Source organism: Tenrec ecaudatus, chromosome 11 (assembly GCF_050624435.1).
Source record: "Tenrec ecaudatus isolate mTenEca1 chromosome 11, mTenEca1.hap1, whole genome shotgun sequence".
Classification (NCBI taxonomy): Eukaryota; Metazoa; Chordata; class Mammalia; order Afrosoricida; family Tenrecidae; genus Tenrec; species Tenrec ecaudatus.
The window spans coordinates 19060772-19132860 of NC_134540.1; the positions used below are offsets into that span (position 1 = coordinate 19060772).

Sequence of the window (72089 nt, forward strand, 5' to 3'; positions counted from 1 at the left end):
ATTTTGGTTAGAAGGTGAACTACATGATAACAGATCATGTCTACTTTACTCCGAAGCAAAGAGATCCCTTTCATGGTTCATCTCAGTATCTTTTTTATCTCAAAAACCTCATTTCCAACTTGTAGATATGTTGGATCCATCTCTTCAAGGCATTCAGCCTTCTAGACCAATACCTTTCTCCCATAATGAGACCCTGGTTTCTATCTTTCTTCCTTTTCGCTCTGAGGACGCGCCAGGCTGTGGGCAAGTCTTGAACTGTCGGTGGAGCTGTCCTCATGCTAATGTAGGGTTCGCTTTCTCTCTGGGTGGTGGGGTGTGTTCATGCCGATGCGCTCCTTTCTTAATTGACAGTTCTTGCTAGCTCACCAACACCTGTCCATCATTCATGCGGAATGACTGCAGTTCTATTCCCTGCCCCCCTCCAGCACACACATACAACTAATTGAGGGTTATTTTCAAACAATGGTAATCATGGATTTGGCTTTTGTCCAATGTTTAAGGTAAATCTCTGAAGACCCAAATGACTGAATCCATACAGCTACTTAGACTTCCTAAGGATCCGGTCAGACTGCATTACAATGTATTTTGTGCCATGGTCAGAAAGGTGGATCATGATTCCAGTTATATTTTCTATATTTCCTTTTTGAGTGATCTGGACTTAGTAGTTGGCCCCCACATTGATCACACTTCCCGCTGCGGCATCACCGTTCAGACCATAGCCTTTGCACATCAGGGTTCAGATCTTTAGTACACCCAATTACATTCTGAAGGCAAGAACCTCTTTTCCTAGGTCTCTGCGTTCGTTTGGTTGGTTTTGTTTCTTAATCTGAAAGAGAATCACATTAAGGGATTGCATGCGATGATGAAGCTAAAGGGCACAGTGCCAGGAGAGTGTCGGGTTACTGTTTCAGCCCTCATTCTTCCACACCTGTACTCTCTTCTCTTACCCATGACATCCATGACGTTTAAGTTCAATTGATGCTAGGATCTGTCTCTCTCCTGTGATCTGGAGATTTAAATGTGCACTCCCTGTTGGAGATCTGAGCGCTGGGTAGCTCAAACTGAAAATCAAAATGGCATTCTAAATTCCAAGGCTTTATTCACTTCTATGAATGCCTGTTACTTCCCTGATTCAGTCAGTGATAGCATTCCTCCTTTTGCGTAGGCGCAATACCAAAGAATTATTCTTGTGGTTGACATTGTTAGTCACTGTCTGAATCTACACTGTTGTGGTTGTCGATGATGCGTGTGCTAGAAAGTCAATTCAGACTCATCCTCCCCCTACATAGCAACGGAAAACTTCCCCATAGGGTTTCCTAGGCTGCAACTCTCAATAGTGAGCAGACAAGAGTGAACAGCCTTTATAATATCACATGCAAGTAAAATTTTGGATTAATAAGCAACAACACAATGAATGGATTAATAAGCAACAACACAATGAATGGAGAAAAGATTGAAGTTATCAAAAAGTTTATTTTACCTCAGTCCACCACCAATATCCATGGAAGTCACAATCAAGAGATCAAATAATGTATTGCCCGAGGCAGATGGACTGCGCAAGATCTCTTTAATGTGTTAGAGAGCAAAGATGTGAACTGGAGGACTTAGGCGCACCCAACCCAAGCCACGTCTTTTTGGTTGTCTCATGTGGATGGGAAACTGGACATTAACTAGAGAACAGTGACAGCAGGGTCTGGGGGCAATTATCACGTATTCCTCTGGAACATCACTGGCGAGTTGAAACTGCTCACCACCTGGTTAGCAGCCCTGCAAAAGAAAATGTGTTTGCATCACCAGGACTCCGGAACCTCCCCTAAGTGTACTGAACCAGAACAGCATGCCCCATAGGTAATCCTGATGAATGCACTCAAGTTGGGGGGAAAGCAGGCAGCTATTAGAGCAGATGTACCCCGTGATCATACCCCACTACCCTATCACAGCCGTGCTGCAAAAGAGTAGCCATGGCAGAGCCTACCTTGGCCTCAGTGTCACATGATGTCTGCATCGGGTGAAGGACCCCGCAGCACACAACCCCTGCCCAGCCTCCTGCCCCATGTAGTTCAAGTCCAGATCCAGTGCCCCAGCCCCCAGGGACGGAGATCCCAGTGAAAGCTTGTGCAGGGGCTGGGGGACACAGTGAGTGCCGGCATTCTGCTTCCTGCATCCTTAGCAGTTCCAAAGCGGAAAGCAAGCTGGCAGCTTACAATAGAGTCATGTGCTGGAAAGAAAGAGGTGGAGCTGTGAGCTCACAGGCATTAAGAAAGCAGTGACAGGGCTGACAGCTGCCCGAGAGACCATTCCTGAGTGACACAAGAGCCCTGCTGGGAGAATGTTGTCTTGGGGAAGCCAAGAGTTTCACCAGTTTCACTGGTTGGGGTTGGAAGAGCTCAAGCATCTGCTTTTCATTCTTTTTGGAGTTCCTCTCTTTGCTCGCCATCCTCCCTTTGGGATAGTGCTCATTTCTCCCCCGTCCTGCTCCCCTCAGCGTTCTGCAGTTAAGTTAAAGGCAAAGAACATGCTCAGTATTAAAGGATTCCATTTAGTCCTGTTAGGAGATGGTCCCAAATCTTCTTCCGCTGAGAGGTCTCAGGTGGCCCCAGGACAGCATGACTAGCCGGTATCAGTGCTGCTCATAAATCAGATCAGACAGCTCCCCTTTTGTTATCAAGCCGAGACTCTTTGTTTCCCCAAACAGCTGAAGGCACACTCTGAGGAGCAATGCCGCAATGGTGGAGGGAGGGCTCGGAGGGCTATGAAAACAGATGCGTCCACTGGTCCTGCATTATGGGCTTCAGTGCCAACATTGTTCATGGACAGGGAGTGATGAGCAACTTTTATTCCCTTTTCCGAAAAGGAGGCAGTAGGCTAAATAAGCTTGGGAACCTAAACTCTAGGCCAAGGGCAGGGAACGTCCACATCAGGCCCACAAAACCACCATCAATATCCTCTAACCCAGCGATTCTCAACCTGTGGGTTGCGACCCCTTTGGAGACCGAATGACCCTTTCACAGGGATCGCCCGATACATAACAGTAGCAAAATGACAGTGATGAAGTAGCAATGAAACTAATGTTACGGTTGGGGGTCCCCAGCACATGGGGAACCGTATGAAAGGGCCGCGGCCTTCAGAAGGTAGAGACCCACTGCTCTAACATCACACACGCCACCAAAGAGAAGCAGCTCCAGCCATAACCTGAGGGCAAGTTAATTAAATGTTTGACCAACTATCGCAGGCTAATGTCGAAGTTGGTTATTTATATGGCCCGCAAATGATGCTATTAATATTCAAGTGGCCTCTGGTAGCAAAAAGGTTTCCCTCCTCCGATCTAGGCCAAAGGACCGCAATGTTCCTTCTCTACTACACCCTTCTCATCCACAGAGAAAGAAGTCCAAGACCTTGAACAACCTTGAGAGTTACTCTTGATAGTGAAGGGGCAGTGGGGCACATTATGATTTAGTTACAGTTCATGTTTGTTTGTTTTTTCTTTAAAATAAGCCTTTAATCCTAACACTTAGTTCCACAACCCAGAATACATCTGCAGGTACTTTAAAGGCACCTCCCCTTTTGACCCCACATTTGATGTATTTATCAATTGCTTCCTGTTTGTCAGACACCCCTACCAAACTCCTCCAAGGAATAGGTTGTGGTGTTGGTCATCTTTGAATCTTAAGTCTATTTCCTAGTAAAGAAATTCAGTAAATATTGGAGCATAATTAGATTGGGGGATACTCTTACCAGTGGGGTTGGGGCCACCACATGCAGTAGCTCCTGGAATCTGACCTCCTGTGACCTCCGCTTGTACCAGACATAGAGAATTCTTAGACATTTTCATTAGCGGTTTTTAATTATAGAATAATATGTGATTATTATAGTTGTAGGTTATTTAAATTATTTGCTAGATTATGAGAATACTAACAATATAATTGCTTTGTAAAATCTTGTCACATTGAATTACATTACTGGTCACCACATTGCTGAGCCTTGTAATTTTTTTTTCTATTTTCTTTTATTACTTCATTTTAAAGGTTATTAATGGAGGTTTACAAATACTAATTATAATATTGAAGCTGAAACACTAGAAGATTTTAACAAATCAGTGATCATAAAAATATTAGCAGCAATGAAAACAATAGTCACACCGATGCTTAGAGCATGTGCAGATGAAGTCACTCAATTACTTTTTAAAGTTTTAATAATATCCCTTATTTGAACCAAAATAGCATCATTTTAACAAATGAAATAAAAGTTATTAATAAGATATTTTACAATCCTTTTGTACATACAAAGTTCTCAAAATTCTATGTGCATATTAAACCTCTAGTCAATTTCAGCTTGAACTAATCACATTTTAAGAGCTCATTAACCATAGTAGCTACTATGTTGGATAACCGTTTTATACATCCTGACCCCCAAAATTCTAGTGATTTCATCTTCAACGATGCTCCCTCTTTCTCTCTCTGCTTTGGTGACATTTAGCTCTTTGATGTTTTCTGAATACATCAAAACTTCTTTTTTTTTTCAAAATGTTTTCTCCAATTAAGTCAATTCTGATTCATACTGACCCAATAGGACAGAGCAGAGATTAGCTCTGTGAGTTTCCAAGATTATAACTCTTTTTTTAATCATTTTATTGGGGGCTCATACAATTCTTGTCACAATCCATACATACATCCATTGTGTCAATCACATTTGTACATTTGCTGCCATCAACATTCTCAAAACATTTCCTTTCCATGCGAGCCCTTGATACCAGCTCCTCCTCATTTTCCCCCCTCCCTCCCTGCTCCCTCTGCCTCATGAACCCTTGATAATTTATAAATTATTATTATTTTGTCATATCTTACACTGTCCAGCATCTCCATTCACCCACTTTCTTGTTGTCTATCCCCCAGGGAGGAAGTTATATGTAAATCCTTATAATCGGTTCCTTCTTTCTACCCCACCTTCCCTCCAACCTCCACTCTCACCAATGGTACTGAAGGGGTCATCTTTCCTGGATTCCCTGTGTTTCCTGTTCCTCTCTGTATCAGTGTGCATCCTCTGGTCCAACCAGATTATAAGGTAGAATTGGGATCATGATGGTCGGGGGAGGAAGCATTCAAGAATTAGAGGAAAGTTGTATGTTTCGTCTTTGCTACCTTGCACCCTGACTAGCTCGTCTCCTCCCCAGTAAGGGGTGTCCAGTTGCCTACAGATGGGCTTTGGGTCTCCACTCTGCAGTCCCCTGCATTCACAATGATGTGATTATTTAAGACTGTAATTCTTTATGAGAGTAGAAAACTCTGTCTTTTCCTTGAGCAGGGTGGCTGTTGGTTTCCCACTGTTGACCTTGGAGATCATAGCCCGACTCCTGATTGCTGCGCCCCCAGGGCTGCTTCTTATTTGCATCAGTAGTTTCATTTGCCTCCAGTACCTGTGTGATAGCTCTGTTTTCCTCATTCACACTGTTGGGTCTTTGCAATCATATGGCCAACCTTGGGAGGCTTTCCCAGATGATCTTGCTTAAAATTGCCATGTCTTCTGCCCTCAACTCTTTCAATTACCCAGCTTCCATTTTTTTAAGCGTACTTTCATGATCAAGCCTACTACACATTTCACTCACTTGTATTATGGGTTGGCCCCTCTCCTCACACTTGAATGTAATGGTGAGGATAGAATTGAGCTTGTTTGTTTGTTGCTTTTGCCATGTGTGTGTTGGGGGGTGGGGTGGTCTTCTTGGTTCACTGCATACCCCTGGCATCTGGAAGAGTGTCTGGCTCATAATCCTTATCAATAAATATAGGTTGAGTGGATGGATTGAATGAGTGAGTGTACTAACATCAGGAATGGTTAGAGATGATTGCTTTGGACCACTGGCCCAGAGCATGGAGCGCTTGGATTGGAGGGTAGAAGCACTCGGCTCTCACGGTCATTGTAATTAGGTCATAATGACAGCTCTGTGAAAGGGAAATTGCAGAGTAAATTCCAACCGTTTTGGATTTGTGTAATCTGGATTTAGAATGTGTTTTGGTGTTATAGCTAGCTACATAGGATTTTTATTAGAAATAACACATTTATGTGCTCTGTTATTATACAGCTTACAACTGCACAAAAATATTTATGAACAGTCATTTTGGTGTTATCTCACTTGATAGTGTCACAAGTGTGGTCTCACTCCCCCCCTAGATTTAATAAATTGTGCAAAGTTATCCATTGCCTGAAGGTAGCTCTATGAGGCATGGTTCTCTAGAGAAACAAAACCAGGAAACTTATGATTTTATATTTATATAAAAGGGTAGGTTTATATAGCAAGAGGGAATACAACAGCTAATTAGTCCACACAGCAGGACAACTCACTTTAGAGAAACAAACAAAAAGATAGAGATTGCATTGTGTTTATTTTCTCTGTGAAACGACAAAATATATTGTGAGCTGAAATTAAGTTAAGGGTTTTTAGAATAAGAAATCGTCAATCATCCTGGGTAATCTGGGTGGTCTCTAATGCCAATGGCAACTATTCCTCTAAAACAAAGGCAGAGACGGACAAGAAGACACGATGACACCGAGGAGACAGGGAGATGGGAGCAGAGACTGGAATGATGGAGCCATAAGCCCAGAATGTCACCTGAAGCAGAAAGCACAAGACGTGGGTTCTTCTCTAAAATGTCCCACAGAAGGCGGCCCTGCTGGATGCCAGATTTCTGGCCTTTAGAACCCAGAAAGAATAAATCCCTGATGCTTTCAGTCACCTATTATGTGGTAATGTGCTGTGATGGGATTTTAATGTAGCAATGAAATGTAATTGACAGGCAACACTTGAGATCTCCCTGAGATTAGTTGTCATGGATTTAAAGATAGGTCAATTGTGTAGTTTTCATTTGTATTCTGTTAGTCTGGGTAGACTAGAGAAACAAATTCATGGACACTCAAATGTATATAAGAAAGAGCATTATATACAAGAGCAGTTAAATATTGAGAAAACATCCCAGCCCAGTCCAGATCAAGTCCATAAGTCTGATATTAGCCCATATGTCTGATACAAATCTATAAAGCTCTCTTCAGACTCATGCAACACATGCAATAACGCCAAATGCAGGAAGATCAAAGGCCAGTGGGTGGGAAGTCTTGTGGAGCCAGTGGCAGTGGAAGCATCTCAGCACTGGCATGGGTCTCCACATGGCTATTTCAGTTCCAGGGCTCTAGTGTAGCTTCCTGTATCTTTTCAGAAGGAATGTCTCACAGAGAATGAGCATGTGTCCTGCCTGCCTCCAAATGAGGTCATCAAGCTGTGACCTGATTGACAGGCTAAATTCCACTCTTTCACTCTTAAGTCTCAAATTGACATAAGATTATGTAACTACCAGTTATGGCCACCTAATCAAGAGCAGGTGCAGAGTAGGTGAAAGGGTATATTTAATTGGTATTGTGTTTGCAAGTCAACAAATGGAGCAATAGAAAAAGGGGAGGCTATATATGAACTGTAATCAACCAACCATGGAACATAATTGGGTAAGCAGAAAATTGATGATGTGATGTGAATGAGAAACAGTGAAAAATAACATAGAATGAATAGTTTGTTGAAAGGTCCTCACATTTTGACATATTATTAAATTTTGGACACTAAAAAAATAAGATGAAGGGAAGATATTCTTTTAAGATTTATAGAACTGAATTGATCGTGAGAGTTCACTTATCAAACTCCTGGTTTCAAATTAATTACCTTGTGGTCAGAAATCCCATGTGTCGGGAAGGTAAAACTGACAAAACTACTTCAAGTTCAGTGATTGCCCATAAATAATGGTGCCCGGGATTTGTTCTGCTGTTACAATAAAATCTATTTATCTTAAACTTGTGTGAGTCACTCATAAGCTATCCAAATGGAAACCAGCTGGTATGCAGTTGGATCAGCAGAACTAGGGTTTGGGAAAAGGGCGGCGATGGTGTCATATATTTGTCTATTAATGCAGAGAGTTAACTTCTGTGGTTATGAGGATAAATAAGGTCATCATATGAAAAATATATAGACTTAATAAAAGAAAGGACTCAGAAAAGAATATTGAATGGAAGGAACGTTCTAATGGCAAGCAGAAGAGAAAATAAAAGCCAAGTAAGACCTAACAAAGAAGTAGGACAAGAATCAGAAGAGAATGATTCTGTCAACCCTAACATTTGGCTCTTTGGTGGATGAAACAAACCCAAAAGGTCAAGGTTGTTTGAAATACTTAGAAGTAACTGAGAAATGAGGATAGGCACTTTGAAAAAGTCTCAATATCTTCGTCTTTTTACTGACCTTTCTTTTTATCAGACTCTATTTGGTAGGCGAATCAGCTAACCTTGCTATATTATTTTAGCCAAGTGTGCCCCATTTAGAGAAGAGGTTAGATCCGGTCTTTCAGCTATGCCTCTGCTGAATGTTACTAGACTCTGTATTTGGAATTACGAACTGATGCATTTGAGAAACAGTGTTGGCAAAGAATACAAACTAACAGAAAAGCAAACAATTCTGTTTTGGATGAAACTCAGCCCGATTGTTGCATGCAAGCTCAATGGCAAGACTTCATTGTTCATCCTTTGACTATGTTATCAGGAGGGCCGGTCCCTGAGAAAGGACATCATGCTTAGGAAAAGGAAGGGTCAGAGACAAAGAGGAAAACCTGCAACAAGATGAATTGACACGGAGCTGCAATAATGGCCTCAAGTGTAACAGGTGCAAGGATGGCGCGGGATCTGCAAATGTTTCATTCTGTCAAATGTTGCATTCTGTTGAACGCAGGGTCTCAATAAATCAGAACCACACCGGCGACCGACACCTCACAACAATATTTCAAATACCATCGGCGACTGCACTGGTGGAGAGGCAGCAGTAGAGATTCCAGACTAAGACAAAGCAAGGAGAAAGACCAATGTTTAGCCAAGGAAAGCCCTGTGGATTACAACAAATCCAGTCCCAATTTGTCTGGGAAGGTGTGTCTCCTAGGATGGAAGGCATTCAAAATATGCATTGACTGCCAAGTATGCAAAGAAGTGTGAACACATTGCACAAATGGGCAATGTGCTGCTTATAGATTCCTTTATGGATTGAAACCCTGTAAATATTAATTTCCAGCTGTAGTCCTAAACCAAATAGTCAAACTTGTCCCCATCCCATCCATTCTGACTCACAGCAACCCTATAGGACAGGGTAGAAGTGCCCCTGTGGGTTTCTGAGACTGTAACTCTTTTTTTAAATAGTTTTATTGGGAGCTCTTAGAGCTGTTGTAATAATTAAATCATGCTTGATTATATAATTGTTTCCACCATCAGTTTCAAAACATTTTCATTCTTCTTGAACTCCTTGACATCAGCTCCCTTTTACCCCCTCCCTGCCCAACCCTACCCCCCAGGAGCCCTTATTGTTATGTTACATACATTATAAAGTATTATTATTATTATCCATGTCTTATGCCATCTAATATATCCATTCGCCTATAATTCTGTTATTCATTCCCCTTTACAGAAGTAAACATGCTTCCTCTTTATCCCTAGGAGGTGAGTGGTTTTGAACTGATAACCTTTCTATCAGCAGCTTAATATGTATCTACTATACCACCAAGGCTCCTGCTGATGCTTAAACATAGAAACAGAAGATTCTAACCAAGGTGTGGGGCTAGTCTCAAAATGTTAGAACCTGGGAATCCAAAAATAGCTTGGTTGGGGTCTTTAAACCTCATAATTCTTGGTTTTCAGATAAATTAAGATAATTATCCTAGTCATCTACATATTTCAAGTGTATCAAAATTGTTTGCTTGGAACTTTTGTTCAAAAGCACATTTAAAATGTATAAACAGATGTGGTTTCAATTTCCAGTCACCCGAAATATCTGGAAAAACTCCTGCAACTTCGCTAGCAAGTCCCCAGACAACCCAAGTAGTTCAAGTTAGGACAATAACCACGGTGAAATTTACTCTTAGACATTCTGAAACACGAAATATATAAGCCCATGTAGTCGGCATCTTTTCTGTATACCAAGTCATTGATAGCTACCTCTCTCATCAAAGTGTACCATGAAATGACATCACTGATGAAAGTAATGCTAAATACTAAAGTGTTCATATGAGCACATGCACATGTAAAACAATCAGTGTAGACAGTAGTATTTGTAATCAATAAGTACAATATGTCTTGAAGTAGTACAGGCCGTAGAAACATTGCTATTTGCACTCAGGGAAAGCAAGAGGTTCCGATACCTGGGGGAAAATCTTGGACTCTGTTGCATTGGGCTATAGAATTAAATAACATTTCTCTCCTTTCTCTTAATCATTGTTTTATTTTCTTAAAAGTTATTATTTGGCCTTGAAGTTGATCCAATTTTAAATCGATTCTTGACTAGTAACCATTTCCCTTCCAATTGAACTGATTTTTCAAGAGTGAATTCCTTGGAGCTTGCACATTTTCATCTGCACAATCATAAGACACTCAATTCAGATTCCTTTTTTTACTGAATTTTTATGAAAAACAAAATGTTTTTATGTGGAAACTTGAACTAAGTTATCTCTCCAATGCAGTTTTAACAAAAACAGTCTGAAATCGGGTAAACAATATTATCCTCGATGAACATCTACAGCTGTTTTATTTGGCTGGCTTTCTAAAATCACTATGGTAAGAGTTGCCAAAGGAGATATTACCAAGCATATTATACATTTAAAGTAGTTGAAGAAAGGATATATAAGAAGCAGGAAACCCTAATGTCAGATAAATACAACAGCATAAAAATGATTTTACACCCATGTTTTCTTCCATAGCTCCAAGAATGCTGTTATCTGAAGGAGTTAGTTTTACTTATGGTGGGCAGAGAGAGACTAAGTTAAATGTCCTTACCAGATCCCAGATCTTTGGCCATATCCCTCTATTATAGCTCTTTGTCCAAGTACTTGATAGAGCTTTAATATGGTATCCTTTGCACATATTCTATCGATGCACTTTTTGGTCTACCACCCTAGATATGATTGGTCTAACAACTCAAAAACTCATTGTCATTGAGTTCATAATGGCCCTGTAGGTCAGGGTAGAACTACCCGTGTGAGTTTCCCAAACTGCAGCTCATCATGGGAGTACAATGTCTCATCTTTCCCCCACAGAGAGGCTGGTAGAGCTGAACTACTGACCTTAAAGTTAGCAGCCCAACTGTTAACCCATGAGGACAGCAGGGCTCCTGGCTAAGGTTAGTAGATCCCCATTACATGACAAGACTGATTGATGTCTGTAAGAACTACATGGATGTTTAATTCACTAACATATAAGGCTCCAAAATCACTGCCATTGAGTCAAGGCTGACTCATTTTGACCCCTGTGCACTTCTGGGACTGTAACTATTTACAGGAGTAGGAAACCAGGTTATCTGCTGTGTAGCTGCTGGTGGTTTTAAACTGCTGACCATGAAGATCACAGCCCAATGGGTAACCACTACACTACCAGGGATCCCCATTATAAATGAGCTTTACTCATTCTGCATCCTCAGTGCCTAGCATAGGGGTTTCATTAAGAAGCAATTCCAAGGTTCTTATAAAATAAGAGAAGACACTGATTGTGTTAGACAGGGTTCTTTATAGTAACAAAACCAGAACACATATGATTTTGTGTATGTGTGTGTATATATATATATATATACATATATATATATAACCATATATATGGTATTAAGGTATATAACGACTAATTAGTCCACACAGCAGTACAGAGGGCTCAGTTAAACTCACTTCCATGGAACAGTTAATATACTGGGTCCAAGGTTGAGGAAGCAGACAGGTGAGTTTCCCTTAGGGAAATGCAGGCAGTCCAGCCATAGGCTGCAAACAGGAGGGCGGGGTCACCAGCAGTCAGCAGTTCAGGAACTTAGCAAAGCAGGCTGGATAGGATATCAAACTCAAGCAATACAGGAAGACAGGCTCTGAAGGCCTCAAGCTCAAGCAATGTATACACCAGCAGTGTGGCAAAGCAGGTCTCAAAGAAGCCTCAAGCTCTAGTGACACAATCCACGGGTTGGCTGTCCCACAGGTAATGTAGCTGACAAGTTGAGGTAGAGAACTAGCTAAAGCAGCCACTCACTGGTCCAATCACCAGAAAGCAAGAGACAGAAAGGCAGGGCTTTCCAAGTCATTTATCTCTTTGCACTCCAAACTGTGACCTTATTAATCCCACATGTTCCTATTGGCTAGTTTAGTACAATAAACCTACCTATCATACTACTGAGAGAGGCAAATTGTGTGTGTGAGAGGCAAAGAGGAATGAGGGGGTAGAGAAAGGGTACATGCAACATTATGTTATGTACTCATCGCAGCATATGCGAATATATTGGATCAAAGAATCCCAGTTAGCAAAACTGGGTAAGTGTGAGACTGCTAGCTGAAAGATTAGCACTTGAAACCTCCCAGAAACACCCTGAAAGACAGTCCTGATGATGCTCTGAGAGCACAGAACAGCGGTTCTCAACCTGTGGGTCATCATCCCTTTGGGGGGTCAAATAACCCTTTCACAGGGGTCACCCAATTCATAACAGTAGCAAAATGACAGTGATGAAGTAGCAACAAAAATAATGTTGTGGTTGAGGATCACCACAACATGAGGAACTGTATTAAAGGATCGTGGCCTGAGGAAGGTTGAGAACCACCGGCACAGAAGATCCTAAGCAGTAGTTATACATCCTCTACACTTGGGATTACCCAAGAGTTGAAACTGATACCACAACTTAACAAAAATCACCATACTAACAGGTCTCAAATAGGATCTTAAAGAGGAACTTTCCTTTTGATGGAAAGTGAGGTCCTAAGCCAAGAGTTGCCAATAAAGTTTTACGTTACACCACCTTAGCAATACATTCAGAAGAGGTCATGGAAATCATAATATTCTGAAACTTAGTACTCATGACGGATATTAAAAACTAAGGCACAAGAGTGCAGAAGAGGGAAATTATCTGAAAGACTTGTAAACGTTTCCAGTCCAGAGCCCATCCCTCTTGGGGAGAGGAAAGGAAAGGTCTTCTCGGAGCACACTCACTGTGAGGAGCCACGCTCCCTGGAGCAGACCACCTGGACATGGTGCCACGTGGCTGGATTCTGAGGACACAGTGCCTGGAGGGCTGACGCCTGGGTGAGAAGCTAACTGAAGAGTCATGTACCATCAGAGCCGAGGGCTACCTTTCGATGGAAATTGGACCTTCTCCTATGGCAGGTCAAAGTCATGTGTTTCCCCAATCCCCCAGACAAACATATAAAGTGTAGGAGGCGTGTCACCCCAAGGTGGTTTTCAATAACATTTTAACATTTTCCTGGAAGCAAAAAGATGGTAATTGCCTTAAGAACAGCAGTCTGGGGCAGCGACCAAAGACAAGTCACTGCAGTGAGAAACATTCAATAAGGTAATCTCTAAGGAGCCCAGCAACTAGGACAAAATTCAATTTAACTACCAGTGGATGGGTTCAGCGACGTACTGTCTCTCCTTACCAGGCTTCCACCATGGAGGAGACAGAGGCTAGGCAAGGAGGGCCAGAAGGAAGAGAGCCAGTAAGCTAAAGGAGGCTCTACCGTACTCAGTTTGCAGGAGCCCCGCCCAAAGCAAGCTCAGGGCAGGGAGAAACTTGAATTTACAGTAAACTTCCACAGCTCAGTGTTTCAATGATTACATTGGACTGCATGCACGCTGATTCCTAAACGGAGGCTTTTGGTCTTTTTCCCTCTTGGATTGACCAACTAGCTCTTTAAATTTTCTCAGCAGGCCCCAAAGTCATAGAAGGCTGTGAAAAGTTATTCAAGAGGTGGAGGGACCAGCCCATCAGGTGGATGTTAAATAAGCAATCAATGGAGCCCGGGTGGGTGGCTAACCACAGCAATTCAAAACCCCCAGTTGCTCCACCCAGCACTTGTGGGTCCATTTGTCTTACTGTGCTGACCTGTGTGTGGCTGTGATGCCCGGAGCGACTGTCACTGGTATTCCAAATGGCAACAGGGTCACCCAACGTGAACAGGCTTCAGCGGAGCTTCCAGACGAAGAATAGGCAAGGGCAGGATGTGACAGCCCCCTCTGGAGGATGTACCTGCAGGGAGACCTTATACAGAGCTTCTGAGCATTGTCAGATACTGGAAACCCAAGGAGTGGAAGCAGCTCCTTGGCTGAGGCGGTGCAGGCGGAATGGCCTCTCGGCTTGGAGGGCACTTGCAATGGGAAAGAGGAGGCGCTACCCTGGACATGGCCCTACGTATTTGGAGCACGATGGCAGGAGGGACCAGGCCTTGGTGAAGGATCTGCTTGGTACAGAGGAAGGTCCCCAGTGAGATCTTTTGACGCAGGCCTGACAAAAAATGGGCTCAACCCTAGGAGCAATTGGTAAGAGTGGTGCAGGCCTGGACAGTGGTTCGGTTTGTTGGGCAGAGATAAGGTGGTTGTGGATTGGAGCGGACTCCATCGGACCCAGCAGCAGCAGCTGCTCCACAGGAGCAAGAGGATGCTTTCTACCCCGTGGAGATTTAGAGTCTGGAAAACGCACAGGGGCCCTTCTGTTCTGTGCATCTGACTGGGTGGCAGCGGCTGGATGCAGGGGAAACTGCTGATCGCATCCCAGCAGCCCTGGTGGTTTAGAACAGGTTTTACAAATACAAGCGCCACTCAATTTACGGGGGAAACTCTTTCCTGGAAATTTGCTTAAGTTTTTCCTCCTCAAAGAAGCACTGCAAAATTAGTTCAGTCTATTCTCTAGACTTCTATAGATAAATTACCTTTGTGTTTGTTTATGTCTATCACTTCTAGGTGATTATTAATATTATCTATCAAATCTCCATGTATGTTTCATTTACTCAGATATAAAACGATCTGGGGGAAAAAGACTCAGATGGAAATGTTTGCTAAATAACTCTTCCTAGGGTCTGAGCTCAAAATATTTCTTGTCACAGCTTATTGTCCTGTGCGGTTCTCCTCCTCATTCACATTGTTGTGATTTAATGGCAGAAATATAAAACCCCAAATCATCTGAGATAAATAAAGTTGCTAATTCCATAAGTTAGCTAGAAAATGTCTTCAATAATAACATGAAATTTTACAGCATTGATTTTGATTCCTTTAAATTGATTCGACATCACTATTTCTTTGAATTTTCCTTAATTTGTTAACAGTTTGTGAAAAAGGATGTACCCATGACATTTTGTTTTAAAGCCTTTCTCAAAAGTTTAGTTTCCTAAAGAGAACATGTGCTTTGCAAATAGTACCAAGGCCAACTTCTCTCCCCGAGGAAAATAATCCTGATACATAATTCATAGTCATGTTTCCTGTGTTTGCCCCTTTAATTTAATCTTTCCTTCATTGTAACAATGCAAGTCAAGCCCCACCCTGGATTTTATATCCCTTAGATTAACTTGAAAAATTGCTGCTTTATAAAAGTGTCATTTACTAAAAATAATCGTCTCTGGTCCATTTCTTTGTATCAAGGCCACCTCTCTCCCATGGTCAAGTGGAGTACAAATCTAAACACATACAAAGACTTACCTGCAAGCATTGTGAGCCACAGAAGCAATCCTCGAGCCAAACAAATCACTAAAACTCCCTTGAAGGCTGCGTCTATCATAAGGTCTAAAGATAGCAATTCCCTCTGGTTACCTGTGGTTTCCGAGGTCTTCTGGTTTGGCGCCATGCTTTACGGGACTGTTCTAGACATCCAGTAGGTCCACATCTCTCAACGGCTTCTTGATAAAATATCTCTAGACCAGCAATTCTCAACCTGTGGGTCATGACCCCTAAAGGGGTTTGAAGGACCCTTTCACAGGGGTCACCTGATGCATAACAGTAGCAAAATCATAGTTATGAAGTAGCAACAAAAATAATTTTATGGTTGGGGAGTCACCACAACATGAGGAACTGTATTAAAGGGTTGTGGCATTAGGAAGGTTGAGAACCACTGCCCTAGACAGTACTGAATAGATTTGCATTAAAACAAACAAACATCTGCTCTTCTTTCTTTCCAGCTGCCTATGTTATTTCTGGTGGTTGAAGGTGTCTTATGGTCATAAGGGCAAACATTACATCTATTTTTGCCTTGTATATATTTGGCACACAGCACACCATGTAGTATATAGCATTGGATTCTTTAAGAATTTTTTTAAATTTAAGAGTAACACAGAAGTGTAACGAAGAAAGTAAAAAATCCCCACAAATCCTAACACACAAATGGATCACTATTATCTTTTTGAGAATTTGCTTTTAGGCATCTCTTTATGCATTGAGTTGATGTCTCTATTTTCTATGAGTTTTAAATTGTACACTAATTGATAGCACTTACACCCAAACAGAACAAAAACCAAAATCCCTTAACTCACTGCCATCAAGTTAATGCTGACTCATAGTGACTGTACAGGACAGGGTGAAACTTCTCCTATGAGTTCCTAAGACTATAACTCTTTATGAGATTAGAAAGCCCCATATTTCTCTCCCAAATCAGCTTGTGGTTTTGAACTGCTGACGCTGAGGATCTCAGCCCAATGAGTAATACTATGACACCAACACTCCTTCTGCACTTAGCACAGTTTCCTTCAAATAGGATTGCATTCTGCAAGCAAAGTGTTTTTCATTTGACTCTGTGTGAGGTGCAAGTCACTGACATTTATAGGACAAGTTTGGGTGTAGACAGAATTGTAAAATAGATGAGTTCTACTAAATCCTTAATTTCCTCTCCCTCTTTTTTTTAAACACGTCCATGTAAATGTAAGGACAGAAAATAATATAGACATTGTTGTTTTTACTACTGGGGGGAAATGTCGTGCCTCCTCCACCCTCTCATATTTTGGTGTCTTTCTGTTTTCTCATACTACATCTTTCTTTCTTTTACTCTCTCCCTCTTTCTTTCTTTCTTTCTTTCTTTCTTTCTTTCTTTCTTTCTTTCTTCTTCTGTCTTCAAAGTATATGCAGTCAGGAATAGCCCTTACTAACAGGTACAAACAGTTTACATTTGACTACTAGCCAAAATGTAGGCCACTGAACCTGCCCAGAGGCCCACAGGAGGACCTGGTAAACTGCACATTTAAAGGCTACAGTCAGGAAGACCCAATGGTGGAGTTGTATTCCATAATACCAGGGTCACCAATAGTTAGTGTTGACTTGGCTGTAACAAGTTTGGATTGGTTCTGGCTACCAATCCATCTGGAGATAAGAGTACAAATTATTTTTAGCAGATTAGATTATGCCACTTTAAAACCATATGGCTACACACTTCCATCAGGCCATTAAAAACAAAACAAAATAATCATCATAATAATAAACTCACTGCCATTGAGTTGATGCCAACTCATAGCAACCTACCCTTGTGAGTTTCTGAGACAGTAACTGTTTTATGGGATTAGAAAGCCCTGTCTGTCTCTCAAGGAGCAGCTGGTGGTTTCAACTGCTGTCCTTGTGGCTCCCAGCCCAATGCATAATCACTAAGCCAAGAAGAATCTTAATTAAAAACATATACTGTATATTGAGTCCTATGTATTGATTATATTAAGCAAAGTTAATATACCTCATGTGGCTTTATTCAGGTTTTCTTTGATTTTAATGTTAAGTTCTTTAACCACTACCTCCACTCCGCTAAAAGGGTAGTTGACGTCCTGCTACGAGGACACTAGATGCACACTCTGCTTTAGGAATATCACACTGTAGGTGGCCCTCCCCAACCCCCACATACCTATAGTTTTAACTTTTGCTTGTGTGTATTTGAATTAGATAAAGGTGGGAGAGCAGATTGTAGTTTGACACTCAACTCACATGCTCTGAATCCACTCATCCATTGCAATTCCTCAATGGACCACTGCGTATCCTACTTCTTCCCTGTGTTTCCTGTTTCCATTTCTCCTTCTTACCTGACCCTCCCAGCATTATCTTTGGATCCTTGCTGCCCTTTTCATGTTAAATGGCTAGTTATTCTAACACAGGGGTTAGCTCAGTTCCAGACAGAAAGAGTGACAAATGGTCAAATCTCAGAGGATCCATCCATCTCTAGCTTACTAGTAAATCTGTTCTCTGCCATGTTTTCAAGCTCTGTCCCACATTTTCCTCCCAGGGCCTTCTCATATGATCCTTTCAGTGGTGATGTTAGCTGGGTGCTGTCTAGCTCTTCTGGTCTTGGGTTACGGATACTGAAGTTTATGGAATCCATTTTTCTATTGGACTCATTGTTTTCACATAGTTTCAATTTTTGTCACTCTTCTTTTCCCTCAGATGAAGAAAGACCAATAGTTTCCCCTTTGATGGCTGCTCATGAGCTTTGCAAACCCCCATTACTGCGCATAAAAGTAGGACATAGAACCATGCCCTTGTAAATTAGGTTATCCCAATGCACCTAGCTCCCCCTTGGACGATGGCTGCCCGAAGATGTTCAGTTATGTCTACGAAGTTTCTATCACTTTGTCCCCCATTATGCTCCCCTAGATTCTTGGATATATTTGTAGCAAAATTCCCTTTGGAAAAGTAGTGTTCCATTCACCACAGAATCTTGATGGTGGGAGGAGTGCCTGGTTCACCTCTGTCAGCACTCAACAAAATGCCAGACTCATAATACACCAAAACCTGTTTTTATTAGATGAGTAAAATCAGCCTTGATTGTTAGCGACCTGCCTGTGTATAAGCATCATTGATTTCAATGATTTATTCTTTGTTTTGTTTTGTTCTAGTTTTCTGAGAGAATTGCTGAACTCTTGCAGAAATACCTTATAATCCCTTCCATTAAGAATATAGACATTCTTGTGGCAAACAAAATAATAATCAAGGCAGGATTTCTGTAACAATTTGAGAGATGATAAAGATTTACAGAAAGAAGAAAATCACACACACTGATTAAAGTGTGAACCAAAGGTGTTTTGAGGTGGCCTCCAGGGAAACGTATGCCTTCAAAGATGGGGAATTTCCCTGCATTGAAGCCAAAAATTCACAGGGCACTCCAAGAACGTGAGAATATCGAAGACTTCAGTACAAATCGTGATGCCATCATCAAAATAGTCTGATTCAACATTAATTAGAATGAGTGGTGCTGAACACAAAGCTATTTGAGCATTTCTCTGCTTGAAATGTATCTGTCATCAAAACATTTCCACAAAAATGAAATTGTAGAAGGGAGTTCTGAGAAACGCAAAAGGCTTGCCCTTCAGCCTGACCTCAGATCTGGGTTGGCTGAGAATTGGCCTCTGCCTTCCACCTTCCTCCTAGAGATTTTCTGAACGCAAGATAAACACGGTTAATTAATGGTCCATGCAAGATGCCTGTCTAAGGTATGGCAGGTATGTCATGAATCCTGAGAGAGCAATCAAAAAGGCTGTGCCTTTGAAAAGTTTCTATTGACTCTGTATGGACCAAGGCCCTTCTTCAAGCATGGGAGACATCCAGAGACACAGTAAGTGGGAAACAGGGAGAACTTGCCCCTGGGCACAAGTCCAAACGGGGCACCAAATGAGTCAAGAATAACATTCTGACACACCACAGATAGGAAAGGAGCCTGACTACTGCAGTCCAGGCAGAAGGCTTAAGGCTTAGACCTCAGTAGCATCTTGAAATTGGTCAGTGTGATTTAGAGCCTGTCCCAGGCACTCTTTACCTTTGATAAGGCCCTGAGGCAGGAAGGCAGCACGCCGCACCATCAATGAAGGGAACCGACCACCGTGGTTTGCTCTCAATGCACCAATTTCTAGATCATTTCCTGCCTTGAAATTTGCTTGAGAACTTTTCTTCTTTCTTAGTTGTCCTGTGTATGTCTTTTGTTTTCCTTCCCTTGGATTTACTAATAGCTATGCAAATCCACATAGGTCAAATGGCTCAAAACCAGACAGAAATCAGATAAGCCGGAATGAAATGAAACTCTTCATATGTTTTAAATCATACACACACCACCGGGAATGTACTGTTTCGGAAGGCTCTGCTCTCTGCCAAGAGATACAGCCTAGTTGTAAATAATGAAAATGAATAATGCGAAGCAAAATGCATACACTTATTTGGGCATCAGTAACAGCTTTCCTTCTCAGACTCATCGACTTTGGAAATGACAAAACAAGACCATTTAAAACCCATCCAAAGCATTGCCATAAGTTGGAATAGAGGCCAACGGGATCCGCTGAGTAATGGTGCCGTCTTTTTCCATCTGAAGAAACGTTATAATAAAGATACATACCAAGTTGTCTGCAACATGGTGGCAAATGATTGGTTTGTAGGAGACATGTAACAGACAGCCTGTACATGTCCTGTTCACCCCAAGACAATACATTTTGAAGAGACTATGAACCCAACTCCAATTCACTGACATCTCAGGTTAGCATTTTCACAGTTTGGAACCGAAAAGTTGGAGAGCGTTGTTTTAGGTTTCATTGGTTTTTAAATTTTGTTTGCTTTGTATTTTTATGAGCAAGGCTTTTCCTAACTTGTGATCCCTTCATAACATTTTGGTGAACAACTTCAGCAAGCCCAGGTCTCCATCAGTCTTTTGATGCTCAGGAAAGGGTCCTCAATAGCAGAGCTTAATTTTAATCTTAGTGAGAAAGCCAAGTGCGAGGCAAGAGGCGAATGGAAGGTAAGGCTTTCGTTGAGCAAACTGAAAAATCCAACATCGAATTCACCACCAGTCACCACTGTATTGCCTTACTGACTTATCAACTGGTAACTACCCCGATTGTTTTTCCTTACAATTTGTTTCAAGCATTCACCATATTCAATTAAAAACAACAACCAAAAAAACCCAAAACTGTGCACATCTGCTTTTCAAAGAAATGGCTTTAATTGCTGAACTGCTAATGGGGCATTTTCTTCTGTAGAATTTCAACCCATCTGCACACTCTGATTACTGTATCTTCCTCAGATCAGGGCTGCATCAACCCCTTTTCCTAAATGATCCTCATTAATCGCATCCGTCATTCTCTCTAACATGTGGGGAATGAGTCTGGAGTAGTAATGATGCTTGATTGGGTTGCTAGCTTCCTTTCAGACAGAGGATGAAGGTTTCAAACTTCTCCCCACACAAAGCACCGAGAACACGCCCAAGCTCACTAGGCAGATCCTGAAATCTGGTGGGAAAAAGAAATCTCCTGACAGCTTAAAATTGTGAAGAAATCAAAAAACAAGTTTACGCCTGATAGAGGATGTTGGTCTCTTATGAGATGGCATTAAACTCTCCTGGGATTACTAGGCACTTCTCTGCAACTTGTGAAAGGGAATTCCATAAATAACTTACTCCCGGGGAACTCCTTACTTCTTGTAGGACATGAAGTACACGGGTCAAGGTAAAATCAACATGGCTTAAAATGCAGTACATCCTTATTTATCTTGCCCTTTTGACCACAAAGAATGTGTGGTTAACCATCTGGATAGAAGAGAGAAAATCATTATTTTTTCAAAGTTTTCTTTTCTTTGACCAACCAGAAAAATTCACAGCCATTGAGTGAATTCCAACTCACAGTGAGCCTATCCCAGCATAGAATGGCCCCTGTGGGTTTCTGAGCCTGTGAATCCCATGGGAACCCACAGTTTCATCTTTCTTCCTAGGAATGGCTGGTGGTGGTTTCAATCTCACAACCTGTTGGATAGCAGCCCAACACCGAACCCATTATACTACCAGGGCTCTCATACGTTCCTTTGTTTTTCTGATCCTTGTTCAAAGCAAATATATTGCAGGGAGGGTGGTGGTGGATCAGACTGCTCCTGTGCAGTTTTCAGCTCCTCACTATGACTTCTGTGTTTGTAATGAAAATGACCTCTCCACGCGACAAAAGAGATGAACCATACTGAGGTAGGAAGGAGTAGAGAGAAGAAATGCTGCTTTTAGTCATTTGATGAAGCATTGTTTGAATGCAGAAGTCAGAGGCTCCCACGGTGGAAGCCAAGGTCTACAGAAACTGCCATCAATCCCAGTTGCCCGCAGCACCAAAGACTAGTCCTTACCTGTCCACCTGAAGGGTTCTCTACTATGAAGCTCCCTCCATACTTACCTGGCAGGGGAGATACCAGGATCAGGAAGGTGGTTTTCCCAGGGTGAGGTTTATCCATCTCACCCCTGAGATTTCCCCAAATGAGGGAAACTCGACTGCATAATTTGTGATAGTGGGGGGCTGCACTCGCCCTCAACAAACATAAATAAATAAAAGATAAAAAACAATAATAGCTCCCTCCAGCTGTGCTCCCTGGAGGCTCCCAGTGATAGTTGCTCCAGAATAATGACTTCCCTTGGGACACCCAAATCCCGCTTCAGTGTGTCGCCTTGGCAAACTCAGGCCCACCCATGCTGCAAATGGGGCTGTTGTTCTTGTCAGGGGCCACGGAGTTGGTTCCGACTCCTAGCAGCCTTATGCCCCACAGAAGAAAACACTGCGGGGTCGTGCGCCATGCGCACAATGGTTCCTCTGCCTGAGCCCCTTGTTGGGGGCCCGGTGTCAACCCATCCCCTTGAGGGCCTTCCTCTCTTTTGCCAAGCAGAATGTCTTTCTACAGGGACTGGTCTCTTCTGACGACACGTCCAACGCATGTTAGATGGAGTGTTACTGTCCTTTCCTCGCTGGCTGTACTTCCTCCAAGACAGATGGGTTGGTAGCAGTCCACGGTTATTTTCAATGTTCTTCTCCAGCCCCACATTTCAAATGCATGGACTCTTCTTTGGTCTTCCTGATTTGATGCGAGTTGTTCTGTTCGATGAGAGAAGGCTTGGAAAGCTTGCCCAGAGAAGGATCCAGCAAGGTTTGACAACAAATATTTGTCTTTAAAATGTACACGTGGATGAATAAGTGAAGAAGGCATCGTCTCACCAGTTTATAGTGGTGCCAAGCATTTGGGAAATAACATTATGATCAGAATGAGAGGAAGAAGAGTGAGTTATGCTGTTGGAGCCTTAATGCTGTCAGCTAAGCTAGCCTACCAATTTACTTCACAAAAGGATCTCAGCTGCTACCAACTGTACGGCTTCTGTGTCCGGCAGGCTGCCCATTCTTCTGGATGGTATTTTGATGGTTACTGGAACGCTGGTAGTGAGAGGGTTACAAGTTGGGCTGCTAGTGGGAGGGCAGAAGTTCAAAACCACCAGACACTTCGAGGGAGAAAAGAGAGGCTCTCTACTTCCTTGAAGAGTTGCATCTCAGAAACTCATGGGGCCATCCTGTTCTGCTCGAGAGTCCTTATGAGTCAGAGCTGACTTGGTGGCAGGGAGTGCTGTTGATGCCGTGGTTTTACATTTTGATTGACAGTAATTAGCTGTTTGCATATCCCTTTTGAGCATCTAGATTAGTCGACTCTTTTCTGAACACAAACAGATAGTGATGTTAACTTAACACATTAAAGCCAACGACCCTGTTTGCCGACCAGAGCTTGCTCCCCCAGGTCATTGTGATTGCAATGTTGGGTGCCCTGTCTTTCCTGTTACACATGTACAGAGCTCTTTGAGTTTGTTTTAGAATCAGGGAATCCTACCCCTGGACTACAGCACATCCTTCTCATAGTGACTAAACTTTCCAGGAGCAGCCTGCTTCCCCTGATGTACTACAGCTTTGCCTCATGAGCACCAATGACTCTACGAAGTTACTGCTCCCACACTTCCCTGGCAAGTGAGGCACCATGATCACAAAGGCGGCTGACCCAGGGGAGGCTGTCCATTGCACGACAAATGGGCCAAACCCAGCGATTTCCCCAACTGTAGGAAACCCCACTGCATAATTTGTGATCGGTGGGCACTGCATTCTTCTTACATGATCCCCTGTTAATATCATATATATGGAGAGAGAGAGAGAGAGCTCCTGCAACATTCCTACTGTTTAAATGTGTTCATTGATTTTCTTAAATTAGCAAGTATGCCAGTAAAGAAATAAATAACCTGGATTATCCATAGGCTGACAAACAACAACTGTATTTTAGTTTGTACATCAAAGGTCATCAAATGCCAAAACTGTGATGAAAATATCTTGCGACCCCCACACGCAGCGGTAATTCTAAAATATTACTGCCATCAATTAGTTTCTTTGTGCAAGGCAGTATCATTGCTCTCATGCAATACTCATATTTCCATAGGAACTCCACTCGATATTTTCTGGGCTGGGTTAACTTCAGGTAATGTGGTACTTAGAATGAATTATGACTCTATCAGAGTGATTCATTTAGAGTAGCTCTGATAAATATTGGAAGTTGCTGTAAAAATCTGAAGGCACTAATCCAATCTTCAAACAGCATTATTTGCGGCAAAGACAAGAGAATCAAAGCAAGCGTGTCCAGAGACGCCTCCCTGATGTTGCTGGATTTAAACCTTACACAGCCATTGTGTCACTCCAGATCACAGGCCTACCTTTGTCTGGCTAAAAATCACCTCATGCTTCACACACGTATGGCACTTCATTGGGAAGTGTGCTGGGTGTAATACAGAATCTAACGTGATCGCTAGCAGCCACTATTGAATATTTGGTGTTTTACTTTTGTTTATTTCTGAAAGAAAAATAGACCCTCTTCTTTATTGTTGCTGTGTATTCTTTAAATCTCAAGAAAGCTCACTGCCACCTAGGAGATTCTGATTCATGGCACTCACTGTTACATGGGGAAGAACCACCCCCCTTGGGTTCTGAGCCCCTTCATCTTCACAGGAGCAGAAAGCTGTTTCTTTCTACCCAGGAGTTGAGAATGTATTTGAACCTCTGACCTCATGGTAGGCAGCTCAATGTGATGCACACTATGCCCCCAAAACTCTATAAATAGGAATATAAATTGTTAGATGAGAGGCGGCGTATCTGGGAGGTGGTCATTGGAAATGCATAGTCATTTACGTGCATTTGTGATATATAAATGGGGGCTGACATGAAAACTCACCATTTGGTCCACTTTTCTTGAACACGTGCTCTTGAGAAAACTTCTGTTACAAAAGTCTCAAGGCCACAGAAGCACAGATTGCTAAGATTTGGGGTCCCTGAGTGAGCAGAAATTAGGATGGGTGAATTTTTAATAGGTCAGGGAGGGTCCGGGACATGGGCAAATCTTCCTGAACACAAAGCCTCCATATTGGAAATCAGCCTGAGAACTGGGATCCATCCCATTTACCAGATTTCAGATAAAACTGAAGACTAAAGGGAGTGAGAGAAAAGTGCTGGAGTCACATTTCTGCCTACAATCAGCCACTTCTAAGCAAAGATCTGGAGCAGCAGTACAAGATGGGCAAAAGCGGGTGAAGAAGAAGTCGATTGTGACAAAGGAGGAGTACAGAAGAATACGACTGTGCATACAAATGCCGGTCCTGTTTGCAGAGGCCTTAATTTAGCTGTATCAGGGTTGCAGATGTCAAGCTGTGATTCATGGCTCATGCCTCTAGCAAGATCTCACTGCATATTGCTTGATAGAATCCCTACGATCCATCACCTACAGTTATCTAACAACAATTTAAATAAAGTAGATGGCATTATTCATACCTTGAGTATATTTTGGTGTTTTGTAAAATAGTTGATTATGAGCATATACCTATACCATTGGCAAGCATGGGTTCACATACATACTGAGCAAGATGCATGTACCAAGTGAACGCTCTCTTTGATTAACTAATTAACATGCAATTAAGCTTACTTGCTTACTAATTTGTTATATTGACCAGCGTCTTATTAGCAATTCTAAGCACAGGTAAAATCTGACTACTCTTTTAAAGGATCGAGTGGGGGAAAACTAGGCCACATAGAATCTAAGATCCCATTGAAGTGAAAGGTAGCTGGATTAGGGATAAAGAGGTGTTGTTTTTCCTGAATGCCTGTGCTCATGGAAATCGGCTAGCATAACCACAATAAAGGGTTTGCACCAACCAGGCACCTATGGAAAACACCTAGGCACCAGCAATATTAAATCACACAGGCGCACCTGGACTCAGCCAATACAATCAGTCGATACCCTGCACCATGCCTCTCCAGCTAGTGGGGCTAGGAGGGAATAAATCCCAGACTGAGGGCAAGACAGTCTCTCAGGTGTGCTCTGCAATGGAGGGAATCTCTCCTGAGGATATGGTGCATAATTACCTGTGGGTCCTCTTGGGCCAGCAATCTCGTGGCTCTCTGGAGATTTCCTGCTCTTGGTTCCATACGCATGGTTTAGTGCACCTGTTCTGATATTCCTTTCACATGGCTTTGTGGCTCCCCTGCAGTGGCCATCTTTAGTTGCAGAGTCTTGTGCAGTCCCCACATGGCCTACACACTTTCCAGAGAGAGCATGTACCTTTTGAAACTATAATAACTTAAACTTCCCTTTCCCCCACAAAAGTTACTTGGATGCAAAACTGCTTCTGCCGTGTGAATTCTTTCAGCATTGAAAAGAACTGAGGTCAACCACCCAAGAACCTCAACAAGACTGCTCAGCATCAGAAGCTTGCCAGCATGGACAAGATCATCAGCAACCTCTAGGTGGGTAGCTACCTTGACCATCACATAGTGGGTTAGGCCAGGTGTCTAGAGAAACAAATCCAGTGACATGCATCTATGTATAAGAAAGTGTTTTATAAAAGAAGTAATTATATATCAAGTAGGCATCCCGGCCCACTCTAAACACAAGTCCATAAATGTGCTGCTAGTCTATAACTACTTCTTTAGGCTCATGTACTCAGAAGCTGTGATGCAGAATGGTGAACCAGGAGCAAGAAGATCATAGGTCAGTCGTGGTCATAGGTCAGTCGTGGTACACAGTCATGTGGACCTCAGGCATGGGAGGCCCACGTGAGGCCACCCCTAGAGGCAGACACACATGCCCGTTAAGTCCCAGAGGGGAGGAAGGCAAAGTAGCAGCGAGAAACACACCTTCCCGAGTCCCTCACTCTTAGACAAAGGGCCATACTCCCAAGGGAGTGTCAAATTGACATACAATCATCCACCCACCACACATAGGAAAGGGCTTTGAAAGGAGGAAAAGTCAACCTAATCTGAGCGATGTTGGAGCCTGTTTTCATTCTTCCCAGTGAATTCTCTTGTCCCTGAATCCTACTACGTGGAGAGAAGAGGAGAATGCACCCTCAACGGAAGCCTGCTGTGTAAGCTCAGCCTGGCTTCTCTACGGTGATGATTTTTGTGATCATCTCTAGATACAGGAAGACCTAAAGAACAGGGGTCCAAGAAATGAAATCACTTGCCTTCATTTTGAGCACAGGGTTTTTGATACAGAAATTACAAAATTCACTGCCACTGAGATCGATTCTAACACATGACAACCTTATAGGACAGAGCTGAACTGCCCCTGGGGGTTTCTGAGATTGTAGATCTTTATGAAAATAGAATGTTTCATCTTTCTCCCTTGAAGCTGCTGATGGTTTTGAACTGCCAACTTTCCAGTTAGCAACTCACTACGTAACACGCTATGGCATCAGAGCTCCTTTGGAGAACATAGGAAGTGTGAAATATGAATGGGTCCAAGTTCTCATGGGCGTCCATGTGTCTGGCTATCGTCCTTACTTCCTGGCCAGGATCATCTAGTTATATTAAAGTTGCCTCTAAATACTGTTTAAAACTATCCAGAAAAGGCCCAAGTTGGGTTTTTTTGCTCAGTTAATCTATAAAATATATGTACACAATGGTTTATCTGATAGATTTATTTGGTTTTCACACAATGGTTTTAATGTGTGTTTATGTACTGATGTGTTTGATAAAGATGAAACGGAAACTTCTTTATGAGAATATGGATTGCACACATCAGCAACTGCCTTTCAAAATTGGGATCACGGCCTGATTGGATACACTACATAGGTCCTCACAATATCTGAGCCAACAAGTGGATCACATACCAGCCAGCACCTGCAAGACTGGCATCCCGTAAGCTTCACCTGGATTTCTGTAGGGCTTCTGCATTGTCATAGGAGAGACTAGTCCCAAGAAAAGAACATCAACCTTCAGACAGTAGAAGGCTAGCGGAAAAGAGGAAGACTCAAAATAGCAAAGTGATTAATACAATGGATGGACCCACGGGCTGCTACAATGGGCTCCAACATAACACTTGTGAAGCTGGCTGAGGACCCGACAACATTCGCTTCTGTTTTACACAGGGTGGGGAGAACCTGAACTTACTCAATCGCCCCCAATAACAACAATACTCCATTGCCAAGAACCGCACCCTCTTGCTGCTTGGTTATGGTGCTTCAGGATCTAAACGTGGTCCTGTTTAGCTTGGGTGGTCAGGCGTGGCAGGCTTCAAAACTCCAAGCAGGCAGCCGTGATTTATCCCCAATTGTGTTAGTCCGGATAGACTACAGGAACAAATCCATAGAAACACATAGGTGCGAGACCAGAAGCACCGTGCTTCCGTGGGTATTACTCAGTTGAGTCTCAGCCCGGGTGCCTTCAAGATGCCGGCCTGCCACTCCTCTCTCATGGACACCAAACTCATTGGAAACATGGCCCTGCTACCTATCAGAAGTCAGTTCAAAGGACCTGCTCTGAGAGAGACAAAAGATACAGATATTATGTATGAGACCATCTATTACTTCAAGGTCAATGTCTTCTTCCAAAACTATGAAATTAAGAATGAAACAGGACCTTGATATACGTCACTCTCTACATCTCCGAATGCCGAAAGAAACTCCAGAAGTGCAATTCCAGAAGCCAAGGGGAGAAGAAATGTACGTGCTGGGCATCACTAACTTCCCCATACCTGGAGAGCCCGGGTTTCCACTGAACGCCATTTATGCCAAACCTGCAAGCAAGCAGGAAGATGAAATGATGAGGGTCTACTTGCAGCAGCTAAGGCAAAAGACGGGATTGAGGCTCTGTGAGAAAGTTTTTGACCCTCAGAATGACAAGCCTAGCAAGTGGTGGACATGCTTTGTGACGAGACAGTTCATGAACAAGAGTCTCTCAGGACCCACACAGTAGAGGGAGCTTGGGCAGACGCTGCCTCCACGGTGACAGGCAGCATTTGACAGTAAGATGGACACAGTTCTTTGCCTTCATTTCATAAAGTTTTATGTGGAAGAGAGAAGAGAGCATGTCTTTACTTGAAACGTGCTTTAGGAGAATTGGGGGACATTATGGAAGAATGACTTGAATATGTTTTGCATTATTAAGCTGGTGCTTAGTAGGAGTGATAATAAAGACATTTCTAACAACAACAAAAAAGAAACACATGGGTGTATAAGATAGACATTTATATAAAGGGTAATTGTACATTAAGAGACCATCTGAACCCAGTCCAGTCCAAGCCCATAAGTCCAATACCAATCTATAAAGTCCTCTTCAGACCCATGAAACATGCAATGATGCCAAGTACAGGACGATCACAGGCCAGTGGGTAGAAAGTCTTTGGATCCAGTGGTGTTGTAAGTTGGCAGGAGTCACTACCATAGCTTCTCCAGCTCCAGAGGTCTGGTTGTATCAGGGTAGGCCCATGTGGCTTCTCCAGCTCAGGGCACTAGCATAGCTCCATGTGTTTTGTCAGCTGCAATGTCTCCCAGGGAGTGAGCTGAGAGAGAGAGAGATGTCTCCCACCTCCAAAGAGGAAATACAGGAATCCCCAGAATTCTCAGGAGAAGGCCATGCCCACACAGAGGCCTCATTGGCTATAACCCGAGTGACAGACTAGGATCCACCCCTTTACTCTTAATCCTCTCAAGTCCCAAATTGATAACAGATTATGTAACTACCAAATCAACATTTCACCAGGCTATTCCCAGTGCATTGCTAGCAATCTCTTGCTCACTCATGCTGTGTGCATAATATAGATCAGCACAAATCCAATCCCAAAATGTGGAAATGGATGCAGTCTTCGCATGCCTACTTCTCAATTTCCCTTGCTGTAGTACCCGCTGTCTCTGAAACTAGCCACCTGTAGCTATAACACAGCACACAGGTGTAAAGAACACTGTCCTTCAGAATGTCAAATAGAAACCACGAGTTGTGGGAATCCACATGCCACTCCAAGCTTCTGACTTGGTGTCCACAAACTCAGTCATTTCCCCATTGTCCTTCAAGCTACCAGCTACATGTTTGGAATTCCATACATTGCCCTTACCCCTTACTGTCTGACTTTCTGCATTCTATTGTCCCTGCAGGTTCAATATTTCATTGGAATGACTGGCACTCGGAATCCATGACGGCCATACCATGCATATAAATACAGCTGTACTGTAGCACAGAAGGATAGGAACAAATCATGACTTAATGCACAGGATGGGAAGGTTCTCAGCAAAAAGCTTCCAGGTTGCAAAAGTTATCCTCCAAAAAGAATAGACTCTGATGAACCAGAAATGTCTCAGAGACTCCACGTTGAGAACTTTTATTGGCTAATCCTTCACGATAGACTAAATCTTGTCTCCTAAAACTAGTTCATGCCACCCATTCAGTTGAGTTTATTCTAGTCTGGCTAGCCATAACCAGCCTCCATAAGTTCTTAGGTACTGAGGGTAAAAGATAAAGCAAAGCTCTACAATTTTGGAAAGGGCTATTTGTACCACAGCCAAGGACAAAGGCCACCTTCACAACAAAACAGACTCAGTGCCAACGAGTCCTTCTGACTGACAGTGACCTTAAAGGACAGGACAGAACTGCCCCCTGAGGGTTTCTGAGACTGTAACTCTTTACAGGAGTAGAAAACCTCATCTTTTTTTTTGAAAGACCACCTTATTGATGGTAAAACTAGATGCTATGCCCCACAATAAAACTAGTAAATAAACTCTGCTCTTGCCAGTGAACCATGAAAGACAGTGTGGCTTTAGCATCTTATCACACTGACGTTACTGCTCTGTGGCCAATGTCATCCTACTGTTGACTTTGAGGATTTGCCAAACACACAAAACTATTTATACAATTGTCAAGGTCCATCTGCCATAATTCAATTGTGTTGTTTCAATGATGTGTTTTTTTTATATTTTTGTACTAATAAAATGTACCTGACAATTGCAAAGTGCATATTAATTAGACGAGAGTGTAATATTGATTTAGATTTTCTGCTCTAAACAAACCCTTATTTTGCCAGCTTCTTGTCAGCCACCCAATTGTTTTACGAGTCTAACTTCCAACACAACAGATTGCTTTATAGTCAGGGGAGGAAAAAAAGTCTTTACAATGCATTTATTGCCATCTAAATAGCCCCTGTGTGGTTTTTCAAAAACCGGGGATCCAAACAGTAAGAAAATAATGATGTCTTTCTTCTAATTGTCTTCAGGTGCACCATTTATTTTGAACTTGAACTGCCCCGTGTTGAACACAGTAATCAGTTATAAAGAGTGTGAAATAATGAACCTGGCGGCTTCTTTTCAGATCTGCTTTCAGAAAAGTCTGTTTGGAATAATGCTGATACACCCAGTGGAAGTAGGCCAAATCCAAGCTCCTGCATCTCCAGAAAACCACTGACTACAAGAGTTCCTTTTAGGACTGAAGCCTCAGGTCATGGTTAGAATCGTTCTTCATCCCCGCCCATGCAGTGCTTTATTCCAAACCTCATCATCAAAGGCTTTTTTGCAGGATATGAACTACAGAATGCATAGACTGGCTTCCAAAGTCCTCCGTGAGCGTTGGACCAGCCTGCGCCCACTCCATGCAGAGGTACCCACTCCATGCAGAGGTGCCCACTCCATGCAGAGGTGAGTGAAGAGCTTAGATCACATTTTCTTTTCTGGTCTTCCCTCCATCTAGGCTGGAGTTGATCAAAACAGATTTGTTCAAATTCAGGCTACCTGTTCACACACAGATGAGGACATTGGCTTTCCATTTCTTTGTCATAATTTCTTCATTTCCCATTAAGGTCCCCGAGTCACAATGGACTTGCTTTCAGCTACTAACCTAAAGGCCAATGTTTCAAACTCAAACCAAAGCCCCTCAGAAGAAAGCCAATGCAGTCTACTGGCAGAACACAAGCTTGACCCCCGACAGGGTTCACTTCCACTCAGACACGCGTGGCATGACCATGAGCTGCACTCAAACGGACAGCAATGGATTTGGCTCTTTTTTGCATTTGAACTTTACCCCTAATTGCCCAAATACAAAGGGCATATCATTCCTCTTATTCATCTTCTAGATAAGACCTCTGTGTGACTCAGTAGAATTCTGTTTCATAAGAGAATTCAGAAAATAACGCATCCCCATCTGCCGTGGGTGCTATAAAAAGTAATACTGTAGTAATATCTATAGATGCTTCAGTAATAAAATAATTTATCACAATTTATGTTTAAATTTAAAAGGTAAGTTCTCATGGCAACCTTGGGGTGAATACACCCTGTTGGATCTATGAAAGATTCTTTTTAGTATACTAATTGGCATTGAAAATCCTATGCATGTGTAATTTGGTGAGTGCAGATTGCTAAGGGAACTTTAAGCAATCATTTTTTCTGGACTTGCTTGGTTTGACATGACGCAAGGTTAGCATAGAATGACGTGAATCTATGTGGATGTATTTGTTAAATTGCTCACTGACCCCTAACTGAATTAGCTCGACACACCTACAGTTTGATTCTCGGGGGAAGATCTTGTTCTTTTTATGTGTCTCAGCCGACCGTCGAGGATTCCATTTGACAACACAGGCCCTGGGATGCCTCCAGTAAGATATGATACATTGGCTTTTACCATCAATTGAGATTTATTATTTTTTATTACTCTTGAGACTCTAGACCTACTTCTATCTGTGAAGGGCAAAGTCCCAGGCAAAGTCATTTGAAGGAAAGAGACGTAGTGATCCTTAGCCTCTGAATGATTACACTTTAAAATAAGTCCTGATTTTTTTCTGGGATAGGCTTATGAATAGTCATTCGTTGAATTCCATGGTTTGCGTATCAAGGGCCTGTTATTCATTCCTTAGATTAATTAGTCAATCATTAGCAAAGGAATAAATGTCGGCTTTGAGTAATATGGGGCATGTAATGATGAATATGCTACAGTCCCTGTCCTTAAGCACTTTATAATCAAGAAGGGAAGATAAAATAAGATCTATGGCCTCATACTTTTAATATGAGCTAGTATAGCATGTCTGAGTACTTATCACATGAAGATAAAATACAAAATCTTTAGTGAAAAAATACAAGACCCATATGATACTGTCTACGTGTATTTTTCCAGCTTCTGAAGCCCTGGTGGATTAGTGGTTACTGGTTGAGCTGCCATCTGCAAGGTTGGAGGTTTGAAACCACCAGCAGCTCCATGGAAGCAAGGAAGGTCTCTCTACTTCCTGGACAGTGACAGTCACAGAGACTCACAGGGGCAGCTCTACCCTGTCTAATTGGATCACTCTGATTGGGTATCGACCCGATAGCAGTGGGGTTTTTTTGTTTGTTTGGGTATCTAGCTTCATTTTCACCCACTCTTTATCAAATCCTAAAAATAATAAATTCCTAACATTTCCTTATAGATGTGTGCTTATGTATTTAGTGCCGTGTACATGTCCTAGTCTATTTAACACCTGCTGCTTAAATGAACAAATACAGGACTAATGTTTAGAGAAGAAATGACTTCCGATTGGTGTGAGCAGGGAGAGCTAAGGGAGGGTGTGACATCGGTACAATCAAGGTGGGTACGATCTTATTAAGGAAGACAATGGTGATTCTGTGGAAACCATCCATGCTTTCTCTGCCAGACACCTGGGATGGGCCACTGATCAATGTACTTCATGAACAGACACCCCCATGCCTTAGCTAGGAGTTGTGCTACGATGCAGGATCTGTTTCAGCAGGACTTCCAGACCAACGCAGGCAAGGGAAGAGAGCTTGAGAGCTACTTCCAAACACTGGTCAATGGAAAACCCATGAATCATAACGGTTCTGCCCGAAACCAACCATGGGATGGGAGAGGCCCAGGCAGTCTTTCTTTCCGCTGTGCATTAGCTCGCTAAGACTCAGATGCTAGCTGGACAACAGCTAAAACCATAAGGATTCTGACAAGAGAGAAGGTTTTGACATTGGTACAGATAACAGCAATACTTTGCACAAAACATAGTTGAGATTTGGTTTCTGCTCCAAAAGAGCAAAGTACAGATTGGGGAAATAGATTGGAACTACCCCCCACCAAAAAAAAAAAAAATCACTTCTTTTGAAATAACAAAAATGGTCCTTGTTGGTAAAGTTGCAATAGGAGATTACTGGTTAAGTGAAAAAATAATAAGTCTAGTCAGAGCGTTTAGAAACATTGATTTCCTGGTTCCTTAAATATATGGATTTACATAAAAACTGCTGTGCAGTGTGAGGAGCTGTAATTGATAGGGCGCTGCTGCTGCTAGCTAAGCGTTGCTCTATTTATCTATGGATTTTCTCTCCACAGTTCATGCTCACCTCCTGCCCCCAGCTGGGCATGTCATTGATTCAAAGATAGAGTTTTTAAAATCCCGTTGATATTCAGCCAACGGTGATGATAAAAGCAGTGTTTGCTTAGCTCCACAAAACATCAGCCTTTAAGGTGAATATACGTTATACTCTTATGAGTGGTAATCTCAAAAGGAGGGGATGAATAAAGTAAGATGAGCATATCAGGCAGAGCCAATGTCTTTCTGAGTGTGTCTCTGTTCCTTGTCTTACTCACAGTTCCTTCCCAGAAGTTGGGGTAAGGATTGTGCTGGACTGAAGAAGTGTGATGGAGTGGAGGACTGACCTGATTTGGAGAAAGTTGGGGTTTCTCTCCTTCCAGCAACCCATCCCCTTGATATTATCAAGTAGGATATTGGTGACATGTAAAATGACTTTAGAAAGTTCTAGAAGAAATCATCATATGGGTAAAGCCTACCTTCGCTATCCTCTTTCTTAATCGGCTTCTATTTCTTTTATCTTCCTAGTGACCCATTTGTGCTCATGTTTCTTCTGTCTAATAAACATCCTCCTGTTAAATGTTGCCCTATTCCACAATTATCCAAACCCTGAGTTGAGTCTAATTCATAGCGGCCATGCATCGGGTTTCTGAGTCTGTGAATCCTGATGGCAGCCAGAGTGGACCGCCTCATCTGTCTCCTGAGAAGAGGCTGGTAGGTTTAGAAACACAAAGCTTGAGGCCAGCAGTTCCCTACATGCCCAACACAACCATGAAGGTCCAAAGTATCAACTCCAAACTCACTGCTGTTGAGTAAATTCTGACGTATCGTGACCCTACAGGACAGGTTGGAACTGCCCGTGTGGGTTTTCGAGAGTGTAACTTTATTCCTCACACTCACAAAAACATGACTCAAGAGATGAATGGAAACGCTCCTTGCAGGCTTTCCAGAGGCCTTCCAACCATGAATACGGCGTCTTTGGAAACAAGGAAGGCGCACAGTTAGAATGAATTCGCATTGCCTGGACTGCTATTTATTAGGTGTCCGCGCTTCCTTTCCTTCCTCTTCTTCTTTTTAATATTATTTTTAAATTATTTTATCAGTTTGAGTTTGAGCAGGACATTGTGCTAATCAGAGGTTTTGTACATGTCCATATAAAACTTGTTATCTGCCAGAAAGTTTGTGCTCAATAACAGATCTCTCATCGTTCTCATGTTGAGTTCCCATGTTAGACATTCTATAAGAAGCTACCCTGATTGGAAGCTTAACTTGGCAGCAAAATCACTGGGTTTTATGCACTTCCTAGCTGGGTGATCCCGAACAATTCCTCAACCTCGCTTTTCCTTAACCCGTGCTCTTGTTATTACTAACTGCCACCGACTGTCTACAGCTTGTGGTCTCTGTCCAACAATGGAAACGGTGCCCCCTTCTGCACCATCCTCACATTCGGGGCTATGTTTGAGCCCATCTCTGCATCCATGGTGCGTGTCCATCTCTTTGAGAGTCTCCCTTCCTTGCTGCTCTTCCGCTTTACAGAGCATGATGTCCTACTCCAGGGACGAGTCCCTACTGATAACATATCCAAAGTATGTGTGATGAACTCTCACTTAATTCAGGAGTTGGCTAACTGACTTCTCTGGTGTCGCTCTCAACTCCCTGCAGTGCATGACTGCATATTTCTAAGACACAAAATGGATTCAGTTGTGCCCTGCTTAGAATCATTCCAGGTGGCTGCAGCTCGTCTAGGCCAAAGTCCCATTTGGGTACACTGAAGAACTCTTACACATCAAGAAGTGGCCACCGGCTAGGTCTTCTTGCTGTGCCATCGCCCGCCTGGAACTTTCCACTTGATTCTTAATAACTTGATGGCAAGCCCCTCCCCCCAAAAAATACACACCAAAAGGCACGTTAACTCTCTTGTGTCTGCCCCACACCTCCTTCTCTCCCTACATTACACATGCCCCCACCTCTAGAAAGAACCTTCTCATCACAGCCGTGCACACAAACACACAGTTAGGCACTAGAGTCTATGGTGTCATGTCAACTCAGCACCGGGGTCAAACAGCCATGGTTTAATCCATGACCCCATCATTTACTATGGGTGTGAGATTCACTAAGTACTCTCTGTACCTCTATCTCTTCTTCTGTAAACAATGGTTAGAAAGAATAGCCTGTCATGCAATAACATTGAGTACCGAATGTAGGTAACATGTTGCTATTCATAGGACTGTGCAGGTCAGTCCCAAAAGAACAAAGAGGGCATGATCTCACTTGTACAAAATATCCAGATGAGGCAAATGTATAGAGACCTCCTCTTATTGGTGGTGCCTAGAGGTGGTGAGGGAGAAAAATAGAGAGCCTTTCCTTAGGGGCCACAGAGCTTCTGTTTGGCCAAGAAATGATCCTTGAACTAACTACAAGTTTTTCTTTCTTGTGTTTTGTTTTGTTCTTTGTTAGTGGTTTGTTGCTGTTGTTTTGTTGTATATTGTTGCTTGGTTTTGCTCTGTCTTGTTTTTGTGCATGTTATTATCTCCGCAGGTCTGTCTAAAGAAGATAGGCTGGGTGAACTATCTGGAGGAGAAAACAACAGGATCAACAGTGCCAGGGAGACGTGGGACAAGGGGAGATGGGGGGAAAGGAAGTGGTGTTAACAAACCCAGGGACAAGGGAACAGCAAATGATCCAAACTGGTGGTGAGGTGGGTGTGGGAGGCCTGGTAGGGCATGATCAAGGGTAATGTAACAAAGAGGTATTGCTGAAACCCAGGTGGAGACGGAGCATGATAGTGGGACAGGAGGAAAGTCAAGGGAAATAGAGGAAAGAGCAGTGAGGCAAAGGGCATTTATAGAGGTCTAGATAAAGACATGTACATATGCAAATATATTTTTATAGGAGGATAGGGAAATAGATCTATGTGCCTATATTTATAGGTTTAGTATTAAGGTAGCAGAAGGACATTGGGCCTCCACTCAAGTACTCCCTCAATGCAAGAATACTTTCTTCTATTAAATTGGCATTCTATGATACTCACCTTCCCAGCACAACCACTGAAGACAAAGTGGGTGAATAAGCAAATGTGGTGAAGAAAGCTGATGGTGCCCAGCTATCAAATGATATAGTGTCTGGAGTCTTAAAAGCATAAAGGCAAGCAAGCGGCCATCTAGCTCAGAAGCAACAAAGCCCACATGGTAGAACACACCAGCCTGTGTGATCATGAGGTGCCGAAGGGATCAGTTATCAGGCATCACAGGGTGCACAACTCCATGATACGATCGCTGAGAACAAACAGGTGCATAAGCAAATGTGGCGAAGAAAGCTGATGGTACCCAGCTATCAAAAAATATAGGATCTGGGGTCTTTAAGGCTTAAAGATAAACAAGCGTCCATCTATCTAGCTCAAAAGCAACAAAGCCCACATGGAAGAAGCACATCAACCTGTGTGATCACGAGGTGTGGAAGGGATCAGGTATAAGGCATCATCAGAACAAAAAAAAATATTACCACAGTGAATGAGGTGGGGGGAGTACAGAATGGAAACCCAAAGCCCATTTGTCGGCCACTGGAGATCCCTTTGCAGAGGGGTCTAGGGGAGTAGACGAGACGGTGAAGGTGTGATGTAGCACTGATGAAAAATACAACTTTCCTAAATGCGTCCTCCTCCCCCTACCCCATATCATGATTTGAAATAAACCTTGCAAGTCTGGCTAGACCAGAGGATGTACGCTGGTACAGATGGGAAATGGAAACACAGGGAATCCAGGGCAAATGATACCTTTATGATCAGCAGTGTGAGTGGCGATAGTGGGAGGGTAGGGTGAGAGTGAGTTGGAAAGAGGGAGCCAATTACAAGGATCTACATGTGACCTCCTCCCTGGGGGACAGACAACAGAAAAGGGGGTGAAGGAAGATGTCGGACAGGGCAAGATATGACAAAATAATAATAAATTATCAAGGGCTCATGAGGGAGGGGGTAGTGTGGAGGGAGAGGAAAAATGATGACTTGATACCAAGGGCTTAAGTGGAGAGCAAATGTTTTGAGAATGATGAGGGCAAAGAATGTACAGATGTGCTTTACACAATTGATGTATGCATGGATTGTGATAAGAGTTGTAAGAGTCCCTAATAAAACGATTTTAAAAAGTATTTGGAAAAGGATAGTAATGGTAGCTGTATGACTTGACAGACGTAGTTTATAACCCTGAATTGTGTATATATAAAGTGTTGAAATAGAAATGTTTGGGTACATATGCACGTATAAGAAGCACAATGGGGAAATAAACAGAGTAAGGGATGGCTTCCCTCTGTGCACCTCCCCCAAGCTTCTCTCAAAGCATCTGTCACCTCTCCCCACGGTCTCCCCTCGAAGTGCAAACTGCCAGGGCTGCAAGGACAGGTTTCCCGACTTTGTAGCTCATCAAGAAGACAAGCTCAATTAATGTTAGGGGAATGCGTGGGGGACATTAATTAGTCATGAAACTGCTACCCAAATCGAACTGGTTGGCTATAAGGGGAAGGCTCCCCCACCCCCATCACCAACAAGATGTCCCCAAGGTCTTGCTGATTCCAGATTATTCCAACTGCCTTGTCTGCTCAGAAATAAAATCCAGAAAACCTATCTTTAGTGACAGATGCCGCGTGCTGTCAGTCTGCCACGAGCCTGTGGGACTATTTATTCTGAAGAACTCGATTGTGTCGGGACTCATGAGTGTGTCTGGTTCGGGAGTAAATTTGGTGAAATGGGACTGGTATAACAGTGGTGGTGGTGGAAGGACCTTTCTCTGTTCCCCCCTAGGTTTTTGTCTTGGCCTCTGAGAACAGGTCAAGAGCCTTGGTGCTGTGCTGGCCTATGTGTTGGACACTACTAACTGCACAATCCGTTGTTTGAAACACCAGCCTCCCCATGGGAGAAAGAGGGGCTTTCAACTTTCATGAAGGGTTAGACACAGAAGTAGCGCGCCCCTGTCCTAGTGGGTGGCAATGAGTCAGCACGGACTCCAGGGCAGGGAGCTGAGTGAGTTCTCCAGAATAGAGGATTTTTTCCTTCAATGGCGGGATGGGAGAAATTGGACCTTTCTACCTGCAAAGCAGACCTGATGAGGCCATCAGATAAACATTGGCCTGCTCACCAGTAGGTGACATTGACACAGGGGTTGCTAGAATGGGCTCAAACACGGTGCAGGACTGGTGGGAACTCCCTCTGTGATACAGAGTCACTGTCAGTTACTGGCTTGCAGTCTTCTCACAACAAACACCACGACAATCAGATTCTCTCAATGGGCGGAGGAGTTCCTATGCTAACTGTTGACACCCAGACCACATGTGAATCATGATTTAATGAATAAACAAAAAAGGAGTCTTTGTATCTTAAAGGTGGGGGCTGAGGTCTAAACGTTTGTCTTTGCTCTCTAAGTCCCAGAAACAATGGGATAAGTTACCAATGCTGCAATCATTCTTGATCCTAGTCCCTGGGTCATGGGGGTCTCGGGCAAAATGACATAGAACTTGCTGGCAATTCAGTTTTCTCAACCCACTGCCATCGAGTCAATTCTGCCTCTGAGCCACCCTATAGGACAGAGTAGAACTGTTCCTTAAGGTTTCTGGGACTATGTGTCATTATAGGAGCCAACACCATCCTCTGTCTGCCAAGGAGGGGCTGGTGGGTTTCAACAGAGCTTGTGGTTAGCAATCCAGTGCTTACAAAAACCAAAGTTATACCCATCAAGTCGATTTTACTTCTAAGGACCCTATAGGACAAAGTGGAACTGCCCCTTTCAATTTCTGAAATATAGATCATCTTTCTTCCTTGGAGTGGCTGGAAGATTTGAACAGGTAATCTAGTGGTTACACTAGATGTGTAAACCATGATGCCACCAGAGCTCCAGTGCTTGGAGAGTCTTAAAGCACGTATGTCACAGGCTTCATCCTGGACTACTTAACTCACAGTCTTGAGGTGGGTATCACAGGTGGCAGTATAGCTTGGAGGACTCAGCAGAGAAGAGGCATCCTGGTGGGACGGTGGGTTAAACAGGCTTAGTTGTTTAAATCCATCGGTTGCTCTGTGGGAGAAAGATGAAACTGTCCATTTCCATAGGAAACCTAGCAGAGCAGTTCTCCTCTGTCCTATAGAGTGACTCTGAGCAGGACTTAACTTGATAACAGTGGGGTTTGTTCCAGTGCACAGCCCTACTTTCCACCATGGTAACATGTCTTATTCTTGTTATCCAAAGTCAGTTCCAAAATTGATGAATCACTCTACCATAGCCCTTTACTGACTCGGCTGCAGGAAGAGCAACATCCTTCCCACTGGCATGGACCCTCCAGGGACCAGACAAGCTCTGATGACACTGGCCCATCCCAGAGAAGAACCAGGGGGGCCCCCTGCCTTCCTCCACCCTCTTCTGCTGCCTTGAAGAGAGGTGATTCAGCTCCACCTAGTGGCTCTGATCTGAGATGAGAAACCGGTGTGTCTATGCTGGACACCCTGGGCACCATATTTGAATAATGAGTACAAGAAGTAGGTCTAGAAAATATTTGCTTGTGTTTTATGTTTCCAAACTTCTCAAAGTAAATCAGAAACTGACCCATTAAAAAACAATAACCATTTTTAAAGTATGGTGCTAACATCTCGTTGGTGTGTATGCAGGACAATTGTGACCAATAAATGAGGAACAGCTGGGGAGGACAGGCTAGCCTCTCTGTCTTTTCTTCCAGGGGAAAGAAGGGGGGAACTCGTCTGGAGAAAGAAGGATTATATGGAGAGAAACAAAGAATCACTTGAGGGACCATGATGCTCAGAGCAGTAGCTGCAACTTGCTAATGATCAATTTAACACCTGCCATTTTAATTAGCACCTACGGGTAAACTGAAATTGAGAGAGGCCTAGACACAGTCAAATGGCCTAAGAGGTGGCTCAAGGTCAGAGGGAAAAATCAAGAATCCCGTGTTTATGGAAGGAGGTGATTATAGTTGAAATGAGTAGAAGGGAAATATAATTTACACTTAGGAGTTGTTTGGGTTGTGTTTGCTATTATATTTTTACGAAGCAAAATTTTGAAGCTGGAGCTAATTTGCGAATGGTCGGAAGAAAATTAGATGCAGTATAAATTGTCTGTAAACGTGTCATCCTGAAAGTCTGAAGAATCCCTCTAGCAAAGATTCTTGGCAATTCCTGAAGCGTCCAGGGGTTGACACCCAGCCTAGTTTTTCAGCATGCACACAGTCTATTTATTTGAGCTTCTACTGAGTTCTTGTTGCCAATGAGTGGATTCTGACTTACAGCAACCAAACCTGGGAGGGAACTGCCCCCACAGGCATGCCAAGGCTCTAGTATTTGCCATCTGTCTTGGAAGAGGTACAGCCAGAGTGCTTCTTAAAGGAAAGGATGGCAAGGCTTCATCTGGCATATAATGGGCATGTTGCCAGGACAGTTGAGTCCTAAGAGAAAGGCATCATGCTTGGTAAAGGAGAGGGGCAGCAAGACCGAGGAAGGCTCTCAAGGAGATGGACTGACATGGCGGCTGCCTCAATGGACTCAGGCATAGGGGCGGCACAGGACCAGGCAGTGTTTGGTTCTGTTGTGCATTGGGTCGCGGTGGGTTGGAGATGACCCCATGGCACCCAACAGCAACGGTGTTTATGAAAGTAGATGACCAGGGTGTTTGTTCCATGGCAGAGGAGACAGGTTAGAAGTATCACCGAAGTAACTGCATTTAGCCTAATTCAAGCCATGTTTCCCCTCATTGCCCTTAGCATAACTCATGCCAAATTTCCCCATATTCCTGTCTCTTTGGAATTTTTCTAACTTTCTGCATTGCTCAGAGACAAACAAGTTGGATTCAGATATTCAGGAAACGCTGAGCCCATTCTGATTCCTAGCGACCTGATAGGTCAGAGTAGAATTATCCTTGTAGGTTTCCAAGACTGCAAATCTTTACAGGACTAGGAAGCCCCATCTTTCTCCTGTGGATCAGCTGGGGGTTTTGAACAGCTGACCTGCAATTAGCAGGCGATAGGGAATCCATGATGCCACCAGGACTTCTGCTGCCACTATAGTTCATAGGACGTAAATGCAAACTGTCATTGCTTGTCAGCCTGGTGGCTAACACACACACACACACACACACACACACAATTTTTTTAAACAAATACCCACCACACCCACCCACACCAGACAACCATAAAACCATAGACTTTGGGACAACATTGTCTCCTCCTTCTCTGCTGTGAGGTCCTCTCTAGTTGATTACAACTCTTCCTAGCCTCGGAGGACAGAGGGACGTGGCCCCACAGGGTTTTCTAAGCTCTAATCTTTACCAACCCGCGAACTATTACAGTACAAGCTGAGCGCTTAACTGTTTGTGCCAACATCTGTAGGCAACCTCCGGGAGAGTGGGGCTAGTTGATAAGAGCGTGGCGGCCATTTCTCCAGGTCTATGCAGCATAGAGTTGCTCTGAGCTGGTGCTAAGTCCATTCACATCCCAGATCATTGCGCCTCTCCATGCAGAGTGGCCCCTCGTGCCACCAGCCGGGACTGATCGTCCAAACGATGGCACAGTCCTCACCTTCCTAAGAGCATGTGAATCGAGATGAACCCCTTCCCAAGATTCCCACTGTCCAACACGTAATTGGTATGATGTGTGTATTAATAATGTTTAAGATGGGGAAGGGTCACAACAAATTACTCAAAATCCCTTGAAGGACATACAGATCGGTCTGCTTTTCACTTACCTTCCTAGAAAAAAGGGAATCATTAGATCGACAGAATTAGCAGAGGGAAGGATGTTAATCTATCTACGCAGACAAGGAAAGTGAGACCTAAGACCTAAATAAGTACATCTATGAGAACAGACATGACAGGTTTCCTAAATATATCACCAATTAAAAAATACATATGAATTTTAAAATTTCCAGGAGTTTAGCTACTAAAAAAAATCATCATTTTCCAAAAATCAATATTTGAACATAAATCAACTTTTTAATTAAAAATTAAGGGTGCTTTCGCTACACCCAGATCTATAATACTAAAATTTCTCAGCTATGGGATTTAAGTATGCGATCATTATTTATGTGCGCTTGATATCCACTTTAATCTTCTCTGGAGTTGCATTTCAATTAGAGATTTTATTCTGGGGTGAAGACACCGACACAGTCACATGACAGTGCAATTTTGAAAGGGCACAAAAGGGTAAAGAGGCCTGTTCCTTGTGAATTGACGGACTATCCCTGGACATGAGGTTGAGGTGTTTGTTTGTTTGTGTTGTACTCAAAATAAGGCAGAAGGGCATGAGGCCACAGAAAGCTAACAAAAATATGCACTAAGTACAGCATTGAGAACAAAGAAAAGCCTCTTTGTTTCCCATCCTGAAAAAAATCATTAATGCTCACCGCTATCAAGTAGGTACCCAATCACAGTGACCCTGAAAGACCGGGTAGAACTGCCCCTGTGCGCTGCCAAGACTGTAACTGTTAAAAGAGTAGAAGGGTTAGTATTGAGGTAGCAGAAGGACAATGGGCCTCCACTCAAGTACTCCCTCAAGACTAGAATACTTTCCTCTATTAAATTGGCATTCTATGATGTTCACCTTCCCAACACAACCATTGAAGACAAAGAGAGTGAACAACCAAATGTGGTGAAGAAAACTGATGGTGCCCGGTTATCAAAAGATATAGAGTCTGGGGTCTTAAAGGCTTGAAGGTAAACCAGTGGCCATCTGGCTCAGAAGCAATAAAGCCCACCTGGAAGAAGCACACCAGCCTATGTGACCACCAGGTGCTGAAGGGATCAGTTATCAGGTGTCAAAGAACAAAAAAAATCATATCATTTTGTGCTCACCTCCCTGATACAACTTCTGAAGACAAATGGGTGCATAAGCAAATGTAGCGAAGAAAGCTGATGGTACCCGACTATCAAAAGATTTAGCATCTGGGGTCTTAAAGGCTTGAAGGTAAACCAGTGACCATCTAGCTTAAAGCAACAAAGCCCACATGGAAGAAGCACACCAGCCTGTGAAATCACAAGGTTTCAAGGGATCAGATATCAGACATCATCAGACCAAAAAATCTTACCATAGTGAATGAGCAGGGGAGTGCAAAGTGGAGCCCCAAAGCCCATTTGTAGGCCACTGGACAACCCCTTACAGAAAGGTCTTGGGGAAGAGATGAGATAGTCAGGTTGTGATGTAGCAATGATAAAAATACAACTTTCCTCTAGTTCCTAAATGCTTCCCCCCACACACACACCTGTCATGATCCGAATCCTACCTTACAAGTCTGACTAGACCAGAGAATGTACACTGGTACAAATGGGAACTGGAAACAGAGAATCCAGGGTGGATGGTCCCTTCAGGACCAGTGGTGTGAGTGGCGATACTGGGAGAGGGAGGGATTTCAGGGGTCTACATGTGAACTCTTCCCTAGGTGATATACAACAGAGAAGTGGGTGAAGGGAGATGTGGGACAGAGCAAGATATGACAAAAAATAATTTATAAATCATCAAGAGTTCATGAGGGAAGTGGGAGTGGGGGGAGAGGGGGAAAAGTGAGGACCTGATGCCAGGGATTTGGGTAGAGAGCAAATGTTTTGAGAATGATGAGGACAATGAATGTACAAATATGCTTTACACAATTGATGTATGTATGGATTGTGATAGGAGTTGTATGAGCCCCTAATAAAATTATTTTTTTTAAAAGAGTAGAACACCTCATCTTTCTCCCAATGTGGTTTTGAACTGTGGACCTTTTGAATCGAGGACCAATGAATAACCACAACATCCCCCGTGAGAGTTCCTCTTGAAGGAACCTACTGCTTGGTAAAATTGAGGGTCAGTGAAGAATAGAACACACAACCACCCCGCCTCCCCCCCCACCCCATCCACCAGGAGATAAAACTACAACAAAACGAAGAAAGATTCTAAAGCTGATGCAGGACCAGGCAGTATTGGTGTCTATGGTCCCCAGTGTCATGAGGAGCTGGAAACTGACTGCAGGATTCTTAGCAACACTAATGGATGCTTGGCTCAGACCAGGGGTGGATTACCTACACACAAAATAAGCATGAGCTAATGTGTGCCTACTTATTAAACTATAGTGAGCAATAGATGAAGCTCATGTGAAATTGTTCACTATAAATTAGTAACTCAGCATAAATAAACCTCTGTTTAATCATGCCTACTTGGTATTCCATCCTAGTCAGAGATTATAAATTAGAAAGAGGCTTTAATTCTATTGTAAGAACTTGCAGGGCTGAGATAGATTCAGATGCCAGGCTTACCTAGGAACATACTGTTTGCTGTAGTGAAAAATGTAACATTTCACCACAATTTAGTAAGCAAGTATAAATTAGCCTGTGCTAACTTTGCTGCTGGGAGCCCTCGTAGCCTACTGTGTTACATGCTAGGCTGCTAACCACAAAGTCAGAGGTTCAAAATGGAAAGCCTCATGGAGGGAGAAAGTTGAGGCTTTCTACTCCCATAAAGAGTTACAGTCTCATAAACCCACAGAGGCGGATTGGCCCTGTTCTATAGGGTATTATGAGATGGAATTGACTCAATGGCAGGGAGTTCATTTTGGTTTTTAATTTTGTTTATTAGCTATTTCTGACATTGACTCAGACTCAGACATATAAGGAATTCAAGAGGAACAATAATAGATTAATAATATTAGAGTCCCTTGTTTCTACCACTGTTATTCAAAGATCACCCCTGAAGTGGAAAACTGTCAATATACATACATTGAAAGGCATCTGTTAGTACAATTTTACACAATAAATTTTGGTTAAAAAATTGGATGCTTATAGAACACAGATGGCCCAGGACACGGTGATGTGTCCTGGATACTCAGGGTCTCTATGAGTCAAGACCCAACAACAACAACACAGAACACTGTGAAGTTCCCCTCCAACTTTGTGATCTTAGGGGACTCTTCTTGTCCTGTTACCCACTTTGACCAGTGACATTTTTGCTTGTGACCAATTAGTCTGGTTGGATTAAAGTAATTCATCTATGTGAGTGAACCTCTCACAAAATACAAAAAGAGCATCAAGGCATATACAGCTTGTGGTTTTCATTTAGGTCAATGTGGAACACATTTGGACTTAACCTTGAGAAGAATGAAGGGGAACACACTGGAGACACATGGCCCGAGTATTTACATATCACATCTGCTCTTTCAACCTGTTTCCATGTGCGTTAGTAGGTCTTGGACCAAGTTTGAACATGTCAAAACATTTGCAAGATTCTTTATTGTCCTACACTCTTATATCATAGTGTTCATTACATACACTCATTAATATCATAGTCTACATTGTAAGTAGTTGAAGACATGGGAGAAGGAGAGCCCAACTCCACATCAACCCCATGACGAAACAGAGGTCAGACATCCTCCAACCTCCACCTTTCATTATCCCATTTTAGCACCCAGGGTCCCTTCCCAGGTATTGTCCTCGGCTGGGCTCCACAATCTGTGGCAAGGGTCACACAAATCACAGACAGTAGTCATGACCATGGGGTTTACTGGGAAGTTTACACATTACAACACGCAGTATCGATTAAACATTGAGGATCGAGTCCTTTTGTCAATGGCAGCACCTCTTCCCAACCATGTCCTGGTCCTCGGCCCCTCCAGCCACAGCATCCCTCAGACAAATGTTCCAAAGCTCTTCAGCACTGCCGATGCCTAAAGGCACACTGCTTACCTTTTTGGTGGACTAGGAAGCCTGCTGCTCTCTCTCGTGGTCTCGGTGGTATTCCTTGGCCACCTCTCTCTTGGATAGTCTTCAATGGCTTAGTCCACAGTAGTGCAGCGCACAGTTGAGGCAAATGACAAGCTCAGGCAGCAGAGCGTTTGTCCGATCACCAGGGAGAAAGAGAGAAGGTGTCGGACCTTGGAAAGCCAATTATCTCATCACCCTCCAATCAAGCTGCAACCTGATTAAACTCTGTCCACATGTTCCTATGGAGGCTAAGTTGGTACAAAAAACCTGGGTATCATAGACGCTATGAGTCAGAATTGAATCAATGGCAAATCATATATTTCAACTACCTAATCATATTCAAAAGAGTTGTACAATCATCACCACAATCAGCTTTATGGCATTTCTTCTAACTTTTACTCATTGTTCTTAGCTCCCCCTTAGCCACCAACTTCCCTTGCCATGCCCTGGGAAACTTTTAATCCAGTTTCTGTCTCCATAGATTGACCTATCCTGGGTTTTAGGTACAGAAACACCTACAAAATCAAAAAGAAATGCAACCCAAGAGCACTGATAGAATCGAACAAGAAAAACCTCAGTTGAAAAGAAAGCAGAAAATATTAAGAACTGTAGAAACTATACACTGGATTAAAAGGGAGATAAAATCTACAACCTGCAGCAATCTGTAAGCAAACTGTAAGACTGTCTGATAACAAGACCAAAAATTGGCGAATTGAAATGGCTGCCTGAGCAAGTGCATTGTCATGTGGCATAACCAGCCCCCACCCACCACCACCACCACAAATCAGGCCTATTAGGCAATATTTTCAGAACCTCTAACTAGCTTGATTAACAGTATGACCTGGTGGAATGAACGACAAATGCACTATCCGCCTCACATCCAAAAAAACAAATGAACATCATCTCTATCTTTGATTTCACTTTATGAGCTTTTGTTTGGGTGAGGTGACAACAGCGCCTTCCACTGGCTTGATTGATGTTTACTTTCAGGGTGGTAAGGACAGCACCATGTCTCAACATCAGTAATGACCTTAGGGGGAAAGTCCGGGTCGATTCAGAGCTGTTCTTTCAAAGCATCCTATGTAAAGCTCTTTTTGCTGGTCAGTCAGAACCCGAGGCACAATATTTTCAGCGATCCTTCTCATTCCTAAACCTTCCATTAAAATCCTCTGAATCAAGCTCCAAGCTAGTCCAGAGAACTTCCCCATCTTTTCAGAGAACTTCCCCATCTTTTCAGTGGTCTGCTGTCAGTCTTTGAGCACAAGGGCATGAATTTTATTGACATTTTCATCTATTCAGGAAGTTGATAGATGTATGGACCAAGGTTTGTCATCAATGGACATTTAGCCTTTTTTGAAATGAGAAAACCATTCGTGCACTTGAGTTTTTCCCATTGCACTGTCCTGTAAGCTGTGTTCAACATCACAACAGTTTTTGTGGCATTTTCCAAAGCAGGAAACAAAATTTCACGGCTTCACGCTGTTCTCTCAAATTGACCATCAAAAAACTGAGGTTCAAGTGAAATGACTTTTATGAAAAAATTCACTGTGACCAGAGAGAACCTTCCCAGGTGATGGCCTTGGGTGCACTAACTCAGAGCAAGTTGCTTGATGCTCACCTAGAGGGAAAAATGCATACTACAAAAGCTCCACCCAGCAGAGGCATTTTCTTTTTTCAAAGGGAATATATATATATATATATATATAACAATCATATATGATACATATTCAGTAGAATAAGCATAATGACCTTTATGAATCAAAAGTGATACACCTTTCCAAACTTCAATGACGTCAGCCCAACAAACACTTCCTGAGCACTTGCCTCACCAAAGGCATGGGATCCTGTTGCTGTGTTGTAAGCCTGTAATGATTAGTAAGACAACACAGACAGTGCACTCAGGACCTTGGTAAATTTGCGAAGGGGATAAAAGAAGCAAAAGATACTTCCTATGATTCAAATGTAACACGTCTTCATCCATCACAAAAGGAGCCCCAATGGGGCACATGATGAAGTTCTTTTCCTGCAAACCCACAGATGGACCCCTCACATCGAAAAGACTTGGCTGTAGGCACCCACAAAATGTACACTCTACAGGGCTGTTCAATCTGCTACTCCTAGTCGCTCTGAGTCAGAATCAATGACAGGCACCCAAGGACAGCCGGTGCTAGGGGTGTGATGTTTGGGGCAGGGCCTGTGATCAGCAGTGGGATCCATAGATCTGCAGGTCAGAGGGTAGGGTGCATTCAGAAAGAGTGGGAGCGGTACAGAAAAAGGGGCATGTTCCGTGAGGAGCTGATGAAGATGGAAGAGTGGGAGGAGGGGGCATACAGGAGGCTTTATACCTTGAGTAAGATGGAAAGGAGGGATGAAGGGAAAAGGATGTTGGCGGAAATAGACACATGGCCAAAAAAAGTGCATAAATACATAGAAAACAGTAAACGCCAAGTAGGCAGACTTTTTCTATTGAAAGTGTAGGTAATGGAAACCAGCCAAAAATCAGTTCCACTTAGAATACTGATTTAAACGTGAGTCTTTATCTGCTTATTTCCCTACCCAGATGGCGAAGCTGAAAGCTTCAATTATTTCTGTGGGGGGAGGTGGCGTGCTAGCCGGGAAGACGTCAGTTTCTCTGTGTAATGCCCACCCATCTAAATAATATCTTAATGCATATGGCTGAGGTGAGAACGTGCTTTTAAAGGCCATCTTGTTGGCATTTGAATTGTAATGATGTGTGATGCGGGCAGCATTTCAAATATTTAAAATTGGTTTTTTTTTTTGAGGTAGTTACAAATGCAACTCTACGTTTCCTTGTGACTTGGGTAAGATTTACAGAGCAGCTCAGTTTTCCAGTCAGCAGTTGCTGCCCCTTGTTTCATGCTGTGGATTGCAAGCCTTACAGTGCTGCTTTACTTCTCTCCTTCCCTTACTGCTTCCTGTTTGTGTTTCTCCTTCCCTCGCCCTTCTGCCTTTTGTCCTTGGGTAATTGCTGCCTGCCCTGTAGGCACCCCACCACCCAAGGGTTCTTGGTCCCCTTAGAGCTCCAAGAGCTATTATTTGGCTGATAATTGATCCATGGAAGTGAGTTCATTTCCAGTCCTGAAGGCCAACTGTTTTGAAGCCCCTTGTTACATGTGCTATTATTACATGTATAAATTGTGATTATATGAGTTTGCAGAAAATATGGAACACTAGTATTCGGTAGTCCGCAGGATTAATTTGAGTAGAATGTTATGTGGGCGGGGAAAAGATGGTGTGGTAGAGCCAACACACACATAAAAAAGGAAAGAATTTCACTCTTTTAAAAAAGCATGTGTGATACAATTACATTCACAAACACATGAAAAATTTCATATTTGTGTTGTAGTAATTATATAACCTGTTGTCAATTTGAGATTTAAGAATGAAGAGGTGGAGTTTAGCCTGTCAAGCAGATCTCAGCTTGATGACCTCATTTGGAGGTGCTAAGGAGATAAATAGCTGACTGGAGGTGGGCATACTCTCACTCCCTCTGAGACATTGCTGATGACGAGCCTGATGGAGCTATGCTGATGTAACCAGAGCCCTGGGAATTGGAGGGGCCACGTGGAGACCCCTACCAGTGTTGAGATGCTTCTACCACCACTAGATCCACAAGACTTTCTACTCACTGGCCTGTGATCTTACTGCATTCGGCATTATTGCATGGCTATGTGAGTCTAAAGAGGAATTTATGGACTGGGACTGGACATGTGGGCTAATATTGGGCTTATGGACTTGATCTGAGCTGGGCTGGAATATTCTCAATATATAATTGCTGTTTCAAATAAGGCTCTTTCTTATACACATATCAGTGTGTCTATGAATTTGTTTCTCTAGTCTACCCAGATTAACATACGTGTGTAAGTGTATTTGGTATATATATATATTTTTAAATTAGACCTTTAAAGGGGGCAAAATGTACAACCATGGTCACTAAGGAGGTTTATTGAATTTCAAAGAAATACATGGAGAGCAGAAATCTGGATTCCCTTTGAACATATTGCCCCTACCAGAGATTCTCTGATTCTTCTTCTGTCTAAAGTCAAGCCTTTGGAAACAGATGTCTCTGAACACATCAGCTTGGTTTCACTCATAAACGACCCCTATGAAGTGTCCTTCACATTTCAGCTCTGCTGGAAGAAAACTGGCTTTTTTTTTTTTTTTTTGCCTCCCCAGACTGTCACGGCGTAATCGTTCACAACTGCTGTCATCCCAATCTGACTAGTTTGATGACTATTTGCTTTCCTTCCACACTTGAAAACCATTAGTTTGGGTCAGCTTCTCTCCTTGACAAGTTTCAAAGATTACCTCCAGAACGGAATGTCATGTTGATGGACATGCTCGGCAAGTCTCCTGTGATTGGGTAGAGCCTTCGCAATCTCATGTCCTCCCAGCAGTCACCAGCAAAGTAGTTAGATGGATCTGAATGCACTGAAGATGAATTCTTCTTCATCACAATTGCACTTGCCACGTTGGGCAAAATCTCTCAGAGGAATGGCTGAATGGGGTTTGGGCAGCAGAAAGAGGTGGAGTTCACGGGCGAGTAGATGAACACGGTGCGCTCGAGCTCCGTCGAGACAGTCTGTGTTGTCTCTTTAGTCGGTGCTGGATAGAAAAGTTTCTTCCATCGTTTCACATTCCAGCCCTTCTTTGTAAAATGTCAGCTCCAGTGCATCGTTTCCCCCCAATTCCTCCCCGAATCCCCACCGCTATCACTCTCCTTGGTCTTTTCATGTGGTGCGAGGAACATTAACCTATACCGCTTGCTAGCATTTATCCCTTTATCCCTTTCGACTAATGAGAGTTAGGAGGTCTGGTGGTAGAGTGGATTCTGTGCTGGGCTCTTTGTTCCTTGCATGGTCAGCAGGTGGAACCTCCCACCCCCACCCCCAGCTGCTCTTTGGGAGAAAGGTGAAGCTTTGGACAACCATAAAGATGGGCAGCCTCAGTAACCCGTGTTCTACTCCATTCTATAGAGTTTTTACGAGAGCATAACTTGGCTTGAGGACAGAGAGTTGTGGGGTTGTATCACTTTAGAGGTAACCTCTGAAAGAGTATGATTCTTCTTTGGTTACCCTCAACAGAACATTGCAATTAATGTTAGTTGTTCTTGAGTCAACTTGACTCACAGGAACCTAATGTACAACAAAACAAAATGTTGCCCAGTCTTGCACCGTCTTCACAATCCCCTACTTGAGGATTCAAATGCACAGCCTGTGATGTGATGTCAGACCATGTTCCTTTGTGCTCCACTGGATTTTCATTGGCTAATTTTCAGAATTGTTTGCAAGGACATTCTTTCTTAACCTGGAAGTTCTGTTGAAATCAGCTCACCATGGCCAGCCCTGTTGGTGCTTAAAATAATTGTGACAAAACTTTAGCATCCCAGCTAAAGTTCAAAGCTTCATCTTTCTCCCAAGGTGCAGAGCACCATCATCAGACAAACAGACAGGCAGGTGGCGGCGCACATTGTCAACAGCAGTGATAGGCTGACCGACTCACCCTTCAGCTTTGATGACATGCTGGACCAGCCACTGAAGCTAGGGGGGTCTTGGAGGTTTCAGAGACAAGAGGAGGTGTTCTCTCCATAGTGTTCTCTATCCAGAAATATCTTTATTGGAAACTTTGTCTTCTTCTTGAGTTAACTCTAACCATACAGAGACCTAATGAGAAAGAGCTCATTCCTTTCACAAAGCAGGATATTCTGTTCCAGCTGCGTTTCTCCAAAGCTAGCAGTATAATCAGTGTTGTGCAGTTGTTTTTTTTTAATCTGTTGGTATTCTAAAAGTGAGAACAATGACCTTTGTGTTAATTAGCTGATATAAGATCCTGCTGGGACGAGAAGGAAATGACTTAATGGCACTTGAGATTATGCACTCACATCATAATCCTGAAGGTAATAACTAATGTTAATGATGAGATCAAACAAACACATATCCATACTAATGTGCTTTTTAATCCCTGCCTATTGCTAAAATATTCTCAGGATTACCTCACAGTATAATAAGTGAATTATAGACAGGCCAAAAGTCTCAAAAAGGTAAAATGTTTTATGGGACTCTTTAAAGGAGCAAATGGACAGAGAAGAGCATAGGGCCAGCCTCACTACAGGACATGATGTCCCTCACTAACCTATAGCACTATGGAGAACAACACGGGAGACACAGTGTGGGAATTGTGCTCAATCTGACCCCACTACACCGAGGCAAAACACTAAGGGTATGCAGCAGAACAGCAAGGGAAGCAGAGCAAGGAAGTTCCCTGGAATACCAAAAATAGACTATGGGGCCAGGGTGTGGCACTCCATCAGATTGACCAGAAAACACTCCTAAAGGTCAACAAACAGACCTTGGACTATTTATAGACTTTTCTTTTTCCTTGTCATTGGTTTTGTTGTTGTTGTGTTTTGCTCTGCCTTTTTTTGTGCATATTATTATCTCTGCAGGTCTATCTCGATAAGAGAGGCAGGATAAAAAATCTGGAGGAGAAAAAACGATACTGACAGTTTGTGGGGGGGACATGGGAGAGGGAGTGGTGGGGGAAAATAAGTGAGTGTTAACAAACCCAAGGACAAGGGAACAACAAGTGATCCAAAAGCGACGGCAAAGAGGGTGTAGGTGGCCTGGTAGGGCTTGATCAAGGGTAATGTAACTGAGAGGAATTACTGAAACCAAATGAAGGCTGAACATGATAGTGGGACAAGAGGAAAGTCAAAGGAAATAGAGGAAAGCACTAGGAGGCAAAGGGCATATACATATGTAAATATATTCATATATGATGATGGGGAAATAGACCTATGTACATATATTTATAGGTTTAGTATTAAGGCAGCAGATGGACATTGAACCTCAACTCAAGTACTCCCTCAATGCAAGAACACTTTGTTCTATTAAACTGGCATTCCATGATACTCACCTTCCTGACAAGATCGCCGAAGACAAAGTGGTTGCATAAGCAAACATGGTGAAGAAAGCTGATGGTGCTTGGCTATCAAAAATTATAGTGTCTGGGGTCTAAAAGGCTTGAAGATAAAGAAGTGGCCATCTAGCTGAGAAGCAACAAAGCCCACATGGAAGAAGCACACCAGCCTGTGTGATCACTAGGTGTCAATAGGATCAGTTATCAGGCATCAAAGAACAAAAAAATCATATCATTGCAAATGAGGAGTGAGGGGTTGATACCCAAAGCCTATCTGTAGGAAACTGGGAGTCCCCTTACAGAAGGGTCATGGGTAGGAGATGAGCCAGTCATGGTACAGCATAGCACCGATGAAACATACAACTTTTCTCTACTTCTTTAATGCTTATCCCCCCAATTCTCATGATCTCAATTCTACCTTACAAATCTGGCTAGACCAAAGAATTTACACAGGTACAGAGAAGAGCTGGAAACACAAGGAATCCAGGAGAGATAAATCCCTCAGGACTGATAATGAGAGTAGCCATAATAGGAGGGGAAGGGGAAGGTAGGGGAGAAAGAGGGAACCAATCACAAAGATCTACATATAACCCTCTCCCTGGGAGACAGACAACAGAAAAGTGGGTGAAGGGTCACATTTGTCAGTGTAAGATATGAAAAAATAACAATAATTTATAAATTATCAAGGGATTGTGAGTGAGGAAGTGTGGGAGAGGGAGGGGGGGAAACAAGGAGCTGATACCAAGGGCTCAAGTAGAAAATAAATGTTTTGAGAATGATGAGAGCAACAAATGTACAAATGTGCTTGACACAATGGATGGCTGGATGGATTATGATAACAGTTGTATGAGCCCCCAATAAAATTTCATAGGATTCATCCAACTCATCACAGTAGCAAAATTACAGTTATGAAATAGTAATGAAAATTATTTTATGGGTGGGAGGTCACTACAACATGAGGAACTGTATGAAAGGGTCACAGCATTAGGAAGCTTGAGAACCAGTGGGTTAGACATCTATCACCTGAAATGATAGTTAAAGATGAAAGAAAAATGCAATGAGCATGGTTTTGACAATATAATTAACACGCCTTTAAATGTTTTAAAGTACATCTTACTGCTTTTGTTAGTTACCATCAAGACAATTCTGCTTCATAATGACAGCTCTGGAGACATTTGGTTGTTTACCAAAAGGTTGGCACTTCACACCCACCAGCTTTTCCTTGGGAGGAAAAATTCCTGGTAATCTCCTGTAAAGATTTCAGTCTAAGAGCATCTATTGTGCATTTCCACTCTGTGTTATAAGGGAAGTGGATATGAATTGGAAGGAATTTCAGGGCATTCAACAATAGCAACCTATGTGTCAGGGAGCACTAAGCATTTTTTAAAATTAATATATTGCACAAGATTCGAGAGGAATGATCTCCTTCTCCAAAGATCGGTCCCATCATGAGAGCACATTCTCTGTGTGGGGAACGAAAGAGAGAGAACTTGGAAGTTGTCTAAAATAAAATAGAACCCTTGACGATTACTGTCCTAGGCATCAGTGGACTGAAATGGACTGGTTTTGACTATTTTCTATACCGGGAATGATAAACTAAAGAGAAATGGCATTTAATTCATTGTCAAAAAGACCATTTCAAGATATCCACTGAAGTACAATAGTGTCAGTGACAGGATATCCATCTGCCTGAAGAAAAGATCAGTGAATATAGCTATTATTCAAGTATAGGTACAACCTATTATTTCCAAAAATGAAGACATTAAAGAATTTTGCTAATTTTTGCAGCCTGAAAATGATGAACGTGAATTTAAGATGTATTTATAAGTACTGGGGATTGGAATGTGAATGTTGGAAATATTGCCTCGGTGGTAGACATGATGCTGGAGATTGCATGATAGAATTTCACAAGCCCAACCAGTCATTTATTTTTCAATAACATCGATGGCAATGATACACATGGGCCCAGAGAGGTAGAATACACAGGAATCAAATCTACCATATCTACTGAAAGAGAAAATGGAGAGGTACTCCACATTATCAGTTATACCAAGGTCAGGGCTGACTGCAGAGCAGATCAATTGCTCACAAGTAAGTTCAAGTTGAAGTTGAAGAAAATTAAAACAAGCCCACAAGAGCCAAAACATGGCTTTGAGTATCTTTCACATTAATGTAGAGACCATCTCAAGAATAAATTTGCTGCATTGAATCAAAATTCCAGAAGCCCAGAAAAGTTGTGGAATCGGCACACCACAAATACAGAAAGTAAAAGGTCATTAAAATCTAGAGGGCTGGAAAAGAACAACCAAAGTGGCTATCAGAAGGGTGTCTGGAACTTTCTCCTGTGTGAATGGATTTAGGTATGGAATCCCAGGCAATAAAAAAAATGCAGAATATATACAGTATTTCCACCCCCATAAATTAGGCCTGCTCCTAACTACTCGCATTTCTTGCTAGCATCTCTAGCTCAGCCTTCTTCCCTGCAGACAGCTCATGCTATCAGAACTGTTGACCTCCTATCTCCCGAGTCCATCTTCAATCCATCCAGGAACCGCTGCAATTATAGATAAGATTTTCAATAACTGTGTGTCAACTATTTTTTTCCTGAGGAAATTAAAAAACATTTAAGAAGTTATCAACTCACCATAAACTTATTTTGTAGCCTATTGAAAAAGACAACTGGAAATTACTAAGAGGCACACACCCCGAGCCTTCTGGAACAGCACGCCTGGTGATACCCATACAGAGAGGAGAAGTCGCAGGTACAGGTCTCCCCCGTTGCTCATTGCACTCTGCAGCAGCAGATAAGAAGGCCGAGTTCCCTCAGCCTTCAGCTGAGCAGCAGAGCGTCCTGATCAATCCATGCACTCCATTCCTCTTTTGCTGCTGTACCTTGGTCTTGCGCTCCTGTAGTCTAGGAGGCGGGGCCACACCTGCAGCTTGTACCTCAGACCTAAGTCACATCTACTCAGATGGGTTCAGAAAATAAAGGGCATCGAAGAATAAAAAATCAAATCATTGTGAAAGAGGGGGAGTGCAGAATGGGGACCCAAGACCCATCTGCAGGCAACTGGACATCCCCTTACAGAAGGGCCACAGGAAGGAAATGAGCCAGTCAGGGTGCAGTGTAGCAATGGTGAAACATACAACTTTTCTCTGGTTCCTAAGTGCTTCCTCTCTATAACCCCTGCCCCCCACTATCATGATCCCAATTCTACCTTACAAATCTGGCTAGACCAGAGGAAGTACACTGCTATAGATAGGAACTGGAAACACAGGGAATTCAGGGCAGATGATCCCTTCAGGATCAGTGTGTGATACCGGGAGGGTGAAGGGAGGGTTAGGTGGGAAATTGATTACAAAGATCTACATATAACCTCCTCCCTGGGGGGATGGACAACAGAAAAGTGGGTGAAGAGAGATGTTGGACAGTATAAAATATGACAAAATAGTAATAATTTATAAATTATTGAGGTTTCATGAGGGAGGGGACAATGGGGAGGGAGAGGGGAAACGAGGAGCTGATACCAAGGGCTTAAGTGGAAAGCAAATGTTTTGAGAATGTACAAATGTGCTTGACACAATGGATGGATGTAAGGATTGTGATAAGAGTTGTATGAGCCCCCAATAAAATGATTTTTTTTTAAAGAAAAGAAAGGGACGGCTGTATAATAAAGTAGAAAATGTCTGCCTCCCTACAGCTACCTCTGCAGTTGACTACATGGCTTGGAGTAAATAGGATTTCAGAGATGAGATAAGAACTCAGGGGAGTGATTCGCCACTTCGGATATACATCGAATCTCCTCCATGTTTTCATTTGGATTCTGGATCTGTACAATCATGCTTCAATCTGGAGCGAAGCCACACACACTGTTCATTCCCTCTTCGGAGTTCCAGCCCCTGGTGTTTGTCACCAAGGAAGCTGTTGATTAGGTATTCATTCGTTTGGTTATGTTCATTTATTCATCTCCTGATTCAGCTCATGAAGAATACGTGGTGCCCCAAGGGAGCTTAGCTTCCTAGCATCCTGGGTGCAGATGTGAAGGTTCAAAAGGGGAGGAGGAAACCAGAGGGGGGTCTAGAGATTCACCAATGGAGGGCTGCACTGGGAGCAATGGTCTTCTGCTCCCAACCTTGTGGATGCTGTTCTTGACTTCGTTCTCTGGCTAAAATACTAGCTGCAAGCACCCTCTTTGGAAACAATCCAGCTTAGGTTTGAGAACTCTGTCCTTCTCGTCTGGGTGTTAATTTCTTATTTCTCTCCCCCTTTGCCATTGAGTTCAGATACGTAAGTGGCTGGAAACCAAAGAGGAGGTTTTGGAATATGGAACCTTTGGAGACAGCAGGGCCGTTGGGAGGGCGCCAGCGTGGGATGATAGCCTATCAGCTTGATATTGTTCATCTTGACATCTGGAGGAGGGAAGAATGCAAAGACTAAAGAAAAGTGGGCTGTCAAAACACTGACCAGACTTGATTCAGAATTGCACCTGGGCTGGCACTGTCCATGACATCTGATAGAATCCTCCCATTTTTCCTTTTCCTTCAAGCCCTGGCCCACCTCTTCTCCCACACTTCCTCCCCCGCTCCCGCTTCGTCTGTGTTCTCCTGCCTTCTGAGCATTTGACCTCTGCGGCTGTTCGGGGGAGAAGTGTTGGGGTGCACCCCTGCGATAGCATTGATTAAGTAAAACCCTAACTGCATCTGCAGGGGCAGGGCAAGACGAGAAGGGCAGCACCTTTAATTGGCAAATAAGAAATGTAAAGCTCAAAGGAAAACAAAACAAATGTCATCCAATTAGTACAAGGTCACTCTCAGATGAAAATCCAAGTTTCCAGACTCCCAATTAAGGGTTTTTTGACTCCACAAGGGGATTTCTTAGGTAAACAAATAACTGCAGACCACCTCAGTGTTACAAAACTGCTGTGCCACCATGGTGCTAAGAAACGAAGAGTGCAATTACAGTGAGTAAGAAATTGCCCTCCCCACAAGTGGCATTAGATAGCAAGAGGTACATTCATATGTCACACAGGCTGCTGAGAAAGACCTGTTCCTAATTTCAAATGGATCATAAAAATAAAACTATTTCCTTGGTGGAGATCATCCGGTGCTTTTAAAAATATATTACCTAGTTCTTCGTCCATGTCCATTGACATGATAGCATCCAGTGTGATTTACCCATGGTATAGTTTTAGAAATAAAATGGGGCCCAAGTCAAGTCACAGATGACCTCCAAAGGCCATTAGAATTTGGATGACCCAAACTCATTTTTCCATCTAAGTTTGCTTTTGCTTCATTTTACATAAACTTCAAGACAAACCAATGATATTTGTGAGCATGAAGAAGCTACAGGGAGAGACAGGAATACAAACTAGAATAGTGTGTTGTTTGTTGTTGATACCTGGATGATGTTGTGTGGTTTGGTTTCTTCCTTCCACCTTTCCATCTACATGAATTCTGTGACCAAAACTATGGCTGTAAGCAAAATGGCAGAGGATGGGGTGAAATGTATAACTATGTAACAGAAGTCTCATAGGCCACAGCAGCCCATGGTGCCCAAAGCCAAATAGCTAACATTCACAATAGTCACACTCTGTATGTACCAGCTTCCTCCCCATTTGTACGGTGAATCCCCTGCAACCAGACTTTTCCCCAGTACACACGAGGAGGGTTGCTGGCCTGGCTGAGGACAGGTAGTTCTTTCTGGTCCCTGACAATCCTCCTGGTCAGTCTGCATCCTGGCTCTGCCCCTTCTATCCTCAACGAAGTATAACCTGCTGCTGCTGCTGCTGCTGCTGCTGCTGCTGCTGCTGCTGCTGCTGGTGAGAGTCATCTCTGCTTGGATGAGATGTCCCTGGCTGAGTGGGGCTAAGACGGCTCATGCCCAGCGTTGAGACAACTGCATATTTATTTATAGTCCCTCCAATTACTCTGGTGCCCTCCACCACAGAGCTCTATGGGACAGAAATTGCTATCTTTGTCTCTTCTGCTTTGACAGTTGGAGAGTGTCGGCCAATGTCACACAGCTAGTAAATCACAGCGGGCCATTTCAAAGCAGCCTGGTCAACTCTATAAGGAGTGTTGGTGGCACAAATATTTAAGTGCTTGGCAGCTAACGGAAAGGTTGGTAGTTTGAATACACCAAGAGCTCCATGGGAGGAAGACCTGGTGATGTGTTTCCATAAAGATTCTAATCAAAATCCAATTCGTGGCCATCCAATAGAAGCTGACTCATCGTGGCCACTCACAATAGATTAGAACTGCCTCTGTGGGCTTCCAAGATGATCAGTCTTTACTGGAGTAGAAGGCCTTACCCTTCTCCCGTGGAGATGCTGCTGCTTGTAAACTACTGACCTTACAATTAGTATCCCAGTGCAGAACCCAAGACACCACCAGCCTAGAAAATCTTATGGTGTAGGTCTATCCTGCCACGGTGGTCAATATGAATCATAGATCAGTTGGGCCACAGTCAACAACAACAGCTCAACTCTAGACCTGGTCCTCTAATTATTATGTTGCATGCACTTGATTTACCTGCCTCTTAGACACCAACACCTGCCTTCCGGCTGGTCAACTGACTCTCTGAGGAAGGGCTTCTCATGCTAGGAATTCAGAATAGTTACAGGTCTACATTGGCCTCGCTGGTTTCATGTGGATATTTTTGACTCAGTGATGCAGAAGAGAATTCACTTGTCCTCCACTGAAGAACAGCCAAGCGAGAGAACATGCCCTATAGCCCACAAGGTGGGGGCCAGAGGACATGACTAGGCTCCAGTTATAAGGATTTGGCAAGATAACACAGTTTGTTTTCAGCAGACACATGGCTCCCTTTGATAGACAGAAAGATTTATAAAAACTCTAACTACACAATACAATGTGGGTCAGTTTGGGGAATGGTGCTGCCTGGACCAAACACAGCACTGAGATGGTTTCCCCCATCCCAAAGCCCTCCCGTTTGAGCAAAAAGAAAAGAGTCAGCAAAATTCCTGTCAGGTAGTCACAGAGCTAGCTTCCCTGCACAGGAAACACGGCAGTCTGACAGGCTCAGTCTCTGGGGAAAGTGATAACCTTTTCAGTTTCATCAAGTATGCTGAGTGCCCTGAGTAAGGTTCTCTTAGGAAGGTTCCATCCCAAATGAAACTCCCTCCCCTCTGCACAGTGAGTGGGTGGGGATGCTGGAAACAGAGCCTGGGAAGTTTGGGACATTGATTTCACAAGGTTAGAGTGATTCATTGTTTTCCCCTCTGAGTCAGAAAGTTTGATGGGGTCCGTGGGTAGTGTACCACTTAACAGACTCAGCTGCTAACTAAAATGTTGGCAGTTCAACATCACCTGGAGAGAGAGCCCGAAAGGAAGGACAGGTGATCTACTTCCAAAACAGTATCCACCAAAAGTCTATGGAGGTAAGTTCAACTCGGACACATCCGGGTTTCCACAAGTGGCCGTCAGGTCGATAGCCCCCAATAACTACAACCTGAGAAAAACAGGAATTCCAGAACACTTACTAGTTCTCCTACAGACGCTTTACCTTGATGAAGAGGTGATCGTGTGAACAGAACAAGGGAATCGTGCACGGTTTAAAATCAAGAAAGGTGTGCGTCAGGCTGTGTCCTCTCACCAAAATTATTCAGTAGACGTAAGCAAACCACCAGAAAAACTGGATTATCCTGAGAAGAATGTGGCCTCAGGATTAAAAGAAGGCTTATAACAACCTTCAATATAAAGATGGCCCGCCTTCTTTGCTGAAAGTGAGGAGGGCTTAAAGTGTTTGCGGATGAAGATCAAGGATTTCAACCTTCTGTATGGATTTCAACTCAATGACAAGAAAACTGAAGTCCTCGCACATGGACCACCATGATCAATGCAGGAAGCTTGAAGTTGTCAAGGATTACGTCTTGCCGGGATCCACGCTCAATACTCAGGGAAGCAGCCAGCAAGCGATCAAATGGCCTGGAGTAAATTGGCTGTGCCGTAACCCTTTAAAGTGGTGAAAAGCAAGGAGGTTACTCTGAGGCCTAAGGTGTGAGCGACCTAAGCCATGGTGTCTCCGATCGCCTCATATGCCTGTGAACAGAGGACATTGAATGCGGAAGCCTAAAGGCCAATTAATGCATTCAGTTAGAGTGCTGCCTAAGCCTGATAGTGAAAGAACCACGGACTGACAAAAGAACCGACAAATCTGCCTTGGAAGAAGTAGGACTCGAATGCTCCTTAAAGGCAAGCAGGATGAGACTGGGATTCACGTCGTTGTGACAGGTTATCGGCAGGGACCTGTCCCTGAAAAACAGACATCAGGCTTGATGAAGTAGAGAGCCGATGAAAAGGAGGAAGTCCCTCCACAAGATGGATGGGCAAAGTGGCTGTCACAATGGGCTCCCTTAAGCCAATCATGAGGACGGTGCAGGACCAGGCTGTCTTTCTCTCCACTGTGCACAGGGTGACTCAGTCGGAATCAACTGAATGGCACCCGAGACCAACAACCACAAAGTATGTTACCTCAAATAGAAACTTACCTCACTTTATTGAGCTTCTCTGTATTGCTCTTCACGGATACTGCATTTCTGTTCATAAATTAAAGGTTTGTGCCAACCCTGCACCCAGCAAGTCTACAGTCTAGTATTTTCCTAACAGCGTGTGCTCATTTGGTGTCTCTGCCTGCCACATTTTGCTAATTCTTGCAATCTTTCAAGTCTTTTTCATAATGCTCTTGAACATTTAATAGATGACAGTAAAGTGTAGGCATAATTTTTATATGTACTGAGCAACCAAAAAAAAGACTCATTTAGTGTGATAAGCTGTCTCTCTATGCATGCACATAAGGCACCATGGCCACACTCAAAGCCAAGAGAGCAAAGGCCAACCTCTTCCAGAGCTCACCACTACCGGCAAATATCTGGCACCCCATCTCTTGACCCTGAAGCAAGATGGGGATAAAAATAAACCTTCCGGTTGTAAGTTTCATCTCGTAGAATACATTTTCCAAGGATGCCTTCAGATTCTCTCCGGATCGTTAATGACATCTTCCACGTACCAGCTGCTGTTCCACTCTGTGCTTCCACCGCCGCTTGAATTTGTCATTATCACCCCTGTGCCCAACAGGCTCCTCACCCAGGTGTGCCAGGACTCTCATTCTAGCCCGGCTGTCACTAGCCTAGGCTTCTGGCCAGCCTCGGCAGCAGCAGAGGGGACATCTGCTCACATCTCCGGCAGCAGGCTTCTCTTTGGGGACCTGCATCCGCCATTGGAGGAAAAGAAAGGAGAGCTGAGACCGAGAGCAGGGAAGAAGGTCAGAGAGCTGCGATCGGAGTCCGCTGGGAGGAGACGTGAGCGCGGTCATTACCTGACGATGCCAGAGGATCTGGACCTGTCAATGAGCTGGAAGGGTTCTCCACGGGTGAATGCTCAATGGAGTTTGGCCGAAGGTCAAGGAATATGGATAAAGGATCCCAGCCCTCTCCAAAGGACTGTTGCTCCTATGACTCATTTCTACCTTTGTTAGTTCATTTCAGTAACAAGTGCTGACACATTCAAGTATCTCACCGAAGATCGTAGTTCATCCACGGAATTCACAAAGACAAAACGATCCAAGAAATGGTTCTCAGAATTAAGGGAACTAAAAATTGTCTTGCCATTTGTGATAAATTTTGAGAATAGAGCTTTGAGTGGTATTGGATGGTGGTGGTGGTGTTAGGTACCCTCGAACTGGTTCCGACCCATAGCGATCCTGGACACATTAGACTGAAACACTGGCTGGTCCGGCACCAGCCTCACCACTGCTGAGCCCATTGTTGCAGCCACTGAGTCGATCCATCTCATTGCAGACCTCCTCTTTGGCTCTGGCCCTGTCTCAGAGAGGTCCTGGATAGGGTCACCAGCAGTTAGGATTAATGGCAGTGGGTAACTGGGCTGCGAACCACACGATCAGCAGTGTAATCCCAGAAGCCCCTCCATAGGAGAAAGATGAGGTTTTGCTTGGGCAAAACAAACATCAACAGCCATGGAAACCCTCAGAAATCCACAGGGCCGATCTACTCCATCCTACAGGGCTGTCCTGAGCCAGAAGTGATCCAAAGGAAGTGAGTTTGGCATGTAGTACATCACCCTTTTGGCTGAAGTGGGTCATATTAAGGTTTTAGCCTCAGACTTGCCTTGGGTTAAAATGCACATATGACCCTGGACAAGTAAAGTAGCCATTCTTGGACTCCGTTTCCTTATTCATGAAATGAAATGTAAATACTCCAAAACAGTAGTGCAGAGAAGCACCTAAATGGACCTGGTATCTTGCAGAAACTCAAGCAATCACTATTTACTTCTCTCTCTCTCTCTCTCTCTCTCTCTCTCTCTCTCTCTCTCTCTCTCTCTCTCTCTCTCAACCCAAAAGGAACACTTGTTTCAATGCACCTGGTATCTTCCCTAACTTGCCTACAAGAGGCTTAAAGATGATCAATGACCTTGTAAAATTAGAACCTGGGGACAGAGAGGAAAATTGAATAGAGGAGCCTTCATGCCTTGAGTCACTGCAAGAGTTCAAGATGGGAGTCTGAAGTCCTAGACCGGAGTTTTGGCTCCTCTCATTACCATGTTCATAAACTTGGGCACATGTCTTCATCTTTTGAAGCTTCTGCTTCCTTGCATATATCAAGGCAATAACAATGTCTCTTTTGAAGACTTCTATTTAAAATGTAATTCCTGCGCACAGGTATTGGGGTTGGTTTCCTCACAAAGGTGAATAGCTTGCAGAGGAATCAGTCCTGTGTCTTAGTGACAAAGCACTAAGTAACATGGCACGGACACCTGAGGCTGGTAACGTTAAGGTTGTAAGTTTGAACCCAATCAGAGACACATTTGAAGCATGACTGGCTGACCTGCTACCATAAAGATTAAAGTTCAGAAAAACCTGTGCAACAGTGCTACTCCCAAATACTATGGGGTCACCGTGAGTTAGGATCAACTCCGTCTCCCTGGGTCAATTGGTTGTTTGATTTTTTCCTGCATAATCAGTGTGTTCACTGGATGTGGAACAGGTGAGCTTTTCAGGTTCCTATTTGATTCCTGTTAGAAGAGAGAATGACTCAGAAAGAGCATTCGATATGAAGGGCAGCCCTACATCAGATCACTGGGAATCCATGTTCAACTCCCTAGCTTTGTCAACCTGGGCAAGTGACACGACCTCCTTTTGGAAATGAGGATTATGGTGAAATGGCTGTGCGAATAAAACAAGATAATGCATGTAAATGTCAAACAAGCAGTAAGCATTCAAGAGTAAGTCCATTCTTAGTTTGTCTGAGATCTCCCTGAGACCAGAAGTGAGTTTGCAAATTCTGTGACCACATCATGACCAAGAGTCCTTCCATTCTGGCTTTGGTCTCTCTTTATCATAAGAATCAATGCAGAGAAGTCTCCTGGTCTCCACTCTGAGAAACACAATTCTTTTTTTTTTTAGTGTATAAATTACCTGGACAATTATGAAAGTACAGATGTTAGCATCTGAACTCTCGTCCTTAAAAGAATAAATTAAGGGAAGGTTTTATTCTTCCCTTCAGTGTTCATGTACCTGTTATCATAGCTTACATTTAAGAGTCATTCACTGTAACCAGGAAAATGGGTTTTTAGATATGGTGAAAAACAAACAAGCAAAACCAGAATGAAACAAAACCAAAAAGCACAAACCTAACCGTCTACAAGGAAACTTTGAGAAGACAAGTTTCATAGAGAGTAGACACATAGAATCAGTTAAGGCAAGGAAAACGTTAGGATCCCCCCTTCAAGGTTCTTGAAAAGAAAGCCTTGGAAGGATGCATTCCCCAATCAAGCAGCTCTTTCTCCACATTGTCCTCTCCCCAGAGTCCCAGCTCTGTGCCAGTGACTGCCTTCCCCTCCCAGGGGAGATAAAGAAGGATGGAGGCCTATTGCATATGCAAAGTCCTGTTTGCAAGAAGTCAACTCAGCTTTCAACAGATTATCCCATGAATCTTTCCAGTCTTGTGAAAAAAAGAAGTGCCAAGGGTCATGCTGTAAATGAGGAGACCCAGAAATGACAAAGGGGGTCGAGCACTGTGTGCAGTGGGTGACAAAGTAGAGAATAAAAACTGGGCCTTAGAAAGTGTGGTTATTTCAAGACTAGAAGGATATTCATAAATGATAAATAAGATAAGGCCCAGCTGCTGACTGCTTATAGTCTATTTAAATCAAAGTAGGGAACACTCTGGCTTTTACGTATGCACAAGAATAGCTCCTCCAGGTGCCTGGGACAATGTCAGCAGATATGCGATTGAATTTCTCTTGCCCCCACAACGGGATGTCGCTTCTAATGCAGGGATAAATTATCCAGCACATAGGAATTGCTGTGGATGCCAACTTTCACGCCAGACAGTTATCTTTCTACTTTGTGCTATCTCCTCTCACACCACCAATCAAATCATATATATATATATATGTATTTCCTTTTCCAAAGTTGACCTAAATAAATAAGGACGATTTCTGGTTACAAATACACTCACATTGTTGTTGGCTGCCGTGGAATTGCTACTGACTCCCAGTGACCCCATGAAATATAGCAAATCAAACTCATTCCGTTTTCTAGACTTGTTGTACACTGGATAGGTTTGGACATGACCTTTCTCACCAGCATCTAGTAATGACCACCAAAATTGGTTGTCATTAGGTGCTGTGGTAGTCATATAATTGTCAGTTTGAGAGGATGACTGGTGAAGGGGTGGAGTCTAGTCTGTCAATTGGATCATAGTCAATGAGGCTTCTGTGTGGGCATGGCCTTCTCCTGAGAATTCTGGGAAATCTGGTATTGCCTCCATGGAGGTGGGAGATTCTCTGCACACACCCTAGGAGACAGCAGCTGACAAGACACATGGACCCACCCTGATGAAGATACCCCTGCCAGTGCTGAGATGTTTCCAATGACACTGGATCCAAAAACTTTCTACCCACTGGCCTGTGATCTTCTACATTTGGCATCATTGTATATATTTTGCTAGTCTGAAGAGGACTTTATAGATTGGTATCAGACATATGGGCTAATATTGAACCCATGGACTTGATCTGGACTGGGCTGGGATGTTTTCGCAATGCTCAATTGCTCTTGTATATAAATCTCTTGCTTCTACACATATGTGTGTCCATGAATTTGTTTCTCTAATCTATCCAGACTGACACAGGTGCCATCGGGTTGGTTATGACTCAGCATGACTCTACATGAGAGAGAATGAAACACTGCCCAGTCCTGAGCCAGTCTCACCACGGTCCATTGGTACAGCTATGATGACAATCCCTATAGTTGATGTACCTTTCTGAATGGGATGCTCCTGATGACAGGTCCAATGTAAATGAGATGAAGACTCTCCATCCTTGCTTCTAAGAAGCAGAAAATTGTGGCTGTGCTTATTCCAAGAAAAAATGATTTATTCTTTCAAGATTCTTCACTGTAATCCTAATTCAAATGCATGGACTCTTCTGCAGTCTTCCTTGTTCAGTGTCCAAATTCTACGTGCATATGAGGGGTTAAAAATACCACATTTTGGGTCTGGTGCACCTTAGTCCTTCTTTACAATCATTCAAGAGGTCTTGTGATTGGCTGAAACTATGTAGTTAAGGAGCTCCTGGCTCACCCAGGGGATTGAATAGCTTGCAATAATGCAAATAATATGCATCACACCCATGGGATGTTGGATCTGGCAGACTAGGTATATGAAACCCAAATGAAGGGATTGATCGGTTTTGACAGCCCAATAGCCTCAAAAAAAAGTCATCGGAGAGGCAATCAGAGGGAACCTCACTGCCACCAGCAGGAAGTGTGTGCCCCCTGCCCTGCCATCCTTGCTCGGACAACTACTTAGAGAAGAGTGGAAGAGTGCTGCAACACAGGCGGCAGCAAGAGAAGATGAGAAATTGCCTTTAGAAATGGCGGTGGCAGAGCTAGGAGAAGCCAGCAGGAGAGTGGCAGAAGCATGGGCAGCTTCGAGGTCCACGCAACAAGAAAGTTGGGTACATTTGAACAGGAGGTTTGCTAAGGGATTGGGGTACCTTTGGACACTTATAGGTAGAACTAAACACCTTTGTAGTATGTCGGAGCAGGACAGAGGCCAGCTCACCCCAGAATCCCAATATACCAGAGAGGTTTTCCTGTGGGTATGATCAATCAGTGGATCTGAACAAAGGGCCCTGATTTTACATGGTAAGCTATTACTTTCCTAATAATTCTGATAATCATGAGTTTTACAAGTTCCTTGTGGTTTCATGAAACTCAGCTGAGAATTAGAGCGTACGGTAGGACATGCTCCGGAGCTAGAATGTGTGACAAGGTTGGGGAAAGGAGGTCTGTCTCTTGTCGGCTTTGGACAGTTTATAATGATCTTAACCATATGGTGCCCCACCACCACCTACCCCGCTTTTAGATAACGGGGGAAGAGGATGATGATGGCGCCACTCCCTTTTTACAGGCTGTAATCATTACAAAGAGCCCCATAGTGTAGTGGATATTCATTGGGATGCAATCTGCATGGTCAGGAGTTTGAAACCACCAGCATCTCATTGAGAGAAAGGCTGGGCTTTCTACTTCGTAAAACCACAGGGGTGGGCTTTGAGACGTCATTGGCTTAATGGCAGGGAGTTGTTCTGGAATCTTTACAGAAACAAACCATCACATCATTTCCCTAAGGTGGGTTAGAACCACCAAACTTTGGTTAGCACCCAGATGTCTTGTCTTCGCACCTCGAGGATTCCCATTCTGCATCTAATGCAGACGAAGCGGTGGATCCAGTCTCTCCAGATTCTCTACCTGACTCGCCCTCACTGGCTGCAGGGGACTCCATTCCCTTAGACTCAGGATGATCCTGTGTGGCTCAAAGGAGAAGGGGGATCCCTCGGGGGTTTAATTAATTTTTTCCCCTAGCAATAGATTTCCAGATATTCGGAGCTACTGCTGAGGAGCCTCAAACCTCCAACATTTCGGTGAGCAGCCGAGCATCCGAACTCTCTGTGCCATGAAGAGACTTGACCTATACATTGGAAAAAAGTTAACAGCACTTACCTTATGTTCTGGCTGCTTCTCTGCAGTAACTGATGTAATTAACTAGGACTCCTATCCCACTATGAATTAATTTAAAATCTCCTTCCAGGTGGTTCTAATATGCAGCCAGGATTGAGAATCCCTGACCTTGATGTTGACAGGTCTCAGGTTTTCAACCAGATCCTGTTGGTATCATTAGCTGACATCTGTCAACTAGATAACTTACTCCCCTGTGCAGCTGATTAAACTATAGGTGTGTACTAGAGAGAGCCAAGCATGGCAAAATACTGGGGAAAATAGCACCTGCCTAATAATCACCATGTGTTGAGTTGACAGAACAAGTCTAACGTACTTTCACTGCTGTGGTCGTCATCACCAACAAAGAAAGGTATGTGGTAGTTACTATCAATTAGAACACAATAACACTTTGGATCTGCTGCACAGTAAAGAGAGCCACCGTGGCCAGGCACATGCACATAGTTTTTGACTCCTGTCAACGTTCTTCAAGATCATGATCTATGTATTACTTGACAAATCCCTCTGAAGAAATTGGTGAGCTACAAATGGAGCATCTGTTTGAAAGGATACAGCATCGGAGGTTGATTTTTTTAATGGTTCAGCAATACATTGACAGAGAACTGCAGACATTCAAACCAGAATCAGAACAAGTAATAGGACAAGGGTTATCATTGTTGGTAAAAGCAAGAATCCTGGAAGAAACCAGAGAATACCAGGAAGGTGTTTTCCTGTGTTCCCTTGACTACAAAGCAATATTCTATTATGGGGATATGAACAAGTCCTGGAGACCATGGGGAAGAGGCCATCCCTAAACACTCTACTGTGCTGCATATTTGGGAATTTGTGAATTCCCATCACCCCACAAGCCAGCAGTCTGCTGTTTCATCTGCTGATCTTGGGTTTCAAAACCCTCTACAATGACTTGAGTCAAGAGAAACCTCCAGACTGAAGGCTGATCCATAAATTCTGCTTATCAATCTCCAAAAGTGTGTGAGCCATTTATTTGAAATAAGTATGTATATATCATCATCACCAATTATGTTCCTGTAGAAAAGAAAAAGAAAGAGAGAGAAGAAGAAAGAAGAGAAGAAATCAGAAACCAAAGAAGATATGTGTCAGAGTTGTATGCTGTTACCTGTCTTACTCAATCGGTAAGCTGAAAAGAAATTGAAGATGCTCTGTTATATGAAGGATAATGTTTCAAGATGGAAAAACAACACATTAATAACCTGGGATAAGGAAACAATACAACCTTGCTCACTGAAAACAAATATTACTTGAAGGACTCCTGTTAAAGGTCAAGACTACAGCATTCAATGTGGGTTAGACCTTAACACACATAAAACAAAAACCCTCACAAAGGGACCGATAAGTAATGTCGTGATAAAAGAGAAAAGATTGAAATTATCAAACATTGTAATGTACTTGTATCCGAAGTCAACTCCTATGGAAACAGCCATCAGAAAACCAAACTAAGCATTTCATTGAACAAAACTCCTTCAAACAATCCCTGTAAAATATAAAAAAGCAAAATATCTCACTTGGAAGACTAAGATGCATGTGACCCAAACTGAGGATGCACCATAGCAACTCGTAGTTAGTACATTACAGAATCGTATTAACTGAAAGCGCAGAGGATTTAAATCATTAACTCATGAAAATCAAAGCCTACAGCCTTCAGTGAGAATTTTATCTCAACATCAGGGAAACAAAGATCTCCACAAATGGGCCACTAAGCAATAGCATGATGAACAGAGACAGCGGCGGCTGTTAAGGATTTCATTTCATTCAGATCTACTTTCCCTGGAACCAGGTCCACAGAAGCAGCAGTCAGGAAATCAAAGGAGAGCTGCCATGGGGCAGGTCTGCTGTGAAAGACCTCTTGCGTTGTTAAAAGGCGAAGGTGTCCCTTTGAAGGGTAAGCTGTACCGAATCCAAGCCAGCGTAGTATTAATCACCTCACATGCATTCAAAAACTGGACAATGTAACGGATACGGAAGAGCAGAGAATCAATGCATTTGAATGTGGGTTCACCAAGAATACGGAAACGACTTTGGACTGACAGAAGGACAAATAAATCTGTCTTGGAAAAAGCTGAGCTAGAATGTGCCCAGACGTGAGGACGCTGAGACGTCGGTTCATGTACTTTGGGAATCTTATCAGGAGCGCGCAGCCCCGGAGCATCACCACGTGCTTGGTAAAGTAGGTCAGTGAACTAGAAGAAGGCCCTCAAGCAAATTGTTTCAGAAAATCCCTGCAAGGATGCATTCCAACATAGCGACAAATGTCAGAATGGTTCCGGACCAGGCGGGGGACTCCATGAGCACGGGCTGCCTGCCACACTTCATTTGCTGTGAAATAAACCTTTGCTTCAAGGCGATTCAGTGTGGGGTAGAATCACAGTGCATAATTTTGTGAATCCACCCATGGTAGTTCGGGCAGAACATTGTATGAGAGGCAAATTTACTGTTCAGAATAAGTGTCTCTCTCAGTAACAGCAAAACACTGCTCTTACCATAATGGAAGTGGTCCAATGCCATTCCTGCCACCAGTTTGCTGGCTGATCGATCACCCCTAGGAATGGTGCCATCTGTGGCCTCCTTTCTGTGTCGACAGCTGGTAGAGTGGGCACTCGGTGGTGGTTATGACCAAGTTGACTTCGGTTAGAGGAAGTCCATGTTGCAGAAAATCCCTCTCTGCCATCACGGCTAAGTTGTTTCCAAGCCCCTTTGGAAATCACAGGATGTCTGGGGGAAGAGGAAGAGACATACAGTGAATCCGTCTATCTACATGATGGTTAAAATCGTCCTCTGCTAGAGGACTCTGGTGAGCATCCCCAAGAGACACACATATCTCACTTCTATAATGGTGTTATAGGTTGGGCTGCTCTCTGAATGGTGAGCAGTTCCCAACCACCAGCAGGTCCAAGCGAGAGAGACTGGGCTTTCTACTCCTATAAACGGGTCCAAAAATCTACAGGGGGGGTCGCTATGAGTCAGCATTGACTGGATGGCAGTGAGTTTGATTTGGGGGAGTTTATGGTCCATTCTGATAAATCTATCAGCAAACCTCTTCCCATATTTTCTTGTCACTAATTTTCCAACCTTGTGCTTTCCAAGTCCCTGGCCGTTCTGCCAAACCATTGACTGCTTGCAGCAGACCACACACTGGGGGGAGGGGGGGATTACAAATGTCGGCCAAGGGAATGCACCATAGCAAAGGTAGAAGCAGCATGAAAGCGAGCCACAAG

General features: G+C 43.3%; 2 pseudogenes; both read left to right on the forward strand.

Annotated features, from left to right (window-relative positions):
- The first annotated feature begins 21933 nt into the window (after window positions 1–21933).
- Window positions 21934–22076, forward strand: LOC142461829 (U1 spliceosomal RNA; annotated as a pseudogene).
- Window positions 22077–28279: 6203 nt separating this feature from the next.
- On the forward strand, window positions 28280–28829 carry LOC142461666 (actin-related protein 2/3 complex subunit 3 pseudogene; annotated as a pseudogene).
- Window positions 28830–72089: the final 43260 nt, after the last annotated feature.